At 39.5% G+C, this 72,089-nt stretch overlaps 2 protein-coding genes across 4 annotated transcripts in view; both read right to left on the bottom strand.

Annotated features, from left to right (window-relative positions):
* Window positions 1-8,713, bottom strand: part of LOC110140197 (golgin subfamily A member 6-like protein 22) — a 19,296-nt gene extending 10,583 nt beyond the window's left edge. Inside the window, exons 1-3 of one of the 2 annotated variants that reach the window (XM_070467798.1) lie at window positions 8,542-8,713; window positions 1,814-1,898; window positions 1,266-1,453 (exon numbers count right to left, since the gene is read on the bottom strand). In XM_070467798.1, coding sequence (XP_070323899.1) covers window positions 1,266-1,453; window positions 1,814-1,859 — 234 coding nt within the window. In that variant the 5' untranslated portion in view covers window positions 1,860-1,898; window positions 8,542-8,713. The remainder of the gene's footprint in view (window positions 1-1,265; window positions 1,454-1,813; window positions 1,899-8,541) is intronic. The other variant, XM_070467799.1, reaches the window with a different exon arrangement.
* A 19,542-nt stretch (window positions 8,714-28,255) lies between these two features.
* GBP6 (guanylate binding protein family member 6) lies at window positions 28,256-55,692 on the bottom strand. 2 transcript variants are annotated; one of them, XM_070467797.1, is made up of 11 exons: window positions 55,548-55,692; window positions 50,840-51,063; window positions 49,913-50,040; window positions 47,068-47,177; window positions 46,673-46,869; window positions 36,666-36,911; window positions 35,068-35,348; window positions 34,167-34,379; window positions 33,150-33,252; window positions 32,635-32,828; window positions 28,256-31,730 (listed from the first exon to the last, which is right to left on the bottom strand). In XM_070467797.1, exons 2-11 carry the CDS (start codon window positions 51,009-51,011, stop codon window positions 31,506-31,508), a joined length of 1,869 nt encoding a protein of 622 aa, XP_070323898.1. In that variant the 5' UTR covers window positions 51,012-51,063; window positions 55,548-55,692; the 3' UTR covers window positions 28,256-31,505. The 2 variants fall into 2 exon arrangements, with proteins under 2 accessions (XP_070323898.1, XP_070323897.1); XM_070467796.1 differs by having other exon boundaries at window positions 50,840-51,048.
* Between the last annotated feature and the right edge of the window lie 16,397 nt (window positions 55,693-72,089).

Below are 72,089 nucleotides of genomic sequence, written 5' to 3'. Positions count from 1 at the left end.
TGCTCTACTTCAGAGATCAGACAGTTTTCCAGAAAAAGTACCTGAGTTTGGAACAGGAGGAGATCACTTGGAGTAATATAGTGATTTAGACTCTCTTAAAGGAATCAAGATCCTGCTACTATGATGGTGGTTTAGCCACTAAGTTGTGTCCAACTCTTGCGAACCCATGAAGTGTATAGCCCGCCAGGCTCCCCTGTCCATGGGATTTCTCAGGCAAGAACACTGGACCAGGTTGATCTTCCCAACCCAGGGAGTGAATCCAAGTCTCCGCATTGCAAGCAGATTCTTTACCACTGAGCCATCAGGGTTTGAATAGTAGTAAATCTGTAGCCAATAAGATGGCATTGAGGTAGAGTGGGTGACATGAAGAATCAACTATTAAGACGAATTACATGTACTGCTCCAGTAACATCTCCTGCATCTAGTAGATACACTCAGAATAACCACCTGATAACCCTGGGAATCCTAGTTAATACTGACTCCATGAGATCATCCAGGAATCCCTCAAAACAGCAACACAAGCTCTGGGAAAGTTTTTATTTTAAAATTAATTTATTTATTTTAATTGGAGGCTAATTACTTTACAGTATGTGGTGGTTTTTGCCATACACTGACATGAATCAGCCATGGGCGTACATGTATCCCCCATCCTGAACTCTCCTCGCATCTCCCTCCCCATCCCATCCCTCAGGGTTGTGCACTGGCTTTGAGCGTCCCGTTTCATGCATCGAACTTGGACTGGTGATCTGTTTCCCATATGGTAATATACATGTCTCAATGCTATTCTCTCAAATCATGGGAAAGTTATTTATAAATGCATGGAGGTTCCAAGGTCCTCCTGGAATCTTCAGAAGCTCACTGTGATAAGAACCCAAATGCTTGGATTTAAGCCATTAAAAGGCCTTCCCTGGTGGCTCAATGGTAAAGAATCCACCTGCCAATGCAGGAGACACAAGTTTGACCCATGGGTTGGGAAGATCCCCTGGAGAAGGAAATGGCAACCCACTCCAGTATTCTATCCTGGAGAATTCCATGCACAGAGGAGCCTGGCAGGGTACTGTAGCCACAGTCCAGGGGATTGCAAGGAGTCAGACACAATTTAGCAACTAAATAAATAACCATTAATAACTCAGAGCTTCTAATGAGTCAAAAGCAGTCAAGGACCATGGTGCTTCTCTCTATGACTTTGCTTTAATTTCCACCCATCCCTTCCTGGGGTTTGAGGACTTTTTCTACCATCACAGCCCAGACCCACACCAAGTTACCTCCAGCATCTCAATCCTCTTGTTCATCCTTCTCAGAAGGTTGTCTCTTTCTCTCATCTCGCCTGTGATTTTGATTCTAAATATCTCGAAGGCTCTTCCTTGGCTCTCTAACATTTGTAGCAGCTCTTTAACCTTTTGCTCAAGAGAATCCTTTTCCCTCTTAGCTGCTTCTCTTTTGTACTGCTCTGCTGCTCCAGGAAGATGTTAAAGAAGGGAGAAAACAAAAGTTAGTCCTAAGAGCTACAACCTCTCATCCCTCAAACCTCCACCTTCTCAGTGACCAAGTTGTCTTGAAAAAGCAAATGGACATATCTGACTTCACCTGTGACTGTACATCAAGGGCAGGTTTGGAAATGTGCTAGGAAAGATTCTGACTGGCTACCTGGACCTACAACCACAACTCTCTTTGTTATTGTGAGATGAAACAGAGTGTGTTTATAGGAAGAGAAGGTCCCTGCTTCTGGAAGTTCCTCCTGTCAGGGTCTCAGGGGCCACTACAGCAGAACTGTGAGCAGAACCCCACCCCACTGCAGAACCCTCCCCTGTACCTGCTGAGGTCTTTTCTGTATCATGAAGGATCCCATCTTTATTCATTCAGCTTTCTTCTTATTCTTCTTTTATCTTCTTTTAGCCCTGGAGACAGAAAGGGGCAAAGACATGTCAAGCAGGTCATATCTAGAATTCCATTAAAGTATTCTGGCAAGTGAACTGTTCTGAATAACACTCGCTTGTTGCTTCTAACTGCCTACAAATGCAATTTCCAAGATTCTGCCTACCTTGCTACCCTGCACCTCCTTGCCAGTGTTGCCTCCCCTCAACTCCACCAAACCACATGCTAGCTTCCACTAGTCAGAAGAATGTGCAGGTTTACAAATAGGTAACTATAAGCGCTTTAATATTTTTCACAATCTTTTTTCTGTTTGTGGTTCTTCTGGAGACATCCACCCTGGATAGTATGTAAAAATATTTCACAATTTACACCCCACACATCTTTCAGGAAGCTTTCTGAAAACACCTTCTCCATGTGAAATCACTGTACACTTACCCTGGTACATATGTTCAGTTCAGTTCGGTCACCCAGTCATGTCTGACTCTTTGTGAACCCATGGACAACACTATGCCAGACTTCCCTGTCAGTCACCAACTCCCAGAGTTTACTCAAACTCATGTCCTATCAAGTCAGTGATGCTACCCAACCAACTCATCCTCTGTCATCCCCTTCTCCTCCCGCCTTCAATCTTTCCCAACATCAGGGTCTTTTCCAATGAGTCAGTTCTTCGTATCAGGTGACCAAAGTATTGGAGTTTCAGCTTCAGCATCAGTCCTTCCAATGAATATTCAGGGCTGATTTCCTTTAGGATGGACTGGTTTGATCTCCTTGCAGTCCAAGGGACTCTCAAGAGTCTTCTCCAACACCACAGTTCAAAAGCATCAATTCTTCAGCGCTCGCTTTCCTTATGGTCCAAACTCACATCTATATGTGACTACTGGAAAAACCATAGCTTCGACTAGATGACCTTTGTTGGCAAAGTAATGTCTCTGCTTTTTAATACGCTGTCTAGGTTGGTCATAGCTTTTCTTCCAAGGAGCAAGCACCTTTTAATTTCATGGCTGCAGTCACCATCTGCAGTGATTTTCGAGCCCAAGAAAATAAAGTCTCACTGTTTCCATTGTTTCCCCATCCCATCTATTTGCCATGAAGTAATGGGACCGGATGCCATGATCTTAGTTTTCTGAATGCTGAACTTTAAGCCAACATTTTTACTCTCTTCTTTCACTTTCATCAAGAGGCTTTTTAGTTTTTCTTTGCTTTCTGCCATAAGGATGGTGTCATCTACATATCTGAGGTTATTCATATTTCTCCCAGCAATCTTGATTCCAGCTTGGACTTCATCCAGCCCAGCATTTCGCATGATGTACTCTACATATAAGTTAAATAAGCAGGGTGACAATACGCAGCCTTGATGTACTCCTTTCCCAATTTGGTACATATGTATCAACTGTAAATTTTAAATGCATTAAATTTATGGTGTTTGTTTTATATCTCAATAAAACTGTTTAAGGGAACTTGAATTACTCCCACCTCAGAAAAAGAAACTGAAATACTCTAAGACTACTAGTAAGTTTCTAAGTCCCCTGGGCCTTCTGTGTGAAATGTTGGTTTGTATTTCAGTTGCTCACAGTTGTAGCATCCTGAGATTTTTCGTATGTTGGTTCATCACAGTTGCAGCATCCTGAGATTCAATATATAGGACATGCTTTATAGTATTACCATTAAAAGCAAAGTAAAGAAGTATCTGGTAAGGGAATCTTTCCACAGAAACTTGGGTTACAATGAATGGGAGAGAGTACACAGCAAAAGCAACAAGCTCAAAATAACTTCAGTGTGTTTATAATTTTCAGTCAAGGAGGACATCTGAGTTCTGTACTGACTTTGCTTCAGTGGTCAGACGGATTTCCAGAAAAATTGCCTGACTTTGGGAAAGTGTGAGTGTTAGTTGCTCAGTTGTTTCCAACTCTTTGCGATCCCAGGGACTGTACACCTCCAGGCTCCTCTGTCCATGTCTTGTCAGTATTCCAGGCAAGAATACTGGAGTGGGTTGCCATTCCCTTCTCCAGGAGATCTTCCCAACCCAGGGATCGAACCCAGTTCTCCTGCATTGCAGGTGGATTCTTTACCATCTGAGCCACCAAGGAAGCCCTGAGCTTGGGAGAGGAAGACATAAATTGGAGTAATATAATCTATTAGAACACTCTTGCTCAAAAGAATCAGAATCTTTCTACTATGAATAGTAGTAAACCTGTGGACAAAAATGTGGCTTCAAGGTATCAGAGGTAACATGAAGAATCAACCATTAAGACAAATTATCATGTACTGCTTCAATGACTCTGGTTTGTCATATTTGATGGAGTAGTCCATTGTTGTTGTTTAGTCACTAAGTCATGTCCAACTCTCTTGTGACCACCTGGACTGTAGCCTACCAGGCTCCTCTGTCCATGGGATTTTCCAGTCAAGAATACTGGAGTGGCGAATAGCCAAAGTAACCTTGAGAAAGAAGAATGGAACTGGAGGAATCAACCTGCCTGACTTCAGACTATACTACAAAGCCACAGTCATCAAGACAGTATGGTACTGGCACAAAGACAGAAATATAGATCAATGGAACAAAATAGAAAGCCCAGAGATAAATCCACGAACCTATGGTCACCTTATCTTCGACAAAGTAGGCAAGGATATACAATGGAAAAAAGACAACCTCTTTAACAAGTGGTGCTGGGAAAACTGGTCAACCACCTGTAAAAGAATGAAACTAGAACACTTTCTAACACCATACACAAAAATAAACTCAAAATGGATTAAAGATCTAAATGTAAGACCAGAAACTATAAAACTCCTAGAGGAGAACATAGGCAAAACACTCTCTGACATAAATCACAGCAGGATCCTCTATGACCCACATCCCAGAATTTTAGAAATAAAAGCAAAAATAAACAAATGGGACCTAATGAAACTTAAAAGCTTTTGCACAACAAAGGAAACTATAAGCAAGGTGAAAAGACAGCTCTCAGATTGGGAGAAAATAATAGCAAACGAAGCAACAGACAAAGGATTAATCTCAAAAATATACAAGCAACTCCTGCAGCTCAACTCCAGAAAAATAAACGACCCAATCAAAAAATGGGCCAAAGAACTAAACAGACATTTCTCCAAGGAAGACATACAGATGGCTAACAGACACATGAAAAGATGCTCAACATCACTCATTATCAGAGAAATGCAAATCAAAACCACAATGAGGTACCATTTCACACCAGTCAGGATGACTGCTATCCAAAAGTCTACAAGCAACAAATGCTGGAGAGGGTGTGGAGAAAAGGGAACCCTCTTACACTGTTGGTGGGAATGCAAATTAGTACAGCCACTATGGAAAACAGTGTGGAGATTTCTTAAAAAGCTGGAAATAGAACTGCCTTATGACCCAGCAATCCCACTTCTGGGCATACACACCAAGGAAACCAGATCTGAAAGAGACACGTGCACCCCAATGTTCATTGCAGCACTGTTTTTAATAGCCAGGACATGGAAGCAACCCAGATGCCCATCAGCAGACGAATGGATGAGGAAGCTGTGGTACATATACACCATGGAATATTACTCAGCCATTAAAAAGAATTCATTTGAATCAGTTCTAATGAGATGGATGAAACTGGCAGACAGGTTCTTTACCACTAAACAATCAGGGAAGCCTGGAGCACTCCATTACATCTTATCTGTAGGCCATCTTTGACAGTGCCAGGACCATTTTTGTGGAAACCTCCCTCTGCATAGCTGCTCAGTTTCCACACTAGGTCAAAGGTTCTCCAAATAAGGAACTGCCCATTGTTGAAGGCATCCTGGAAGGTCACCACAAGCATTCACAGTACTGGATAAGTCAGGAAATTTAGGGGAGCTATGATAAATTGATCAATAACTCTGAAACTACAAATCTACAAATTTGTAGATTTGTACAAAACTACAAATCTAAATGATTTTTTTTATCACTTATCATTTCCATGTAGTATCAACATGAATGTGAGCTAACTCCAGGAGATAGGAGAGGACAGAGGAGCCTGGTGTGCTGCAGTCCATGGGGTCACAATGAGTCAGACATTACTTAGCGACCAAATAACAAGTAGGAAAATCTTCATAAGCCACATCTCCTGCTACTAAATTAGTTATTTCCTTTCTATTAATCTTTATGGATCTCCAAGTCACGGCATTTTAAAAATGAAAGTATCTTTTCTCAGGTAACATACTTTGGTGTATTCTAGAAGAAGAATTTCCCAGGAAAACATATTAAAAATAAAACAGATCAGTGAAGCCAATGCTGAGGGAGGACCTGGGACTAGGGTGACCTTGGGAAAACAATCCATGAAATGTTAAGACACAGATTTCATCCATCTCTTTTGTTTCCTGGTCTTAGTTGTTGAGAATAGCTATAGAATTAGTGATAGGGATAGCAAGTATTCATCAAAATCTGAGATGATTGACAATTCCAGTTTGACATATGACAAATCAATGAAATACAATATCTTTAGAACCATTTATACTATCTAAGAGATTGAAGGAGTTTAGGTTCCAAAAGGGAAACAGTTTTTGTTTCTTTTCTTTTTTAGAAGTCATCAAAATCCTTTTGGCCACACAGTTTAACAATCACCCTCTGCGTAGGTAAATTGAGTCATTGGAAAATTGGCTTTGTTTTTCCAAATAGAAATGTGTGTCAACATCAAGAAAAAGATGTGTATTAAAAAAAAGAAAAGAAAAAGATGTGTTTAATAAACCAATAAAAAGTATATCTTAATTAAAAAGTCAGTGAAGAATATCTGATCTTCAGTAAAGTATAACTGTTCAAAAATATCCATGTAAAAAAACTCAGAACTGAACTCTTCCCTCAGGAGGGTCTGTACAACCCTTGGACATGTCTACCACAGGACTACATTAAGGAAGAAGAAAGCACTGCTTATTTCCCAGAAGTGCTGAGTTGGTCCTTCCCAATTTTCAGAAAATATCCAGAAATAAGCAGCCCCCTGGGGTGTCAGAGGCCGCTTGGGCCGCAGCAATGGCTTACAACCAAGGCCAGGAGGCAACATGCTTGTTTCCCAACTTTTAAGGGTGTGACTGAGGGTAAAATGAGGCTGCCATGTTTAGGCTGCCTATTTGCTTTGGGGGTATCATTTTTTTCCTTATTCAATAAATAAAACCAGCCAGAACTGTCTGACTCAAGTATGGCCTCGGTCTTCCCTCAAAAAAAAAAAAAAGTGTAGGCGGTAAATCTAATGTGGAACCCTGTTGAGAACCAGTGATGACTCTCTCAATGCATATGCAAGTGAGGAAACTTGAGGTTATGGGTGGAGAAAATGTGTCCTTCCCCTAACCCCTCTCCAAAGAACCAGGAGAAGATCCTAATCTCTCATCTCTCCAGGCAGGGTTCTTTCCACACCATGGGCTGGTGTCCTGGCTATGTGACAGGATATGAGGCTGTCAGCTCCCAGCTACCACTGGTGCAAATGGAAAAGCTGAGTTTTCCCAGAACTAAAGCTAGCATCTGAATTCTACAGTCAAGACCATCAGGCTATATTCTCCCCCAAGTCTCCATTCCTCACATATCGTTTTGAATCAGAAATTAAGAGTTCTGATCTCAAGACTAATTTATATGCAAAAGAAACTCGACGGATTAACATTTCTTCTTCACAGCTCTTCAGATCAGTGAGTTCCAGAAAAAGCTCCCAGTTGTTTACCAGTCATCCTTGCTCTCTTTTTTCCTCCCACCTTTCTGCGGCTATTTTATGAAAGTGTTAGTTGCTCAGTCTTGCCTGACCTGCAGCCCCATGGACTGTAGCCTACCAGGCTCCTCTGTCCCTGGAATTCTCCAAGCAAGAATACTGGAGAGGGTAGCCATTCTTTTCTGCATGGGGATCTTCCCGACTCAGGGAACAAACTCAGGTCTCCTGCATTGCAGGCAGATTCTTTACGTTCTGAGCCATTTTACAGAAGTTGAAAAGAAACTGAGACATGCTTTTCATTCTCACAAAGGGAATAGAACAAGAAACTGAAAATAACGTTTGTGTTTTTGTCTTGCTTTGTTTTTGGTAAGGAAGACACATTTGGAAAAATAGGCTTAGACCTTATGGTTTATTTTAAGGGAAAGTGTGAGAATGAATTATTTCACATAAATGCAACTCTGCAGAATTTTTAGAATATTACACATGGTTAATATGTAATAAGAATTTTTAAAAATAAACTTGTATGTTGCTGCTGCTGCTAAGTCGCTTCAGTCGTGTCCGACTCTTAGTGACCCCATGGACTGCAGCCCACCAGGCTCCTCCGTATGTTGAGGACCTTCTTCTCTGTTTTTCCACTACCTGCAGGGTAGTCAGGAGGTGTGTGATGGGGAGGAGGAGGGGGGAGGGAGCAACCCCACTCAGCTCCGCTTTTAGGAGGAGGGATTTAGTCCCTCAGTCCTATAAAGGACCTCAGCCCCCTTTTCCGAAGGTGAGACGGGGAGGATTCCTCCTCCCAAGCGACGCTCTTTGCCCCAGCCCGGGACTGAGTCCCCGGCAGGAGCAGCGCATCCAGGGACATCATTCGCGGCCGCCCCAGATCCAAAGGCAGACACAAGGCGGCCCTCACACCCTCTCGCCCAGGCAGCTGGCAGCCTCCCCTCCCGCAGTGTGCGGTCTACGCTAGGGGATCCACTGTTGTTAGCTAACAAAAATGTGCTAGGGAGAAACTTACTTGGCGCACCGGGGGTCAAATTCCCAGCTGCCTTGGTTCTTCCCTGGGGCTCCCCTTGAGTCTGGTTCCTCCGGAAACCTGCTCTGCTCTTTAAAAGTTGAAAGGCGAGCAGGATTTTACAGCCATCTGTTATGGGTGAGGCTTATGAGTAATGAAACCGAAAGGACACATGCAGTATCCTAAGGATAATTGCTACAGGTTTTTTTCTTTCTTAACCGAGGCTAGAGGCTCAGAATGTGGCCAAAATCCAGGCAGCTCCCTCCTCCACAGTTGTCTTCGGTGTCCTTACCCCACAGTGGGAACAGAGCAGCTGCCAATGTGATTGTTTCTCAGGGGTAATTTGGGGAAGGCAATAGAGGGGTTTTTGGGTTTTAATTTTTTGCTTTGAATCTTTTTTTGTTCCCCCTCTCTCTCTCTTTTAAAAGTACCCTTGTTATTAATTGGGCTTCCCTGGTGACTCAGCTGGTAAAGAATCCGCCTGCAATGCAGGAGACCTGGGTAGGATCCCTGGGTGGGGAAGATCCCCTGGATAAGGGAAAGGCTACCCATTCCAGTATTCTTGCCTGGAGAATTCCATGGACAGAGGAGCCTGGTGGGGTACGGTCCATGGGGTCACAGAATTAAACCCAACTGAGTGACTAGCACTTTCACTTTTCATACATAGCTTCACTGAGAAGGTATCATTTCTGTTGGATCTTAAAAAGTGATTCAGTCTTTTTAAAAAGGTAACTGGAGGAAATAGATTTTAAAGCAAATGAAGGCAGTGAGCAGATGTACAAAAGTAGGGGCTGATTAGCCCCTATGTAATCAGGTCCATGTAACCAGTGTAACAGACTCACTGAGAATAAAGTTGAAAGACTTGGTTCATAGACTGTATTCCGCAGACAGATAGAGATTTTGAAGGTTACTAGTCATGCTGAGTCATGTTTGAGCTCCCTCTCTCTGATGGCAGAAAGAGAGAATAAAGGGAGGACACTGGAGATGGAGATGGTTTGGGAAGGTGGTTCTATAACTTAGAAGATATATTACAGTCCCACCACTCTAGGTTCCAGAGATGCATTCAGAATTTCGGGTTCCTTTCATTCTGCTGTTTGGTACCCACTAAGACATCACAAACATGTGGAAATTCAAAGGTTGACAGCTGCCACATCAGCTGATATCCAGATCAGTTCAGTTCAGTCTCTGTTGTGTCCAATTCTTTGCGACCCCATGGACTGCAGCACATCAGGCTTCCCTGTCCATCACCAACTACCGGAGCTTGCTCAAACATGTCCATCGAGTTGGTGATGCCATCCAACCATCTCATCCTCTGTCATCCCCTTCTCCTGCCTTCAATTTTCCCAGATAGTAAGATGGATAAGAGTGACTGGTGGAGAACAGGCTCAAAGTTCTCTGGCATAGACCCACGAGTAAGGTACATATACTTCTAATCATCCTTCTTGTGCACATGGCCTCACCTGGGTGCAAGAGCAGCTAGAAAAGTAGAATCTGTACTTGGATTGCCATGAGTTCATCTCATAAAATAGAATAAATCATAGTGTTTACAGCTGAAAATTCTGTCAAATCACTAAAAGTATACCCAACAATATCAGAGATAGATTTTTTAAGTGCCTTAAACTTGTAACTTCTAGAGTTGAAACTTAGCTGGGTTAAAGATAGTGACCCTGAACTTACTGAGACACAGATACTGACAATGAGGGTTGGACACTGGCCCAAGTTCAGAGAAAAAGTTCTTTTTTCCTCATCAACTGGATCATAGCATCCTGCCTGCCCTCTCTTTCTGCCTCACTCTTTTGTTTTGGTTTTTATTTTGTTCCATGAGGCTATAAAATAAAAATATGATTTTAGAGGTGTAGAATATAAGACTAGCTGAATCTTTTAGTCTTTAAATCAATATTTTTATTGTTATTTTATTACTATTTATCATATTTTAATGTTTATAATATTTTAATATAATTTGATTATGCTAATTTATTATTATCATTATTATTACTGAAGAAAAATATCCTTGGAGTCATCTCCCAGCTTCCATGGGAGAACTCCAGAAAGAGTTCCATGGGAAATTATTGCAAGATAAAATATCTTTAAGATATGTATTCTATAAATCTTGTTCACAAAATATAGTATTGGTTAAGGAAGAATTATTAAAATAATTTCCTAAACTGATGGAAAATAAAGAGATGTTATTTAACTGAAATGAAATTTTACTCACTTTCTATTTAACTGCAGAAAAGATGACCAACCCAGCATCTTGTTTTAGAAATAATATGTTAATTTGACACCAGCTGTATCCAGTGGACTTTCCAGGTGGCACAGTGGTAAAGAACCTGCCTGCCAATGCAGGAGACGCAAAAGACATGGGTTTAATCTCTAGGTCGGGAAGATTTCCTGGAGTAGAAAATAGGAACCCACTCCAGTATTTTTGCCTGGAGAATTCCATGGACAGAGAAGCCTGGAGGGCTACAGTCCATAGTGTCACAAAGAGTCTGACACAACTGAGCAACTGAGCGCTCACATCCCTTAAGATGTAACCAGTTCCCTGCCCCAAGGCTGCGCTATTACTTCTTGAATTCTCCTTCTTTGTCTCTGCATCCCCTCCAGGAAGGGATGAGTGGCATCAGCGAAAAGAAATGCACGGACTCTGGTTGCAATGCAAGAACTCGTCTCCTTTATTTTTTTAACAGCTCGGGTTATATAGAATCGTTTTTCTTGCCTCGCCCTTACCATCACCCCATGTTACATCAGATGTTGGTTTCATGCGTGCCTCAATGGCCTAACATTTTCACTCTGACAAAAACAATGTTCCATAGATTCCAGATATAGTATGAATTCTTTGGACAATAAAACAATACATGGGAAGGGTTACAAAAACATGTTTGACATTTCTGAGAATAGTACCATATGAAAACCCTGATATTTTTCTTTACCTGAAACCACAAAACCTCAGTCTACAATGATTAACTATGAAGCAGCAAAACACCTCTATTAATAGTGAGGTAATGGCAGCGAGGCAGGTTAATATAAATCTTCTATTGAAATCCTATGTAACACATTTCCTAACTCTACAAAAATACCCGTAATATTCCATGTTGTTTAAAGGAAGGGAAACAATGGACAAATAGCAGAATAGAAATAGCAATAATGAAAGCCCTCTCAAGCAAGGAGCAAGTAAACTGAAGCAGTACATCTACTTCTGAATCTAAATGTCTCTACTCTTTTTTAATCTAGAACATTATAATCTTCTAAGCAAGCAGCCAAACTATGCCTGTGTCCTTTTCCTTATTTCTGCCCATAGCCATACCCTCAGCTTGGGCTATTCCGGGGAGGCCTGATTACTACATATTACATTTCCAAGATTTAGTAGAAAGCACAATAACAGTAAGACAGAAAGAGAAAGGGGACAAACTGGGTCCCCGGGGCGACCCCGAGGGGAAGAGCTGCCTTGCAGGTTCCTCTCTTGTCTTGTGACCTTGTCACGGCCTGGGCACGTCCCGGAGGCTCCCGACACCTCCCTTCACTGGTGAGCAAATGTTTGAAAGGCTTCCACGCCCAGTAGCCCCACAGAGCCCTGCTTCGTTTCTTTCCCAGCTAAGCAGAATTTGCACAACCCGTGGGATTTTTCTGGCCAGTGAAATACACTGTACCCTAGAGGAAGAGTGTGGCCTCTAAGGAGAATCTGCAGAAGCACTTTGGGAACACAGATTTAATTGTCTGACCAGTTTTCACATTCTGCTACAGAATTAATTTTCAAAATCAGGCTCCTCTTTTCCTCTTACAGAAGAGCTGATGATTTCCTAGAAATGAGTCTGTTATAAAAGGAGCTCTTCATTGTTTTCAGTTTCAGTCTGGATCCTGTTTAAAAGAAATGCCATTTCAAGTGGCCTCAAGTGATGTAAGACACTGGCTGGCTGGAAAAGCATTATGTTAGATCATTTTAAAACCTGATTACTGTTCACCTTAAACTATGTGTGTGTGTGTGCTGTCACTTAAGTCATGTCCAAGTCTTTGCGACACCATGGACTGTAGCCCACCAGGCTCCTCTGTCCATGGGATTCTCCAGGCAAGAATACTGGAGTGGGTTGCCATGCCCTCCTCCAGGGGATGCAAAAATTGAACCCACATCTCTTACGTCTCCTGCATTGGCAGGCGGGTTCTTTACCACAAGCACTGCCTGGGGAGACCTCACCTTAGACTATGTTATATGTCAATTCTCTCTCATTAAAGCTAGAAGAAGAAGAAAGTCATGACTGCAAGCATGTGCCATTTGGTGGGAGCAAGGGGAGAAACATCATGTGAAGTAAAATTCATATTTTATGGCAAGAGAAGAAAAATTTAATCATACAAATTTTCTATGCCCTTTGCCCTCCTCTCTCCCTCCTACGGTGCACTGTGTATCTGCATTATGTATCAACAAAATATCAAAAACAAAAAATAAACATCTTCCACCATGGGCAGAAATAACTGCTCAGCCATAAACAGCAACATTCCCCTGGCACAAGACAGCTCCTTCAAAGATAACATTCCTTCCTGATCTCATAAAGGGCCATGATGATGCTTCATTCTAGGTTATGTGAACAACCAGTAATATGCCATTTAATGTACAGCATCTGTCTCCAAAATCTTTTATCACTGACTTGACTTCTAACAGGTGGAACAGTTCTTAGAGCTTTCTGAGATGCTCTTCTCAAGTTATAATCCTCAAATCTGACTCAAATAAAATTTCTGATTTCTTTCATAGATCAACAGATTAATTTTTCATCAGCAACTGCATCAAGGGGCTACAGTGCCTTTCATTATTATTTTTTCAAAAATAAGTATATGGCACTTAGCATTTTAAGTCTTTTGTGAACAGGCTTTTAATTTTAGAAAGTCCCAGACTGGCCTATTTGTAAGATTGGTGCCATGACCTGGTATCAGTTTTACCTATGTGTGTGCTCAGTCACTTCAGTTGTGTCTGACTCTTTGTGATCCCACAAACTGTAACCTGTCAGGCTCCTCTGTCCACAGGATTCTCCAGGCAAGAATACTGAAGTGGGTTGCCATGCCCTCCTCCAGGGGATCTTCCAGACCCAGAGATCAAATCCTGGTCTCCCGCGTCTCCTGCATTGCAGGCAGAATCTTTACTGTTGAGCCGCAAAGGAAGCCCCAGTTTCGTTTTTAGCAATCATCAATTCATTTTCACCCAGGAGTTGCAATGAGTTTTTAAATTACAAAGTAAGTCATGTCACTTTCATGCACAGTCTTAGAAGCATACATTCTCCATATGGAGAATACGAGATCTTACATCATCCGGCTCCTGTCTTCCTGTCTCCTTGTCCCTGGTTATCTCAGCTTCAGCATGTGGAGCTTCCTTCACGTACCAAATACACCCAACTCTATTTCAATCAGGAATTTTTTACACAAACTCTCCTTCTGTCTGCACTTCACTTCTCTCATTTCTTTCCTAATTGTGCTCTTACTAAAAATTCATCTGAACTCTTCTTCTGTCAGGGAAGGATTACTGATTGACTAACTTAAACTAGGTCTCCTTTCTATACTTATTAATATTAATAAGGAATGCAAACATTCCTTTGTATTGCTTGTCAGAAATTCAAATATATTTGTGTAACTTTTTTGAGGAATAAATAATATTTTTTAATTGCTAAGGAAAAGACAATCCCAAAGAAAAATAGCATAGTTATGAACAGATAATTCACAGAGGTACAGATCTTAATTCCTAGAATAAAACTTGAAAAATGCACAGTCTCATTTTTAGTCAAGGAAGTATCAATAAGGTAACAATTAGCTTTTTAATGTCTTATTTATGAACTAAAAAATGTATGAGCAGAGACCATGGTTGTTTTACTAATCACAGAATCCCCAATGCCTTCCCAGTGCCTCCCATTGTACCCAGCACATGGTCAGTGATCAATATGTATTTTTTAAGTGACTAAATGCAGTTACATTTAAAAGTAGCCACTTTGATGTCAGTCAGAATTGTATATGACTTTTGCTGTCTGTGGTGTAACTTTGTTTACACACTAACGCGTATATATGGAATTTAAAAAGATGATAATGATAACCCAATATGCAAAACAGAAAAAGAGACACAGATGTACAGAACAGACTTTAGGACTCTGTGGGAGAAGGCGAGGGTGGGGTGTTCAGAGAGAAGAGCTTTGAAACAAGTATACTATCAAGGGGGAAACAGATCACCAGCCCAGGTTGGATGCATGAGACAAGTGCTCAGGGCTGGTGCACTGGGAAGACCCAGAGGGATAGGATGGGGAGGGGGGTGGGAGCACACATAAATCCATGGCTGATTTATGTCAATGTATGGCAAAAACCACTACAGTATTGTAAAGTAATTAGCCTCCAAAAAAAAAAAATCAGCCAAAATAAATAAATTTATAAACAAATTTAAAATTACAAATAAATAAATTAAATTAAATTTAAAATATGGAAAATCCATCAATAATATGCAAAACATAAATTGATGAAGGTAATCTTGCTCTTGTTGAGAAGGGCATGGCAACCCACTCCAGTACTCTTGCCTAAAGAATCCCATGGACAGAGGAGCCTGGTGGGCTACAGTCCTAAGGGTCGCAAAGAGTTTGATATGACTGAAATGACTTAGTACGCACCCATATCGTCATCATCATTACCATCATTACCATCATCATCTACATAATGTTTGCTTCTGTGAATCAAAAAGAAACCAGTCTCTCTAAAAGATAAATGTATTATATTTAGGGATTTTACTTAGGCTTATTTTTATTTGACACTGAGAGTTTCAGATTTTATTCTGAGTTCATTTACATAATATTCTGAGTAAAAAAATAAAAGGAAAATAAATTGAGTAAAGTTAGTAAAATAAGGCACACTTCCTTACCCATTAATAAAGCAACAAAAAGCAGAAATCTGAGGAAGTACAGCCTGAATTTGTGAACTGAATTCTATTGCTTTTATTTTCTACACCAAATCAGGCAATTTAAACTTCTTAAGGCAAAGAAGACATCGTCTGTAGGCATTGTTAAGTGGCTCCTTCCTCCATACTTTTCTTCAACCCTGAAGATCGGTCAAGCCCAGGAGCACCAGTTAGGAGACTGGGATGTGTTTGCATAGAGGTGGTTTTGATTATTCCAGCTTGGTAGCTCCTGATGGTGCTGATTTGGCCCCCAGGTGACATTTGACAATGTCTAAGGACATGTTTGCTTGTCGTAACTGGCTAGGTTAGTCGTCTACTTTGGAGAGTTTCCCTGGAATAACTGGGAGCTTCTCTGCCCAAAATGGGTGGCCCACAGCCAATGCCTGCTGTGGGGTATTGGTATCCAACCCTTTGCTGCAAGGAGGAACCAACTGGTGCTGGTTGTGCTACAGCGGTCACACGGAACCAGCTTGAAGCCAGTTTCCACCTGAGACTGTAACCTTTTTATTTTTATATTCTTTTCCTCTCCTGCTTCTCTCAGTCCCCTTCTGCTGAAAGCACTCACTTAGTGAGTCATTTGTACAAAACTACAGCTCTCAGTCTCTGCTTCTGCGGAAACTGACCTAAGACGTTACAGATCCTGCTTTGTGGTTTAGTATATGTAAACTTCATGTGAAGGCTCCAAATCTGTTTTTAAAAAATGAGTATTATGTTTCAGGGTGAAGGTTCTACAATTAAACATTAAGCCAAGTTTGTTCATCAAGTTTTTTTTTTTTTTTTCCCGCCTGTGTGGCTTCAAAACCTCTTTTTTCTAAATTTTTTATTTTTTTAATATAAATTTATCTATTTACTTGGAGGCTAATTACTTTACAATATTGTAGTGGTTTTGCCATACATTGACATGACTCCACCACGGGTGTACATGTGTTCCCCATCCTGAGCACACCCCCGCCCCCACCTCCTTCCCCATCCCATCCCTCAAGATCATCCCAGTGCACCAGCCCCGAGGACCCTGTCTCATGCATCAAACCTGAACTGGCGATCCATTTCACATATGGTAATATACATGTTTCAATGCCATTCTCCCAAATCATCCCACCCTCACCCTCTCCCACAGAGTCCAAAAGACTGTTCTATACGTCTATGTCTCTTTTGCTGTCTCGCATACAGGGTTATCGTTACCATCTTTCTAAATTCCATATATATGCATCAGTGTACTGTATTGGCAGTCCATCCTAAAGGAGATCAGTCCTGGGTGTTCATTGGAAGGACTGATGCTGAAGCTGAAACTCCCATACTTTGGCCACCTCATGCAAAGAGTTGACTCATTGGAAAAGACCCTGATGCTGGGAGGGATTGGGGGCAGGAGGAGAAGGGGACAATAGAGGATGAGATGGCTGGATGGCATCACTGACTCGATGGACAGGAGTTTGGGTAAACTCTAGGAGTTGGCAATGGACAGGGAGGCCTGGCATGCTGGGATTCATGGGGTCGCAAAGAGTTGGACACGGCTGAGCGACTGAACTGAACTAAACTGATACTTTATTGGTGTTTTTCTTTCTGACTTATTTCACTCTGTATAATAGGCTCCAGTTTCATCCACCTCATTAGAACTGATTCAGATGTATTCTTTTTAATGGCTGAGTAATATTCCATTGTGCAAGCTATGTACCATAGCTTTCTTATCCATTCATCTGCTGATGGACATCTAGTTGCTTCCATGTCCTGGCTATTATAAACAGAGTTGCATGTTGATCAAGTTTTTAAGATATTTTCTAACTTCTCCGATATTTCTGTCTTTTATTTTCTGAATTACTGAGATGTATAAAAGTCACTTTTATATTTCACAGTACAGAAATTAAAAGCCTTCTCTGTTCTTTATCTGATTATGAGATAAGTGAAAAAAATTCATGCTTAAATCATCAAACTTAAAATTATTCACCTTCACTCTCTTCCAGAATAATTCAAAGACTTTAGAACACCTGATCTGTAGCCCCAATCTTCCTATTTTATGTTAATTCTATCCTCTCATTTTTTAGTTAATTCTATCCTCTCATTTTTTAGTCCTAGCATATATTATTATGATTGTTTCATTCAGTCATCCATTTATTGATTGTTTCACATTCTACTGCTGTCTTAGATTTTTATTTGCTTTTGCATTTCAGACTTCCTGCCTCTTGGATCTTTTTACTTCTGCTTAAAGTGAAATATTTAGAATTTCAATTAGAGTTGATGTTCTCATAGTAAACTCTCCACCAGATATTGCCGGGGTCCAGCCCCGGCGGAGTCCAGGGGTTCCCTTCAGATGAGCGGCGTCAGGGAAGAAGAGAAAGTCGAGTTCTGGTTGAGTGCAGGATCAAGACTACTTTATTCTTTTACATTATTGCTTATATACCCTAAAACCAATAGTCCTTTCAAGAGGTTTAAGGAGGGGGGAATGATAAGATTGTACCAGGTGCACAATCATGGGTTACATCATAAATAACTTTCCAGAACAGTCAATACCTACACATAACTTTTAAACAATTCAATGGCAGCAGCTAGTCAACTGTGAAAAGCCATCTACAAACCTTATCTTGGGAAGCTCAGCCCCGGGCAGATTTAGCTCTGGTATGTAATCCTAAGGGTCGGGGGTCTCCTGAATTCCTTCCTGATCACACCCTAAGGAATCTTCTCAATCTCGTAATGGACTCTATCTACTTTTGCTTATGGGATAGATAGGCCTGTTTATTGGGACCCATGTGCCCCCAGGGACTGTTGCTACCATGCAAATGTTTCAAGGAGGGATTTTAGGTAACAGTCAGACTAGTTTTTAGGAAACATAGAAGAACACCAAGCATCAGAAGATGAAAGGACGAAGGCCTGGGAGTGGATGGTGGGGCAGTCAAGAGAAACCCCCGGAGGTCCGGACGCCTTTGCGTGTGGGGCGGTCCTGGAGGTCTGGACGCCCTTGCGTGCCAGCTACTTGAACCCAGACCTGGTCACGGGCGGGGTTTCTCTTGCCGGCTCCCGACAAGATATGAATTTTGTACCCATTTTTGAATGTTTTTTTCCTGCATATATCTAGGTTAACAACTATCTTTTTCTTTACCTTGCACTTTCTTTCTTGCACTATCATTTCGCTTCCACTGATGGTGCTGAGAAGTCAGCTTTCACTCTGTCTTGCTGTGAACTAAATATGTTCTTCTTCTGTAAATATTCTTCAGACAGTCTCATTTGCATGCCATAATTTCACTCTGATTTCCCAGGTGTAGATTTACCATTTTTTCCACTTGGTTTAATCTTGCATTTACATATGGATGATTTTTAAAGTTCTGGAAAATTCTCTGACATTGTATCTTCAAATATGGCCACTGTCTCATTTCTCTTTCCCTAGCTACTACGTTTGATTCCATATCAGTAAGACATCTTGTTCCATTCGTTCCATTACCAACCTATTCTTCACCCTGAATTACTTTTTATGATGTTTCACTACCTCAATCAATTTCTCTTCCTTTGCACCTGATCTGCTTCTTAGCCACATAGCTCCTCCTCCAGAGACAAAGATGCCCTCTTGAGGCTTCCTCCGAGTTCAGTTTCCCCTCAAGTAGAACTTGACCTTAATCCTTGTCCTTTCCTAGCCCAACTTTAGTAAGAATCCTGCTGAGTTAATTTATTGAGATTCCCCCACCCTTGATTTATGATTAAATTCCTCATCACCCACTCTTGATGTTATGGACTAAATGTTTGTATCCTTCCAAGACAGAATTTGGTATCAACAACTGAGGTGCTAAAGTTTAACAAACACCTTAAAATGTGGAAGCAGCTTTGGAACTAGGTAATGGCTAGAGGCTGAAAGAGTTTTGCAGAAGATGCAAGAAAAAGCCTATACTGCCATGAAGAGAACTAGAAGGGTGATTCTGGTGAGAACTCAGATGGAACTGAGGAATGTGTTTTTTTAAGCTGAAGGAAAGATAATTCTTTTTATAAAGTGACAAAGAACCTGCCCCAATTTCTTCATATTCTAATATTTGGTAGAAAATAGTTGAAACTAGAAATTTAGTTGAGGAGATTTCTAAGAAAAGTGTTGAGAGAGAGAGAAAATTTCTAAGAAAAGTGTTCCTCCTAACTGCTTATACTGAAATGTGAGAAGACAGAAAATAATGAAGTTGTAGTATATGTGCTGCCAAAGCGAGCACAATAATGAAGTTGTAAATGTTAAGGAAAGAGGAACCAGAATGTAAAGATTTTGAAAACTCTCACTCAGGCTGACCACATTATAACAAATAAGGAAGTATAGTCAGAAGAGCGCAGTAAAGTTGTGGTGGCAGGACCATTTGATAAGGAAATCAGTATGGTGTGAAGCATGAATTTAATCAGCCATCTCAACACAAGGCAAGAACAGAGATGGGACTATACCCACAGAAACACTGCCAGCTGGAACTACAGGAAACAGACAAAGTGGGATAAAATGAAGAAAGACTGTTGGACTTCTTAGATTCAAGAGAACTGGACCATAGAGCTCTTTGTCAGCTAATAAGCACTCTTCTTCAAGACAACGGAAGAAGAACCCGAAATACAATTCAGAGATCATCAGGGCTGCCACTCCCACCATAGGCACAGAGCTCATGGACATGTGGTTTAGGAGTATGGGAATGCCTTTATTTTTATTTCAAGGGGAAAGGAAAATGCCCAGCAGAGAATCTGTGGCATATGACCTCCACCCCACAGAGCCACAGGCACATGACCCCTGCCAGGGAGAGCCTCACCCACACAACCCCCACCAGGCAAAACTGTGGAGGCAGGGCCAATGACTCAGTGAGTCCTGGGGCAGAATTCTGCCCCAATAAATATAGAAGGCAGTGCATTGAAAAAAAAAGAGGATTATTGTCCTGCCTTAAGATCTAATAGAGCTTGCCTTGCTAAGAATTTAGACTTGCTTAGGACCCTCACACCTTCCTCCTTTCTCTCCTAATTTTCCCTGTGGGGATGGATTGTATATCGTTATACTATTTTTCTGTGCCCCACCATTGTATCTTGGAAGCATGCAACTTGTCTGGGTTCACGGGTTCACAGCTAGAGAATTTTGCCCCAGGATGATTCCTACTGCTAGCCTCATCCATATCTGATATAGAAAATACTTATGTGAGACTTTGGACATTATGTTTTAGAGCTGGTGCTGGAATGTACTAAGAATTTTAATTTTGTGCCTATCAGGATAAAGTGAATGTATTTTGCATATGTAAAGGACATGCATTTGGTGGGGCCAGTGATAGAATGCTATGGACATCATGTTTGTGTTCCCCCAAAATTCATATGTTAAAGCCAAAATTCCTAATGTGATAGTATTTGGAAATGGGGATTTTTGAAAATAATTAGATCATAAAGTAGAACCTTCATGAACGGACTTCAGTCCTAATAAAAAGATAGTGAAACATAGGATCTCTCTGTGCTCTCTGCCACATGAAGATACAATAAGAAAACAGTTATCTACAAACCACCAGAGACAAGATCCACTAGCACATTGATCCTGTACTTCCCAGTCTATAGAACTACTTAAAAGTAATTTCTGTTGTTTAAACCACCTGGTCTATAGTATTTTTATTATAGCACCTGAACTTACTAAGACTCAGTATCTAAGCCGTTGGTCTGTCTTTAGCAGGAGTCCTATTAAGCCAGTTTAGCAAGAATTTCCTTATCCTTATCTGCCTGTCTTCATGCTGCTGCTGCTGCTAAGTCGCTTCAGTCGTGTCCAACTCTGTGCGACAGCAGCCCACCAAGGCTCCCCCGTCCCTGGGATTCTCCAGGCAAGAATGCTGGAGTGGGTTGTCATTTCCTTCTCCAATCTTCGTGCTGAGTCGTGTCTAACTCTTTGCGACCCCATGGACTGTAGCCCACCAGGCTCCTCTGTTCACGGAATTTCCCAGGCAAGAACACTGAAGTGAATTTGCCATTTCCTACTCCAGGGGATGTTTCCAACCCAGGGATCAAACCCACATCCCCTTCGTCTCCTGTGTTGGCAGGCAGAGTCTTTACCACTGTGCCACCTTCAGTAATTTCTCATCCACTGACCCTCTAACTCTGCTTGTCAGCTATATATTCCCAACTGACTTTACTATATTTGTATCAGAGCTCAATATTTCTTCTTTATTGCAACAGCTTTGACCCCTTTTGCAAAAATCTGGAGGGAAGACTTCCTTGCCATTTTAAGAAGTGTTAGTACACTGTTTCTATTACAGTCTGTTGCTGCATCAGATTCACCATTGTACTCTGCAGGACTTTCACCTAGGACTTCAGTTGTATACCCATTAATAAAATTTTTTCTTCATTCCTGACTGATTGATTACAGATCAGTTACTGAGCTCAACTCCTATCTCAGTGCTTCAGATGATAGCACAGTAAGGATAGATTTTTTATTCTTAACAGTCTGTGTATAATCTTGAAACTGCATTAGAAATTCAGACATCAATGATCTAAAGCGTGAGAGCTTCTCATTTCACACCCCCATCTTGAATCCCTGCTGACTACTTTTAACTTAGAGAATCCCAGTAATAAAAAGATTCCAAGATCTTTCATTCAGACCTGAGACCCTTCTTGGCCTTCCCAAAACACTGTCGTCTACACTCCATCCTCCAGTGTCTCCATATTCCCCTCTCCACTGTTCCTTTACCTTCTGCTCTTAAAATGCTCTTCTGCCTTTCAGTTAACCTCTGAGATAAAAGTATTGAATCTCCACTTTCTGTGGATGATGCTCAAGACACTCCCACCACTTACTCACAATCAAAACCGAACATAGAAAGTAACATTTAAACCTTGGTCTTCGATTGAATTTCACAACTAAAATCCACCAAGTCCCCAAAGTAAAGGGAGAAATTTATTTAACAATTCAGGAGTTGTTGGGTGCTTACTCTCTGAGATCCTCAAACTTATATCAACTTATCCACTTATTTGTGGAGATGTCTTTCTTTAGTTTTGGAAAGCTAAAGGAACTACTATCTTGGAAAACCTTAAGAGATCTCAAACCACTACAGAGTCCAGTCAGGGGGTAAAAAAGCCAAAGAAAAATCATTAGTAGACAATGTGAGTTTTATCCTGTTAAAATTGATTGGTCATGTATTCAACTTGAAAACAACTAAAGGAGAAACTGACAAATTATAATCATCAATTAGACATTACTTAGAAAGAGCATTCAGGACTTGAACTCAGTTACCAAGCAGCCTTGGCTCTACTCACAGCTTTCTGAATGAACTAAGACTCACGCTTCATGACATTACCCCCTCAAAAAATGGCTATTGTTAAAATACTAAGATGTCTGAACTTCAGATATTAGCCTAGCACTATGAGGGCAACAATTCTTAAAAAGCAGAAAATGCATAATCAAATCATATGACTTTATTTATTGAAGCAATTAGAAAAAGTTAAATGAAGACAAAACCCCACAATAGGAGCCTCCACTGACCAGGGTGCTTGCTGGTATTGCAAAGAAAAACTCTATTGAGTTTGGGAATGTCCAGTCTTCAGATGGAAAGAAAAGAACTCAAAACCCTCTTCACAGGAGAAATACTAACTCAGCTCTGAGAAAGCAGACATTCCATGCCCTTAATTCCCGCTAAATTCACAAGATGATGTTACCCTTATGAGTTGAATGGCACCCAATCATGTGATTATTTCACAATCACATTTCACAATCATGTGATTGGCGCCCAATCACAATATCATAGATATTGGAGTGACACATTTCACTCTTAACACTTTCTTTTTCTGGCCCCTTCAAAATTAACAAACTGCCAGTAGTGGGCTTTGACAATTTGCTTCATAATTGTCAGACCCTCAATATCTTTATAAGACCCCTCCAGTTTCCATACAATTTTCTTTTAGATCAACTACCCCAATAACTTTGTGAATTTGGATGTTAAACCTCACTGAGACTCCGAAGGACTTATTTCACGAGTCTCCCATTCACTTCCTTCACACCTCCTTCCCCAACGGCTTTGCCCAACTTCCCTAATCTTCTCTGTCCTCTTCAACTGCATACCTATTTTGCAGAGGACTAAAGCCAATTAGTGGACAGAGTTTCACCTCATTGTAGACAAGAAACTCTGCTGATATTGGCATCTATGTGGTGTAGAACCCCATCATAGAATGCTAGGATAAGCAGAGGTAGATCTCTTCATGCTCCTCCTCAAGAGTCCCCAATGTAATTTAGCGTTAGATGGATCTGAGGGACTCTCCCCAATAATTCAAAGATTATTAGATAAGGGACTTCTGGTTCCTATTTCTATCCCATGCAACACTTTCATTCTGGCTGTTAAAAAGCCAAATGGAAAGGGTACTGACTTTTCCAAGACCTAATGTACTAATATGTTCCCTTTCATCTAGGAGACTTCTATCCTGAGCTCTATCAGTGTTCCCTTTCCTGCGTTCAACCCCCAATCCACCCATGTCAGACATCCCCCTTCCCATTCTAGCCCTTAAATGCTATACAGCCACTCAAGGTTTAGGCTTCTTTCCTCTCTGGGACTTTTGGGAAATGTAGAAACCTCAAATGCAACTACCAGAGTCTGATAAGACTAATTGCAACAAAGTGGATAATTTATCCACTCAGATGAATTTTTAAAACACCCAGACAGCTGTTAGTCTATAGTCTTCATAAGATTACATATGGCAAAAGAAAAAACTTACAAGTCTCTTTCAACTTTCACTACATTTTGCCAATTTTGATAAGTTGTATTTTCATTTCAATTCATACATTTTAAAATTTCCATTGAGACTTGTTCGACTCATATATAATGTAGATGTCCCTTGTTTAGTATCCAGATATTTTAGGACTTTCCAGATATCATTCTGTTATTAGTTTCTAGTTTAATTCCACCATGATCTGAGACACGCGTTGTAACATTTCTATTCTTTTCAACTGTTAAGCTGTGTTTTACCATCCATAATGTGGTCTTGTTGTTGTCGTTCAGTCACTCAGTCATGTCCAACTCTTTGTGAACGATGGACTGCAGCATGCCAGGCTTCCCTGTCCTTTACCATCTCCCAGAGTTTGCTCAAACTCATGTCCATCAAGTCAGTGATGCCATCCAACCATCTCATCCTCTGTTGTCCCCTTCTCCTCCTGCCTTTTGCAGCATCGGGGTCTTTTCCAATGAGTCTGCTCTTCCCATCAGGTGGTCAAAGTATTGGAGCTTCAGCATCATTTCTTCCAATGAATATTCAGGACTGATTTCATTTAGGATTAACTGGTTGGATCTCCTTGCCATCCAAGGGACTCTCAAGAGTCTTCTCCAACACCACTGTTCAAAAGCATCAACTCTTTGGCACTCAGCTTTCTTTATGATCCAACTCTCACATCCATACACGACTACTGGAAAGACCATAGCTTTGACAATATGAACCTTTGTTGGAAAAGTAACATCTCTGCTTTTTAATATTCTGTCTAGATTGGTCATAGGTTTTCTTTCCAGGAGAAGTGTCTTTTAATTTCGTGGCTGCAGTCACCAGCTGCAGTGATTTTGGAACCCAAGAAAATATAGTCTGCCACTGTTTCCATCTATCTTGGTAAATGCTATGTGTGAACGGGAGAAGATGGTGTAACCAAAAAGTAGAAACAACCCAATTATCCATCAACTTTATTAATGGGTAAATAAAATGGGTTACCTATCACCCCACACCGGTCAGAATGGTTATCATCAAAAAGAACACAAGTAACCTAATGCTGTAGACAATGTGAAGAAAAGGGGAATCCTGGGTACACTCTTGGTGGAAATATAAATCTGTGCAGCCATAGTGAAAGAGTATGGAGGTGACTCAAAGATCTGAAAGTAGAACTATCATATGACTCAGCAATTCCACTCCCAGGAATATATTCAAAAAAAAAAGAGCAAGAGAAGAAACACTAAGTTGAAAAGATACATGCATCCCAATATTCATAGGAACATTATTTGCAATCACCAAAGTATGGAAGCAACCTGCGTATCCATTAACAGATGAATGGATAAGGAAGATATGGCATATATGCACCATGGACTACTACTCAGTTATAAAAAGGAATGAAAATTTTCTATTTACAGCAATATGGATGGAACTGGATGGCATTATGCTAAATAAAATAAGCCAGAGAAATATACTACATGATATCAGTGACATGTGAAATCTAAAAAATACAACAAGCTAGTGAATATAACAAGAGAGAAGCAGACACAGATATAGAGAACAAACTAGTGGTTACTGCAGGAGGGGGAGGGACAATAGAAGGGTGGGAGCAGGGAAGGTACAAAATATTGGATGTAAAATAAGCTACAACCCAGAGAATATAGCCATTAATTTGTAATAACTGTAAATGAATTGTAACCATAAAAGTTGTATAAATTTTTTTAATTTTTAAATAAAAATAAAATGCAGAATATTTTTGCCATGAAATAATATTTAACCTTAAAAAGGAAGGAAATTCTAACACATTACAACATACATTAACCTGAAAACATGCTAAGTGAAATAAACCTATCACATAAAGTACTGTATAACACCATTTATATGAGGTATTCAGAGTAAAGTTCATAGAAACAGAAAAGTTACTAGTGATTACCAGGAAATTGATGAGAAGGAAATGGAGACTTGTTTATTAGATACACAGTTTCAGTTTAAAAAAATGAAAAAGGCTGAGAGACAGACGGCAGTGATGCTTGCAACAACTATGTGCATATACTTAATTCCACTGAATTGTACTCTATAAGTAGATAAAACGTAAACATTATGTTGTATATATTTCACCACAATGAAAAAAATTAAATATTTTAAGTGGAAGAAAATAGAACTTGATATATTCTGCATTTTATGTATTAGTGGAGACATTGGGGCCTCTCCTAGTGCAAATATATCAGAGAGGAATTCATAATTTGCATTTGATCAGGGACTGGAATCAGTCCCTGCATCAGTCAAATGGGCCAAGAGTGAGCACCATATTCAGTGCAACATGAGACTATTGGGCATAAAAACAGTGGTCAGGGAATAGGATCATATTGATGAAGTAAAAGAATTCCATTCAAATAACAATGCTGAGTAGGGAAAGCACCTTTCCAAGGAAAGAGATACTAGGAAAAACATTCTAGAGTTGATATCCCATTGCCATCAGTAATAGAAACAGAAACCACCAGTTTGTTTAAACATAATAAATTTGTACAAGTGATACAAGGAGAGATCAAAGACAGGGGCTCATGCATTAACCCTGGGGGCTAAGTAATTGCAGTAAGAAACAACATCCTAGGCTACACAGAAACAAGAGACTGATACTAATGCTGAAACTGATAAAGATGCTGGTACTGACGTCCAGAGGCCTGGGCCTCAAGCAGAAAGTGATGCCTCACAGGCCTCTGTTGAGGGAGTTGGAGCGACAGAGATGCACCTCCTCCCAGACCCTACGTGAGGAGCACAGGATGCAGAGACCTCAAATTGTCCCTTCCTCCTCACTCACAGTTTTCATCCAGTGCCTCGTATCTTGGCTGCACCTAGTAGGCAGGCAGGGGGAAGGAGGAATGTGTGTAGTGCTGAGCTGAAATTTCCACAGCGGTGGAGAGCAGCAGGAGGAACAGAACAGACCTTAGAGCAAACAGTCCAAGACCAGCAACGATAATTTCTCCAGACACTGGTGTTAAAGAGATAAAGGGATCATATTAATTTAAAAATGACTGGAAAAGACTCATGAGCTCATTTTAGCTATGTTAAATGTTTCATCACTCATACCTGAGATGGAAAATCACTTTGAATATCTACCTAAGATGAGAAACCTTTGTCCTAACCTCACTCTGGGACTCCAGAGTTACGGTTCAGAGCTATACCGCTCAAACCTTGCTCTGTGAGAAAGCTTGCACATTTTTCCTATCAGGACTTTTGCATCAATCCATTAACATAATCTGCTCTGTGAGAAAGCTTGCACATTTTTCCTATCAAGACCTTTGCATCAATCCATTAACATAATCCTTTTATTGAGATCTTGTCTGTATGTTCTTTCCATCAGGTGGAAAAACACAACATTCTCTGCAAACACCTTTACTATTTTGACTGTACATAATGGTCAATAATGGATATTGATTATCCTATGAAATGATAAAGAAATGTTACACTTATGTATTCAGCCAATCATTCATCTATTTACTCATTCTTTCAATCATCATATATCCTGGGTTTTATTATGCTTTAACGCGGGGAGGAGCTAAGATGGTGGAGGAATAGGACGGGGAGACCCCTCTCTCCCCTACAAATTCATCGAAAGAACATTTGAACACTGAGCAAACTCCACAAAACAACTTCTGATCGCTAGCAGAGGACATCAGGCGCCCAGAAAAGCAGCCTATTACTCTTTAACGTTATCTTATTTGCTGCTTAGGATTGAGTAATGCACAATCATATTCCCAGACAAGAAAGACTAGATTGAAATCACACTTAAAGGACTATTTGGTTTCTACTCTGAGTCTTCATCACTATCCAGATATAGATATGTGTGTGTGTGTGTGTGTGTGTGTGTGTATACATATATATGTACACACATACACAACATTTATTACTACCTAGCAACTTAGCAGCAGCAACTACCTAAACATTGCCATAATATTATGTAAGGTCCATACAGGGTGTAATCTGCATGAAAACAATATCTTTGCCTTTCTCTCTTCAGATAATCCAGAACAATGGCAGGTTGGGCATAAGAATTTAGCAAAAAGTGTAAATAATTAGAACTAAATATTCCTTAATAAGTATTAGAACAAATGTATGAATAAATTGTTAACTACTTTGAAAGTTTTTTTCTTTTTTTTAAATGATCAATACGAGTTGGTTTTGTTATTTTTTATTGAAAGGAAATGAGAACGGTATTTCACAGAGATATCTGTACTCTCATGTTTATTGCACTATTAATCACAACAGCCAAGATATAAAAAGAACCTAAACACCAATCAATAGATGAATGAACAAAAAAGAAGTAATGCATGTACACAACAGAATGTTATTCAGTCATGAGGAAAGGGGATATTCTGCCATTTGCAACAATACAAATGAGCACATTATACTAAGTGAGATGTCAGACTAAGAAAGACAAGTACTGTATGATGTCACTTATATGACTTGATTAAAAATGTCGAGACTTCTTTTTGTTCTTCAATTTGGGATGTCTCTGGCCTAAGGGAATAGAACATTTTGCTTAATTCAAGTTCTCAATGGGAAAAGATATACAGGTATTTCAATAGAATAATTTGCTTTTCCACTAAACCCTACCATTTATTGGCCACATACTCTTTACTAAATGGTTTCTTCCTTAAAAGGTAAAGTCAGTTCTTTCTTCTGAACACTTGAAGACACAGTTATAGTAGATAAAGTCATTTAAAATCTCCAGTGGAGATGTGTTAACATCCTTGCAGAGGCACAGAGATTGTGATACACAGAGGAGGTCGCAGAGGAGGAGACTGTGCCAGAAAAGTTTCTTTTATTCTGCTAGCCTTTAAATCAACTTAGAGCTCTTAATCTAGTGTGTGAAATCCAAATTATCTATTCCTTCAGGCCTTTGGAGTGTTCATGGAATTCTGGCAATTGATAACCATCATGCATGTGTCAGCATTTTGTGTTTCCAGCAGATTCTTATGCAGTATACTCTGTGCCTAGACATACTCCATGAAGATGTGCAGAAAAGCAGGTAATGGCTTCTGTCCTCAGATGAACTTTACTTTCATTTGAAAACAACCACTAGACAAAATTTGCTGCATTGCACCTGGGCCAGGACTGCATTTGTTACCAGATCCCACGTGCCTCTACTTTAACAGGGACACTGCGAAGTCTTTTCAGGATCTGGTATCACTGCAAATTTGGATTCTAATTCCAAGAGTCCTCAGAACATTCAGGCATTCCCATTCCCTAGCACACAGGTACCAAGTAAATTTCCAGAGGTCCCCTAGAAGGGGAATGGGAAAATCATTATCATATAACCTTGTTCTAGAGTTGCAGGATCATTTCTCTTGAGATCCTGCTCTCCTCTCCAGGTGATAAGTTCATTATCTGAAATTGGTTTAGATAAAGGCTGCAGACTTTCTTTTCATCGAGGCTACTCTCAGCCTCCTGATAAACATCCTTGATTCCATTTGATTGCTTCTTCCACATCCATTTTGACTCTAGTCATCCTGTTCTATTTGCCGTATTCAGAATTTTCTCTGGTCAGGTCCTGCTGGCTTCCACTCCAGCCATGCTGTGGACTGAACGCTAGTGTTCTCCAAAATTCATTTGCAGAAACCCCACCTCCCAATGTCCCAATGTGCTTGGAAGTAGGGCTTTGGGGAGGAAATTAGGTAATGAGTGTGGGGCCTTTATGAGTCTGATTAATGCCCTTGTAACAAAGAAACATGAGGCATTCTTTCTCTCACTCTTCCAAAACTGAGGACACTATAGGCAAGTTGCCATCTGTGAAGCTGCGAGAAGACACTTAAAAACAGCCCAGCAGCTGACACACGCTTTTGGACTTACAGCCTCCAGAACTGGGAGAAATAAACATTTGTAGTCTAAGCCATCCAGTCTGTGTTAATTTGTTATAGAGCCTGAGCTAAGACAAACCATGATTCTCATCACTATCATTGTGGGTACTTGACTTCTGATGTTTAAATGCCAACACCTGGCTTCCATGTATCAGCATCTAACAGCCCCAGTACTGTCAGGGCATCCAGTTCTTCATGGAACATCCCTCCTTCTACTCTTGCCTGCAGCAGAGAGCCACCAGTGAACTTTCAAGCATGATGGGATTCCTCTCACCAGGGCATATTCTTAATGTTTAGTAATTTTCCTCCAACATCTTACAAGTGTACTTCATAGGAAGTAAAGGCAAAGAGTCAGACACAACTTGGTGTGTCCGACTACCACTAAAGTTTCCTCTAGCTGAGATATCAAGGGGTAACAGGAAAGTTTATACCTTATATTTGCTTTATACCTTATATAAGTTTATCCCTTATATTGTAAGGGATTAAAAACCAAACCAAGATGAAAACAAAACTAGGATGCAAATTCTATGCCTTCTAGTGTTTTGCTCCAACTCATTGAACAGGCTAATATTTCTAGAAACCATGAACAATTTTATCATCTAACAGTCAATTTCAAATTCCATTTATTATCATTTTTAGTATTATACTTTATGCTTTCTTTGTTATTTGAGAAATGACAATAAAGCTTTATAGAAATGAAAAGATAGACGACATAATGAAAAACACATGTTTTTACTCTTAACGCCAAGCTGTCCCTCCCCAGAAGAAATCAATGATATCAGTTCTTCAAGAGACGTTCCACGTGGCCATATAAATGAGTGCACATAATAACTGCAGTTTTATGGTGAGCAGATAATGCAAACTGTTTTCTATCTCAGTTTTTTTTGTTCTACAATATATCTTCAAGCTTTTTCTTTATTTATGCAGATAGACTTTCACTGTCAATTTTTTACTGACTACATAGTATTCCAGTATATATACACACAAAATATATATTATTAATACCAACTATATAGATAGACACTTAAGTAGTTTTCAGTCTTTTGCCATTAAAAGAGATGCCTCAATGGACCTCTTGTATGTTTATGTGTGTAAAGCAGTAGTAGTATTAGTTGCTCGATCATTTCCAGCTCTTTGAGACCCCATGGACTATAGGCTGCCAGGCACCTTTGTTCATGGAATTTTCCAGGCAAGAATACTGGAGTGGGTTGCCATTCCCTTCTCCAGAGAATCTTCCTGACCCAGGGATTGAACCTGGGTTTCCTGCATTGAAGGCAAATTCTTTACTGTCTGAGCTAGAGGGAAGCAATATATGTGTATATGTGTGTATGTCTGTTGTGTGTGTGTGTGTGTGTGATTTTGCACACATATATTTCTTAGAAGTGGAGATGCTGTATCAAACTGTCTATGCATTTATACTGTTTAATATGGGCCAGACATTGACACTTTTAGTAACCACTTTTTATATTTAAAGCCTTGCTAAATGAAAGTGAAAAGCATTCACACCAAACATAGGGCAGAGCATATACATATATTCCATATCTCTAATTTCTTTAAAAGAAGACCTACTTTTTAAATAGGGAGCTCACGCCACTCACAATCTGACCGAGAAGTTTGCCTGGAGCACACAATACGGAAGCAATCTCTTTGCCAAATTTGTCCAAGACTAGTGCAACCCAGGAAGTATTACCATCATTAGTATTATGAATCATATTTCTCAAATGATTTATCTCTGCACTCATACTCTCAGATTTCTGTCTAAATCCTTCTTTAAGTAGAGCTTCCTGGGCCTAAAAAAAAAAAAAGAGGAGAGGAATAAAAAGTTTTAAATTCCCTTTTTTCTCAAGGATTACATTCTCAAACTTTAAAACTTCATCAAACCTCCTGTTTTATTCCTAAAATTGTTCTCTTTTATTCCATCATGGAAGGAGAATTTTGTAAACAGAATATCTACCAGTTTTGACCTGAACATTAAGAGAAACTGTAGTTTACAGTCTTACTACTACTCATACACCATTGGATTTAGCCCGTGAAGCTAAGCCTGACGTGAGGACAAATACATGTTCTAGGCAAAAGATGCCAGGTGTGATTGCACTAAGTCTCAGCCCCACTCAGGATGGTACAGTCACCCAAATCATGGACATCTGTTCTAAACACACCCAGATGGACAGTGAGAGAATTTCCCTTTTGCCACACAACAGCTTGGGTATCCACACCTGGAGACAATGCAGCAAGTTTAGAAGCTGTCCCTGCCCTGTGTTTTTTAAGTCTGGGCATTGCTGAGAGTTCTATGTCAGCATAGATAGGGCCTTTGGGTGGTAGCAGGGTAACTGGCAGTGACTCTCATAAAGCAAACCAGTTAAATACATGTGGTTGAAATATCCATTTAACCAAGCCTCATGAGATCATTTTAAAACTCCCCAAATTTTATAATAGGGTTTATAAATACAAACCCTATTTATATTCTCTGATGGCTTGCAGAGGCCCTACGCGTCTTGAAGTCTCCAGAGTCTACTTACAGAATAGCACTCAAAGGCTTTGGAAGGATTCAAAGACTTTGGGGTTTTAATGAATCACAAGCAGTAAACGGCAATGATGCTTCCCTCCATGGTCTCACTGCAACCTTCGCCCATCCCTTCCTGCGGTCCCAGGGTAACGACCATCGAGCACGACTAAGGTCACAGCCTGACTTACCTTCAGCTTATGCTCCAACATCATAGTCTGCTCTCGCAGTATGTCTTCTCTTTCCCTCGCCAGCTTCTCTGTCAGCTGGGCTATGTTTTCCTGGAGGCTCCTCTGTTGCGCCGCCATCTCCTGCTGCTGCTCTTGCAGTTTCTGTCTTAGCAGCTCCCGTTCCTTCTCAGCTGTCTCATTCCTGGCCCGCTCCTCTGCCCCCGGAAGAAAATAAGGTAAGGATTGATCTCTACCTTCCTGACCTCAGGGATAAAATACAGTTGGAAAGGGAGGTGGGAAATCTCTGAATTCCTTGCCTTGTCCATATCACCAAGAGCACATTTCAGAATGTGATGGGAGTCTGGCTGATGTCTAACCCCATTGTGATTGCACAATTCCTTTTACTGTTTTCGGATGTAGCAGAGTTGTTCCACAGACAGAGAGGAAGCTCCTTGTACCAGGTTTTAGTCCCACACCTGTCAGAGGGCACTGCCCAAGTCTACCCATTCCCCTGTGAGTCAAGCCCTACCCCGTACCTGCTACAGCCTTCTCCCCATCAGTGAGGGCTTTATCTGCCTGCAGGATGGATTTCTCAACTGCCACCTGTGACTGCAGAAAGCTCTGGAAGACCTCATTTTCCTGAGGAACCAAGAAGGAACACAGAACTTAGATTTCCACTGGGGAGATTAGTGCAAAAACAATCACATCCACATAATTTTTCTTCATGTTTAAAACTCCACAGTAGTTCCCTACAAGTCTAAGCTCCTTAGAGTGACCTGTCTTCCTCCCATCTCCCTCCCAGTGCTACTTCCTTCTAGCCATTCCAGACTCCAGCCAGTCAGAACTATCTTCAGTTCTACAAACCTAAGATCTCTGGAACTTTTATATATTTGTCTTTCCAGTGTGAAATATTGCCTGTAAACTGTGCTGCTGTTTTCCTCTGCTACTTGCGGGCTAAAACTTAAGGCAACTTTGTTTAACCTGCTAAGCCTCTCAGGTCAGATCTTTAAGATGATGACAAAAAGCATAGATGCATCTTAATGTCATTTGAAGGATTAAAGAGTCTACGGAAAGATCCAGGAATCCTATTCCTGGGCATATACTCCAGGAAAACCAAAATTTGGAAAGACACATGTACCCCAATGTTCGTTACAGCATTATTTACAATAACCAGGCATGGAGGCAACCTAAATGTCCATCAACAGAGGAATAGATAAAAAAGATGTGGTATATACATAAATGGAATATCATTCAGCCATAAAAAAGAACAAATTAATGTCATTTGCAGCAATATGGATGAACCTAGAGACTATCAAACTGTGTGAAGTAAGTTAGACACAGAAAGCATTATATGATATCGCTTACATGTGGAGCCTAACAAAAAGGTACAAATGTAGTTATTAATAAATTTTATATAGTGAATCTTAAGACCTAAAACTTTCATGATATTCCCATGCTCTCTCATTACCCACACTTGGTGTTTTGCTCTCAGATTTTCAAGAGACCCCCTGCACTCTATTCTGTAGGCTCCCCATGCCCCCCTTGCTCCTCACCTTCACTCCTTTCCTGGGCACTTGGCGATAGTCCTGTTGTAATCTTTCCATTGCTTTCCTGTAGAGTTTGTGCCCTCCAGGAACAGAGAAAGCACCTGCTGATATACTTTCCATTAGGGCCTTGGAAAGCTTATCAAGTTTAGCCTGGCAGTATTTGATAGATGCCTCTTCATTCTGCAGCACGAAACCCTCCTTCTTACTCTTTATGGCTTCCTGCAAGGGAAATATAGAGAGATGTCACCAGAAAAATGAAAAAGAGGAGATAAAATTTCAAAGAATCCAGTAGAAGGATTGGTCTAACTGCTGTCCTTATGAGAAAAGCATTTTTTTTAATCAAATAAAAAAAGCAATCACAAGACCTGATCTATCACAACCCTGAAAACTCTCTGATAGAGCACAGGAAATTTTCTCAGCCTCCCTTCAGGTTCTTCATCTGAAATGTTGGAGCTGCATTATCTCTTCTCTGTGGTTCTTTGCGGTTGCAACATTCAGTGATTCTATTTTCCATGATACAGCAAGGCGCAACCTAAGTTGAAAATGGCTTGGAATAAGAGTCTGATTAGAAAAATTTTAGTTCCTGATCATAAGAGTGTGTTCAAAGAAAAATCAACTTAAGAATGACTTGAGTGTGTGCTCTGGACAGCACTGGAATCTGCAGAAGTATTTACTTCAAAAGGACATCTATACTGGTTTTACAGCAGAGATGAAAGCCTTTTCCAGATAAACTTCCCAAGATTTGGTAGAAAAAAGAAGAAAATGCAGTCCTTTGAAACTCTACCCCTCGTGTGAACACAGACTACTTCATCCTTGAGTTAGGGCTGAGCCATGGGGACCTTAAGGGCACCGCTAGGCTTCATTATTCAAGGGGGTGGGGGAAATGGTAAATACAAAGACAAATTACCACGAGACTCCTCTGGAATTCCTGGTCTTTGTCCTTGAAGGAGCTCTCCAGGAAGATGGCAATGGCTTCCTTCTCACAGGCTGCGTGCACCTCCAGCAGCTCCTGGAGCGTCTCTGTGGGGAGACTCAGTCGCTGGGCCATCTGCTCACTGTAGTGGTCACCTGCCTTCTGCACAGCTGCTGAGTTCTCCAGCTGGGCCAAAGTTGTCACTGCGTTCTCCAAACAGGGTACAGCTCCGGTATTGATGGTATCCACATAGGTCACAACCAGAGTCCTCAGTCCTGAATAAGTCAGGACATTTAAGGGATAAATATTAAGTTATCAATAAATAGGCACCAAGATTCTGAGACTTCATTTTTAAAGACACACATGCTCACACACACACACACACACACACACACACACACACACACACACTGTACCCCCTTCTACTATCACTACCTTCATTTTCTTACTATTTTTATGGTTTTCAAGCCCCCAGGGCAGAAAAAACTGAAAAATCTACCTCTATGTAACAAACTAGGAGGCATCTGAAATATTAAAAGCAAAATGGATTGCATAGGTATTAAGATGAGACAGGGTATATCAGATTATATTTACTCACAATTCTGAGGCTTTGAATGGATTTTTCAGTGATTTATGGACTAGTATTTATTTTTGGTCCTCTCTAATCTTCCGAAAAATTAAAAGACACTTGAAATTAAAAGATGCTTGCTCCTTGGAAGATAAGCTATGACCAACATAGACAGCATATTAAAAAGCAGAGACATTACTTTGCCAACAAAGATCTGTCTAGTCAAAGCTATGGTTTTTCCAGTAGTCATATATGAATGTGAGAGTTGGACCATAAAGAAAACCGAGTGCCAAAGAACTGATGCTTTTGAACTGTGGTGTTGGAGAAGACTCTTGAGAGTCCCTTGGACCTCAAGGAGATCAAACTAATCAATCCTAAAGGAAATTAGTCCTGAATATTCACTGGAAGGACTGATACTGAAGCTGAAGCTCCAATACTTTGGCCACCTGATGGAAAGAACTGACTCATTTGAAAAGACCCTGATGCTGGGAAAGATAGAAGGCAGGAAGAGAAGGGAATGACAGAGGATGAGATGGTTGGATGGCATTACCGACTCAATGGACATAGTTTGAGCAAACTCCAGGAGTTGGTGATAGACAGGGAAGCCTGGTATGCTGCAGTCCATGGGGTAGCAAAGAGTCAGACATGACTGAGCGATTGAGCTGAACCGAACTGAATCTTCCAAAATATCTTTTGTATTCTACTTGCAAAGAACACTTTCTATATAGGACTTCAGAAAATGGAAGATTCCGTTTTTATACCCTGATAGTGAGTTTTTTCTCAGTAGAGGAATTTTTCAGATAAGTGGAAGCCACAGATTCCAGTGACAGAACTTGCCATTTAAGGAAGGGATTTGTAAATTCCCCAAAGTAAGATAATTATGAAGAATACACATTTCTTCATGGAATATGAGTGTCTGTAAAACCCAAATTCCATATAGAATCAAACAAAAATACTGGAAAACACATTATATAAAATATTCAGCACACATCAACCCCCATGGAATCAGGAAAAAGAGACTCACGATTCCCAGTGACTGTGATCCCCTCTTTGAGGGTCTTGACTTTTGCATTGGTGAAGATGTAAGAACAGAAATTCTTTGTTTGTCTCAGGAATTTAGGATCCAGTTGGTCTTCAGACACATTCTCAATATTGTATAGGAGCTCTTTGTTATTTGTTGGCCAGTCAAACACAAAACACTTCCGTGTTGGAAAGAAATGCCTTATACACTCTCTGGGTAGATTGGATGTTCTGGCTTTGGGATTCCTGCCTGAAGGACAGAAAAACAGATTAGAGTGGGAAGACTTTTGAAACAAGGGAGCTCATGGTGTTCAGGACAGGGATTTGAGTTTCTTTGCTGTCTTCTATGCTAATAACTTATTTAACATAAATACTCAGCGCTTCCTTGCACATAAAACTTACACCATTGATATAACTCTGGAGAAAAATTTAGGGAGACATCTGATTCAGTAAAAGAAGCCTAAAACTGATGTCTGCAGACCTGCATGCTATAGAGCCTTTGTCTCTTAGATTTTTATTGAACTAACGGGTAAAAGGATGAAAGTTTAAATGTAAATTTTAGCTCTACTTAGTATCATGTAGGAATTGAGCTGTGAGACCAAGAAGAAGAGCCATAAACAAGGATTAAGGGACAATATTTGAAATATTGGGAATGACACTGATTATTTCAGGGAAACGATTTTGATGCTAAAAAATAGTTGGTACAGAGTTAGCTAATTTTTAGAAAAAAATCTCTGAAGGGTAAATGTAACTAAAATGCAATTTTAAGATATCACCACTAATCAATCAACTTTGACAAAAGCTATTATATTTGATCTGATAGTTGGCCTCTTCTGACTAGACAATTTCTCAATAGATAATTTGAGAAAGCATAAATAGAAAAATTAAAGCAAGAATGAGTAAATGAGAATTGATATCTCTCTCAAGGTTTCATCAGATATATCCACTGTAAATGTAGCCCATTAAAATAAGTCATTAATTTGTAATTAAAGCACGGGTAAGTATATGAAAATTAGGAGAAAGCTGGGATGAAGAAGGTAAAATGAATGTTCTAAAAATTATCAAAAATATTGAAAAGGCATAAATTGAAAAGACACATACTTCATCAGGTTTACTTAGAACATTGAGTCATTTTTTACATGATATTCCCAGGTGGTACTAGTGGTAAAGAACATGCCTGCCAATGCAGGACACATAAGAGATGTGGGTTTGATCCCTGGGTGAGGAAGATCCCCTGGAGGAGGACATGGTAACCCACTCCAGAATTCTTCCCTGGACAATCCCATGGGCAGAGGAGCCTGGAGGGCTACAGTTCATAGAGTCACAGAGTCAGACACTACTGAAACAACTTAGCCGAGCACATAACTATACAGGATTAGAAAGATCCCTCTTTGAGAATAAAATCTACCTATGTGAAATGCACTTTTTTTTAAATTAGATAGATGTTTCATTATAATTTCATGCCTAACAAGTATCTGGTCAGTTGTTTTCCTCAACAAAGAAAAGCAGAAGCCAAAATAGGGAACACAAGCATCCAGTCTTTAGAAAGCTTTAGCACCCATTGTAATCTGGATGCTAATTTACAAATGGTATAAAAAACAAACTGGTTTTGAATAATTCCACTTTACCTTACACTTTACTTTTCTTAAGTGAACTTCAATTCCAATGGCTACAGCTTTGCAACCCACTTTCCAGATTCCTACAAACTTTAATCTAGTCTCAAGTACAAATGCAACCCTGTAGTGGGAATTCCTAATAATGTATTTTCACAGCCTTGAAAAAATCGGCAGAAATAGCACCTGGAAAAACAGTATATATTAAGACACTGTGTTAATGATTATCTTTCATGTTTTTCTTAAGAGTAATCTCCTTGTTACAAACCCCAAGGCCAGACCCAGAAGGGAATATGACTGGCATCATGAAAGCATAGACCTTAGAAACACTGGGAAGGTGTCAGGCATGAACACTGCCTACGCACTTGCTGATTGTTCCCAAGACTAGTCCAAAAGGAAACTGCCTGGGGTAAAAACAAGGAGATCTGGACTATGTCAGTGTAGTGTCTTGGGAAAGATAAGATCAAAAATAGTCTTGTAGTCTGCAATTAGGAATAAAAGCTGGACTCAGAGTGGACTCTGCACCTCAGTCCAATAGAGGTTGCATGTCCCCTGATTCATTGCACTAGATTTCGTGTTCTGTTTTCATTCTTGTTGCTCACTCCCAGACCATTAGGACAACAATTGGCGTCTAATGTGGGACTGGAGTGAAAGACTTCTAGGAGCGAAAGTGAAATTACAGTGACACAGAACCTGGGAGAGTTGAGAGGCCTCTGAAAATTACTGCTGGTAAATCTTCAAGCATTTAATCAGGGTTAAAATGGTAAAACTCAGCAGTGGCCACAGGACTGGAAAAGGTCAGTTTTCATTCCAATCCCAAAGAAAGGCAATGCCAAAGAATGCTCAAACTACCACACAATTGCACTCATCTCACATACTAGTAAAGTAATGCCCAAAATTCTCCAAGCCAGGCTTCAACAATACATGAACCGTGAACTTCCAGATGTTCAAGCTGGTTTTAGAAAAGGCAGAGGAACCAGAGATCAAATTGCCAACATCCGCTGGATCATCGAAAAAGCAAGGAAGTTCCAAAAAAACATCTACTTCTGCTTCTTTGACTATGCTAAAGCCTTAGACTGTGTGGATCACAACAAACTGTGGAAAAATCTGAAAGAGATGGGAATACCAGACCACCTGACCTGCCTCTTGAGAAGTCTGTATGCAGGTCAGAAAGCAACAGTTAGAACTGGACATAGAACAACAGACAGGTTCCAAATAGGGAAATGAGTATGTCAAGGCTGTATATTGTCACCCTGCTTATTTAACTTATATGCAGAGTACATCATGAGAAATGCTGGGCTGGATGAAGCACAAGCTAGAATCAAGATTGCCAGAAGAAATATCAATAACCTCAGATATGCAGATGACACCACCCTTATGGCAGAAAGTGAAGAAGAACTAAAGAGGCTCTTGATGAAAGTGAAAGAGGAGAGTGAAAAAGTTGGCTTAAAGCTCAACATTTAGAAAACTAAGATCATGGCATCTGGTCCCATCACTTCATGGCAAGTAGATGGGGAAATGGTGGAAACAGTGGCTGACTTTATTTTGGGGGGCTCCAAAATCACTGCAGATGGTGACTGCAGCTACAAAATAAAAAGACACTTGCTCCTTGGAAGGAAAGTTATGACCAACCTAGATAGCATATTAAAAAGCTGAGACTTTACTTTGCCAACAATGGTCTGTCTAGCCAAGGCTATGGTTTTTCCAGTAGTCATTTATGGGTGTGAGAAGTGGACTCTAAAGAAAGCTGAGCACTGAAGAATTGATGCTTTTGAACTATGGTGTTAGAGAAGACTCTTGAGAGTCCCTTGGACTGCAAGGAGATCCAACCTGTCAATCCTAAAGGAAATCAGTCCTGAATATTCATTGGAAGGACTGATCCTGAAGCTGAAACTCCAATACTTTGGCCACCTGATGGGAGGAGCTGACTCATTTGAAAAGACCGTGATTCTAGGAAAGATGGAGGGCAGGAGGAGAAGGGGATGACAGTGGATGAGATGGTTGGATGGCATCACCAACTCAATGGACATGAGTTTGAGTAAACTGTGGGAGTTGGTGATGGACAGGGAGGCCTGGTGTGCTGCAGTCCATGGGGTCTCAAAGAGTCAGACAAGACTGAGCAACTGAACTAACTGAAAATGGGAAATGTTGAGAGTGTAGAACACTATCATCCATATATTTGTTTATTAAGACAGCTCTTGAAAGTGGGACGAGCTTCTATTAGTGAAGGGGGATTATTAGAATTGTTGCTAGCAGTGGATAAATATTGCTGCTGGTTCCCATCAATAGGGACCTTGGATTTAAAAGTCTGGGAAAATGTTGGAGCTAAGTTTAAAAAAGAACATGCAAAAGGAACTCCTCTCCCTATTTCTATTTGGAGTATGTGGGCATTAAGTCAGTACTGGAACCTTTGCAGACTTCTGATTCTTTTGATGAAAATGATGATAATTCTCTTGAAAAACCTCAAAGTTCAGAGTATGTGGAGTCTGAGGGAAAGGGCAAGCCATCTGCAAAACCTGCTCCTTCGGCTCCCAAGGAAGATGATGAGGGATTTTTTTCCTGTCTCTTCCCCCTTGTCCTCCAAATCAATATAGTGAGGACAGTCACCAAATTTTGTTCAATCAGTGTTATATACCAGGATTTGGACTGGGCAAAAATCAACAAGGAAGAATTTATCCTTTGACTACTCAAGGTTTCAAACCGTCCTCTTTTCACTAGTGGCTACTGCTCCTATTAATCTTCCTCCACCCACATCTCTTAATTGGAAAACAGATCAACCTATGTGGATAGAGCAGTGGCCCCTAAAACAAACAAACAAACAAAAAATGGAGGCTTTACATGAATTAGTTAATGAACAACTTAACAAGAGACATATTGTTGAGTCCTTTAGCCCTTGGAATTCTCCAGTGTTCATTACACAAAAGAAGTCTGGTAAATGGAGAATGCTTACTGATCTGAGAGCTGTTAATGCTGTTATTGTTCCAATGGGTGCTTTGCAGCCTGGTCTACCTAATCCTAGTAGAATTCTAAGAAATTTGCATTTGTTTGCTATTGATCTCAGAGATTGTTTTTTCACTATTCTTTTACATCCTGATGGTAAACCTGGATTTGCCTTTTCAGCTCCTTCCATTAATTTAAAGAAGCCACATAAAAGATTCCAATGGACTATGTTACCTCAAGATATGCTTAACAGTCCCACTATTTGTCAAAATTTTGTAGCCAAGGCTTTACATCCAGTGTGACAGCAATTCCCTCATGTATATATTATTCATTATATGGATGATATACTATGTGCCTTACCTGAAATTTATAGCCTACAGGAATGTTTTTAAAGCTAAAGGAATGCTTGGAATGTGCTGGCTTCTATATAGTTCCTGATGAATTACAATACACTGAACCTTTTCAGTATTCAGGAAATAAAGTCACCCATACTGCAATCACACCAAAAAATGCAGATACGCAGAGACTCAATTAAAATTTTAAATGACTTACAAAAATTACTAAGAGATGTTAACTGGATTCAGCCTAAGTTAGGGATCCAACTTATTCTTTATTCCATTTATTCTATTAAGAGAAAATCCAGAGCTTAATAGCTCCCAAAAACAAATTCCTGAGGCTGAGAAAAAACTAGCAATTATAGAATAAGCTGTACAAAACTGCCAAATAGACAGAATAGACCCTTTAGAGCCTCTTCAGTTGTTTGTCTTCCCTACCCCTCATTCCCCTACTGGGTTGACTATGCAAACTCCTTTAATAGTTGAATGGATAGTCTTAGCTAATTCACAAACAAAATCTACTATCCTTCACTTAGATATGGTAGCAAATATCAGTCTAAAAGGAAGAGAGTGTTCAACAGCTTCCTGGACATGATCCCTGCCTTATTTGCACTACACCAACCTCCAAGGAATTAAAACATTCTCTTCAAAATTCATTATCCATTATCTTGGCAACAAGCTTTAGCTGTCCAATATGTTGGACATATTGGCAACCACTATACTTATTTGCCTATCATGCAGTTTTTAAAACAAACAAGGTGGATTTTGCCTAGAATTACTAATGTCAAGCCCATTCCCTCTGCTCCTCTCAATTTTACAGATGGCACTAACTGAGGGAAAGCAGGATATACAGGCACGTTTATGCTAGTAATTGAAACACCTGGATATCCTGCACAACAAGCAAAAATTCTAGCTATTATGCACATATCACAAAATATTCCCCAAGCAATTAATATCTTACCTGATTCTCAATATTCTGTACATGTCACTAAACATATAGAAACAGCTAGTATTAAGGATACTATCCCATCCACATGGTATACACTTTTTACAAATTTACAACAGGTGATTAGACACTGACAGTTTCCATTCTACGTTACTCATATTTGGGCTCATGCTATTTTAACAGAAGGAAATACTCAAGCCTATGCCCTTTATTTCCAGCCTTTACAGAAGCATCAACCTTTCATGACCTGACATATTGTAATTCAAAATATTTAAAAACTGAGTTCCACATCACTTGGGCTCAAGCTAAACAGATTGTGAGGACTTGTCCTACATGTCAGACTGTTGCGATAACCATGTCTCCAACAGAAACTGGGGGAATTAATCCCCATGGCCTGAGGTCAAATCAGATCTGGCAGATGGACGTAACTCATGTTCCATCCTCTGTAAAGCTTGCTTATGTACATGTCACAGTTGATATTAACTCTAAATTTATCTGGGCAACTGCTTGTGCTGGAGAATCTACAAGACATGTTATTTCACATTTGCGTAGCTGCTTTGCTACTATGGGCCTCCCACAAAATATAAAAACAGACAATGGCCCAGCTTATACTAGTGCTGCTTTTAGGGATTTTTTAAAGCCTTGGTCTATAAAACATCATACAGGAATTCCCTATAATCCCCAAGGACAAGCTATTGTAGAGCAAGTCAACAGATCTTGTAAAGAAATGTTACAAAAATAAAAAGGGGGAGATGGAATGTCACTTCCACCATAGCAAAAATTATATAAGCATTATTTACTTAAAATTTTTTGCATCAAGATAAAGATTTCATTGCATCAGAACAACATTTTATAAAGGAACAAAAAGAAATTCACCCCATACACCTGTTTGGTGGCATGATCCAGTAACATACTCATGGCATAGGGGAATCTGATAACTGGGGAAGGGGTTTCTCTTGTGTTTCACCAGGTGATTCAGAAACACCCATTTGGATTCCCTCATGTCATCTGAAACCGTATCATGAGGGAACTCCCACGGAAGAGACACTTCACATGAGACGGAGAGCCCTCAGTCACGAGTTTCAAAAGCCTGAGTCTGAAACAAATAAAGATAACGATTCCCCTCCCATCAACACATCAGAACAAGATCCCCACTTGGGGACAAATTAGAAGGTTAACATTGAAATCAGAGGAGATCTTAGAAAATGAAGGGATAGCCAGGACATGGAAGCAACCTAGATGCCCACCAGCAGACGAATGGATAAGGAAGCTGTGGTACATATACACCATGGAATATTACTCAGCCATTAAAAAGAATTCATTTGAATCAGTTCTAATGAGATGGATGAAACTGGAGCCCATTTTACAGAGTGAAGTAAGCCAGAAAGATAAAGAACATTACAGCATACTAACACATATATACGGAATTTAGAAAGATGGTAATGATAACCCTATATGCAAAACAGAAAAAGAGACACAGATGTACAGACCAGACTTTTGGACTCTGTGGGAGAAGGCGAGGGTGCGATGTTTCGAGAGAACAGCATCTATATTATCTAGGGTGAAACAGATCACCAGCCCAGGTTGGATGCATGAGACAAGTGCTCGGGCCTGGTGCACTGGGAAGACCCAGAGGGATCAGGTGGAGAGGGAGGTGGGAGGGGGGATCGGGATGGGGAATACATGTAACTCCATGGCTGATTCATGTCAATGTATGACAAAACCCACTGAAATGTTGTGAAGTAATTAGCCTCCAACTAATACAAATAAATGAAAAAAAAAAAAAAAAAGAAAATGAAGGAAAAGCTGTCACTCCTAACAATCTGGGTGTTGCCACTTTTGCTCTTATTACCACCGCAGTGAGTATACCCCTACCAACAGCTGAATCTAAAAGTTATACTTATTGGGCATGTATACCTAACCCCCCATTACAAAAATCTGTTGAATGGGGGGATTCTATGATCCCCGTTTATGTTAATGATTCTTCCTGAATACCAGGACCTGAAGATACATGCCTTCCTCTTTTTAAACAAGAGGAAGGGACTCCCTTCAGTGTTGCTTATGGGTATGAATCCTGGTCAATTTGTGTAGGACCAGCTACAGGATGTCTTAAATTATCTGTGCAAGCCTGGCTGTCCACTAATTCTTTAAATAGCAACTATACTAAGATTTAGCTACATCTTCTCTCTGGTCTGAGTTTTGCTTATAACAACTCAGAACCCGACAATGACAGCAAATCAGACAGACCTTTATGCAAGCATCTCAAGCTACGGACTGGAAAACAAGATCTTATTCAGTGGAATAATTGTCGTGGAACTGAGGGAGTAATTTTGATTAATGGTTCCTATGGAATTGTATGGAACTGGCCCCCTAAGGGGTAAGCAGTCTCTAATTGCTCTCATCAAAATCAGTCCTGCAATCCTCACAAAAGGCTGTGTTGGAAGCTGCATAAAGTCTTTCACCATACTAATATTACCACTCATTTAGATCATCCAATTATATGGCATGGTAGTGGCATGTCTCCCCCCTTCCCACAATTGCATCAGGAATAGGGCAAGGAGAGATTTGGAAACTAGCTTTAAGTCTTAAAAAATTCCAAATTTGGGATGGATGTTATTCTGATAAATCTAATTATTCCTTGACATTTAATACCAGTGCAAACTGGACATTTTATATTCAGGCTTGTGTGAGAGATCCTTATGTGCTCTTGAAACGAACAATTTCTATCAGTGAAAATGTACAAGAACTTTCTTGCCAGGATTGCAAATTATATACTTGCTTAAATTCTTCACTTTATAATTCTAATCACTCATTTGTTATATGAAGAAGGAGATGGGGAATATGGCTTCCAATAAATCACACCAGACCTTGGGAAGGCTCTTCTGAAACACATCCTCTTTTAAAAGTTATAAAGAAAGTACTACAATATTCCAAAATGTTTACTGGACTCCTTATGGCAGCTATTATGGGACTTATTGCCATAGCCACGACAGCAGTAATGGCCGGGGTGGCACTGCATCAAACTATATAAACGACTACATTTGTACAGCAGTGGCACCAAAATGCAAGTTCTGCCTGGGGAAGTCAAACCCACATAGACCAAGAAATTAATGAATGATTGATTGATTTAGAAAATGCAGTTCTCCAACTAGGGGACTAAGTACAAAATTTTAAATTACAAACTCATCTTAAGTGTGATTGGAATATCTCTTCATTTTGTGTCATACCTCATAAGTATAATCAAAGTGCATATACTTGGGATCGATTATCTAAACATTTGAGAGGACACATTCATAATAATCTGTCCTTAGACATTTCCCAGTTACAGGCTACTATTTCTAATATGCAGAATGCTCACTTACAATTACTCCCAGAAACTGATTTATTTGAAGAAATTGAGGAAAGCTTACATAAACTTAACCCCATAATGTGGATTAAAACTTTAGGAGGAGGATTGCTTGGTACTATAATATCAGGATATAAATTTTTAACTCTTTTGTGTCTAGTCCTCAGATGCATGAGAAAAACCATCCGAGAACTGATGGAAAAGGAAGTTGCTCGGACGGCATATCTACTCCTGCAAAAACAAAAAGCGGGAGATGTAGTGGGAATTCCTAATAATGTACTTTCACAGCCTTGAGAAATTCCACAGAAATAGCACCTGGAAAAATAGCATATAATAAGACACTGTGTTAATGATTATCTTTCATGTTTTTCTTAAGAATAATCTCCTGTTACAAACCCCAAGGCCAGACCCAGAAGGGAATATGACTGGCATCATGAAAGCATAGACCTTAGAAACACTGGGTAGGTGTCAGGCATGAACACTGCCTATGCACTTGCTGATTGTTCCCAAGACAAGCCCAAAAGGGAACGGCCTGGGATAAAAACAAGGAGATCTGGACTATGTCAGTGTAGTCTTGGAAAGATAAGATCAAAAACAGTCTTGTAGTCTGCAATTAGGAATAAAAGCTGGACTCAGAGTGGACTCTGCACCTCAGTCCCATAGAGGCTGCTTGTCCCCTGACCCATTGCACCAGATTTCATGTTCTGTCTTCATTCTTGTCGCTCGCTCCCGGACCATTAGAGATGGTCCACAGCCCCAGAGATGATAGACAGTGTTTAGTAAATTCCACCCTCCATGGGACCCTCCACTGCCCGAGTCATGCTCTAATACCTGGAATCAGCTTCAAGGCATTCTCCAGGTACTGATCTTCTGTGATAGGGTGACTGTTTAACTTCAGCTCCAGGGTGAAATCCCGAACAGCCCAGATAAAGTCTGGAAAGAAACTCACAAACTCTGTGGAATCTTCTACTCCATCAGGTCTTGGAGAGGACTTGGCCTGGATAAGTTCTGTGAGCTCGGTCACATAGCTAGGATTTGGTTAAAGAAAAGCAACTGCCTCCGCACAATTCCTACATTTCCCTAATTAAAAAGTATTATCATCACTCTCTTAGGCCCTGGGTCCCCTCTGCTCCACCAAAGGCAACTAAATGACAGGGAAGGAGAAATGACTCTATCATTTTCATCAAACTTGGTGAAACCTGGAGGTTCAGTTTCTGGAAGGATACTGCAGCTGTTCCAGGGCCTGGTGGTTGATGGTGCTCGTGCTATTGTAGACAAAGGTGCTACATAGAAGCACAGCCAGGGCAAAGATCCACGAGTCATTCTTAGGGTCACCCTAGAAATCACATTTCAACAAGAGGTTTAGGAGTTTACTCCTAAATTAAAAATTCAATCATCCATTGATTCTATCATGCTTTCATGTATTATTTCAGTTAACATACTCACCATGCATAGACACTATTTGAAGACAGACGTAAATACAGATATCAGCTTTGACAATTACAAAGACTTTTTTGTGTTTTTGATTTTTTCATATATAAAGTGATTCTAATCTTCATAAGACTTTCGTTTCCCTCAATGGATTAAGGAAATAACATATACATAAAAACTAGTACAGTACTTGGTATGTAACTATGTATTCAATGATGAGTGTTAGTACTTCTTCGTTCTACACATATTTATTAATCATAGCTCATATAAAATCGACCAGAGTTGGCATAACTGGGTTTTTTAATTATATTCAATCAGTAAATATCTTCAAAAGTTACTCAATACTCTCCCACTGTTCTTAGATTTCAAAAAGCAATGTTAAAAATGACAATTATTCCTTTCAGGATGCCTATTTCAAATAAGTGACAAACATCCATAACAATAAAAGCTGCAAAGATGACAGTACCTATAGAAAGCTGACATCTTAGTAATGTATATAAGCAGTGAAACTTATAGCTATAACATTAAATTAAAATTTATGTCTGTAAAGGAAGAACTGAGCTATGAAAGTTGGAGAAAGAATGTGACATGAAAGCTTCCTTGCAGTCTTGAACTGAGTATTAAAGAACTGATAAAATGTGGACTTCAAGAAATGAAGGTGACCCCATAGACAGAAGCACTCACAGAGGCAAAATTAGAGATGGGAGAATACTGGGGTCTTATAATTAAAATAGAGTTATTTCATTTGACTGGAGCAGAGGGTGAGTGGAGAAGTGAATATGAAGCTCTAGTGCAACCTGATGAAGGGCCTTAAAGGCCAGGCTAATTTGTTTGTATAAGTCATAGCATTGTCTAAATAGTAGCATAAATCTATATATTATTTCTACTGTAAAGAGTGTGTAAAGCTGCTGCCTAGAGCAAATGGAAAAACTGATTTATGTCAAGACAATTCTATATGAGAATTTGGGAGAAATAGTCTACTCATTTGGAGAAGGCAATGGCAACCCACTCCAGTACTCTTGCCTGGAAAATCCCATGGACGGAGGAGCCTGGTAGGCTGCAGTCCATAGGGTCTCGAAGAGCTGGACATGACTGAGCAACTTCATTTCACTTTTCACTTTCATGCATTGGAGAAGGAAATGGCAACCCACTCCAGTGTTCTTGCCTGGAGAATCCCAGGGATGGCAGAGCCTGGTGGGCTGCCGTCTATGGGGTTGCACGACTGAAGCGACTTAGCAGCAACAGCAGTCTATTCATTACTTTATTTCCCCAAAATTCAGGCTTAGAAAATAATCAATTAGAAGAAGTGGCATTTATGGCAAACAATCAATTATTTCAACAACAAGACTATATCATGGTTTGATACATGACTTTCAAGATAAAAACAGAATTTCTAATTCTCCTTTGGGAAGAAATATAAAAAGCTACAGAAATTTGGGTACTATTTCCAAAAAAGTCTAAAGTTAATGAAAAAAAGAAAAATAACTTCTTTCATCCTTTAGTAGAAAGCTAAAATACCAAAAAATCCATCTTAAAATGTTTCTTGTAGGACAAACATATGTTTTATAGAACCACCACATCTAGGGGTATCTCACAACTTTCTAAAATACTCTGTGAGCAGTTGATGAATTTCATCATAGAAAATGTAAACCCATCTCTTAACTCTAACCTTTAAATACACTCTTCGTCTGATAGCTAAGAAGATGAATCAAAAATCCTTCCTCTCTCCCAGGTTGATGCTTCTCCTCTTTTTTACCAACGCACTTTTATAACTCAACTGTAAGTGATGGAAACTGTCAAGTCCTGCCTGGATCACCTTTCAAGACTGAAGGACTTATTCCCCTAGCTGTTGGGAGTGCCATTGAAAGAGTCTTCAGGTATCAGCCCTATTAATTAGAAAGGCTCCCAAAGTAACTTTTCAATAATTTACTAGCACCATTGTCCCAAGTCAGAGCAACTCAAAAGGAGCATTCTTGCCCAGAGCTCCCAGGGAACAGACAGGAGTTGGTGATTGCAGTGTAGTTCAACTCCCTCCTCTCTCCACCTGCTTCTTTACCAATCACCCTTTATTAAATCTGACTGCACATGTGTGGTCTTTGAGAGCTAGACCTTTACTTTGGTCACTGATATCTACCTTACTTGGGCTTCCCTGGTGGCTCAGTTGGTAAAGAATCCACCTGTAATGCAGGAGACTCGAATTTGATCCCTGGGTCAGGGAAGATCCCCTGGAGAAGGAAATGGGAATGCAGTCCAGTATTCTTGCCTGAGAAATCCCAGGGACAGAGGAGCCTGGTGGGCTACAGGCTGTTGGGGTCATAAGAGTCAGACACAACTTAGCAACTAAACCACCAACACAATCTACCTTATTAAGTCCAAAGGCCTAGAATTCAGCTGTTCAATAATTATTTATTAAAAGAAAGCAAGTCGTCCATGCAGTGCCAAGAAATAAAATATTTTATTTAATATAGATCTAATAACTTTTCCTAGAAGTGGGATTTAAACAAACCATAGTTTGCCTCATTTACTATAGTTGACTTCCGGATTTTACAAATAGACTACAGCAGCTAAAGTTCTATGATCATCAAGCAATAAGGAGAAAACCCAGAATAGAAAGGATTTATCTGTGACCTTCCACCTCACCTTTTCCACATCCCCCAAGCCCTCAGTGTCCAGAAGGACCAGGGTGTGGTTTGGCTTGGAGGGGTGGGGCACACACCACATCCAGATGCCCTTGGTTTCAGACTGCACTGTGGAGCCCAGAGGGAAACCTGCAAAGGGAGGGGAGAAAGCAATATTCAATCACAGCAGATAATCTAAGCCGCCAAGGGATTACAAAGTCAGACTTACTAGAATGCGAGTACCTTAGTACATATGATGGTGTTGTCTCTATCTCACCAAGAATGCCCTACTTTGTGTGTTCTCTGTTTCAAGGAGAAGGGGATATTAATTGCAATAATGATATCAAGCAAGGGTTCAGCATGGAGACAAAGAGGTATCCATGAATCACATAAAACAGAGGTTATGGCTAACTGTAACAAGAGCATTTTGAAAGAATGGTGAGTTTCAAAAGTGGAGAAGTGGATCACAGTGAGATATGGGCACGGGGAAAAAGCAGAAAAAAGAAATTGAGATTGTATTTTTTCAAGAAAAACTTATTTTTTAAAAAGTGGGAGAGTTTGAGAGGTTTTAACCACAGTAGGATATGAAATCCAGGAAGAATTTTTAAGATGATAGATAATGAAACATCTGTACATGTTGTTGAGAATATTCAATAAAAAACAAAATGTTTTGAAAGTGAGAAGACAACTGCAAGAGCACTGTATTTAATCAGGTAGGATAAAGTAGGATTTTTGCATATGTTGAAGAAATTTCACTTTACAGGAATAAAACAAAGAACATGATAATAGATCACAATAAGGTAGTGATTTAGTGGTGAGAATTAGAAGTGGAAGATTGGCTTATTCAGAGGAATATGTTTCTCCCTTCACATGACCAGGGAAGAAAACTAAGAATCTAAGATGTCAGCTAGAATCAAACAATTGGACTCTAACCAAGTACAACACTCACCACGGTTCTGTCCTGCAAGACGGTTCATCAAGTAGGATTTGCCTGTACGATACAGTCCTACAATGGCCACCACCACCACTGGCTGAGAAATCTTCTCAAGAATATGTAGAGCTTTCTGGTTCACTGACAGAATCTCATTGTCATTTTCCACCAGACAAATGGGGTCCATCATGTTGGGTCCAGATGCCGTGGCAAACTAGAAGAGCTTTCTAGTAGAAATAAGACTACAGGCAGAGTTATACAAGGCATCTGTCAACTTCAACTTCTGTAAGACTTCTGTACTTTCCATGAGACAAAAGGTAACCTAGAATTAGCATACTACAGAGGTTTTCCTCCATCATTCCCTCAAATCTCTGATGATATTTTTAACAAAAGACAAACTATTATCACTATGTATAATTTTACTTCAATAATAATAAAAATAAAATTCAAGTTATTGTTACCATGCGTGGTAGGCCTACCACATACCAAGCCCCAATCCTAATGGAAATCAATCCTGAATATACACGGGAAGGGCCAATGCTGAAGCTGATGCAAAGAGCTGACTCACTGCAAAAGACCCTGATCCTGGGAAAGGCTGAAGGCAGGAGGAGAAGGGGATGACAGAGGATGAGATGGTTGGATGGCATCACCAATTCAATGGATATGAGTTTGAGCAAACTCCAGGAGATGGTGAAGGACAGGGAAGCCTGGCATGCTGCAGTCCATGGGGTTCCAAAGAGTCAGACATGACCTAGCGACTGAAAAATGAACAATGAACAATGATACATAAAATACATGCGTGATGCTGTTTAGTCGCTCAGTTGTGTCCGACTCTTTGTGACCCCATGAACTGTAGCCCACTAAGCTCCTCTGTCCGTGGAATTTTCCAGGCAAGAATACTGGAACACGTTGCCGTTTCCTACCCCAGGGGATCTTCCCAATTCAGAGATTGAACCCCCTGTCTCCTGCATCTCCTGCATTGGTAGGCCAATTCTGTACCACTAAGCCACCTGGGAAGCCCACATAAAGCACAAACCCAGCTAAGTTCATATTTCAAAGAACCGACCATGCTATTTGAGACTTGGAACATTCAGCCTCATTCCCCAACCTCTGGGGATCAGAGAAGAGCTGAAAGTTGAGTAATCATCAATGACCATTGATTTAATCAACCATAGCTATTTAATGAGGCTTCTATTTAAAAAACTGAAAAAACAAAGCTACCTAAAAGGGTTCAGAGAGCTTCTGGCTTGATGAACATGGAGATGACCAAAGACAGCATGTCCAGAGGGAACATGGAAACTCCATACACCTTTCTTGCTGCTGCTGCTGCTAAGTCGCTTCAGTTGTGTCCGACTCTGTGTGACCCCACAGACGGCAGCCCACCAGCCTCCTCTGTCCCTGGGACTCTCCAGGCAAGAATACTGGAGTGGGCTGCCATTTCCTTCTCCTACCCCTTTCTTACCTTTACGCATTTCTTCTCTCTTGCTCTTCCTGGGTTGTATCCCTTTTTTTTTTTTTTAAATAAATCAGTAACCTAGCAAGTAAACTATTTTTCCTGATTTCTGTAAACCATCCTAGCAAATTATTGAACCTGAGGAGGAGATTGTGGGACCCTCCACTGTATAGCCAGTTAGAAGCCCAAGTGACAACCTAGACTTGCAATTTGTGTCTGAATTGGGGGACAGGAAGATCCCCTGGAGAAGGAAACAGCAACCCACTCCAGTATTCTTGCCTGGAGAATCCCATGGACGGAGGAGCCTGGTGGGCTACAGTCCACAGGGTAGCAAAGAGTCGGACACGACTGAGCGACTTCACTCTCACTTTCTTTCACTTTCACTTGAGGACTCAGCCCTTAGCCTGGGGACTGTGGAATACAGACTAACTCTTCAAAATAAGTGTGTGAAAATTGCTTGGTATGATAATACGCCCACATAAGTGATGCCCAGAAGTGAAATATGGAGAATAGAAATTTGAGGGGAGAAGCTGAATTTTTCCTTTTCAGGGTAAAGGCAAATAATAGATGATCAGAAGCCCTAAGGAGAGACTCTCTGGAAAATTAAGATATTTTAAAGCAGCACATATATGGGAAAATTGAAAAGGCACACACAGGCCCAGAGAAGATGCATAAAAGAAAAGCCTAAAAAGACTTTATTGTTTCTCTTTAGCTTAATCCCAAACCTCAAAACCAAGGACAAGTTTAGAGAAAGACTTCCTTAGAACAAAACTAGTATACAAAGAATTCGAAATGTGACTGCTTTTATAAATGCCCAACATCACTAATTACTAGAGGTCTGCAAATCTCCAATATATTTGTGTTTGGAGTTCCCCCCCCCCCTTTTAATTATAGCCATTCTTATTGGCCATTTATTTTTTTTAGAATCTTATAGAAAAACCTGAACAAACTTTTTAGCCAACCCAATACATTTAGAGAGATAAAGTAAATGTAGCAAAAGATCACCACTAGGTAAATCTAGATGAAAAGGAAATGGGATTTCCTTGTATCTGTTTTCCAAGGCAAAGTTTGATTTGAAAAATTAAATATTAAAAGCACTATTATACCGTGGATCTCTTGGCATATTTTCAGTTGCTATTATGCTAAAAGTTCCCTACAATATCTATGCATGTTTCATTATCAAAATGTATAAGCATGATATTATATTCAAATATCTAAAATAGTTTTATATTTATAGGTCAAATATTCTAGATACATTTAATACTATCAAAAGATACTTCAAAAACCAAACGAACAAAAAAAGTCTCTCTATCAGTTACTATTCGTGTAGTCTTAAACAAAGAGCCCCACCTAGCTAAACTTAAGTTTTTAAAGATAATTATAGGGGTAATGTGAGAAAAATTATAGATCCAGTACAGTGGATGTTTTGATAATAAAATTAAGTACTATATGCATTTGCTATGCTTATATCTAAGCATAGCACACAACACAAAATAGAATTTCAGAACGTGTTTGAATTAGATGAAGATTTATCCACAAAACTGTACTGAACAGATTGATCCATTGGGTTGTGCCTTTGAACAGAGTCTGTGAACTCTAGGTTACTAAGAAACAAGGTCTACAAATAAAAATTTTTATCAGAGAAAAGCAGCAAGCAATTTCATACGTTGCTCCTGCACCATTTGCTTTTGTCTAGTTCTTCAGTGTGGCAGTCAAGAACACAAATGAAAACAGGAGCCTCTAACAGCTATTTTACAATTTCTAGAATTGTCCAGTTCCCTCCTTAAAGGGAAGACTACAGGAAGCTGTAGGAACCACATGTGAGATGAACCACTGCAAACAACATTATAAAAACCAGTTCTGTCTTCCCCTCCATAAATCATTCATGCATGCATTGTCTATTGTGTTTCTTTTGCGACTCCACAGACTGTAGACCGCCAGACTCTTCTGTCCATGGGATTTCCCAGGCAAGTATACTGGAGTGTGTTGCCATTTCCTCCTCCAGGGGATCTTCCCAACCCAGTGATTAAACCCACATCTCCGGCATCTCTTGCTTAAAAGGCAGATTCTTTACCACTGAGCCACTTAGGAAGCAGCCCCATCCCAACCTCCCTCAATGAATATTCCACCTCTAATCAAAAATACCCCATCCATTCAATGATAAAAATAAGAAAAAAGACGAAATAAAAAACCCTACAGGGATGCCCCAACACTCTCCTCTGAGTGTGTCCTTTTGCTTTTGCCTCAGTAAACTGCTTCTTTGTTCTCTTTGCCCATAAAACAGAAAAGCAAACAAACAGAAAACAAAGAGATTTGAACACAATCTGTGAACTCTAGGTTACTAAGAAACAAGGTCAACAAATAAAAAATTTTTATCAGAGAAAAACAGCAAGCAATTTCATACATTGCTCCTGTACCATTTGCTTTTGTCTAGCTCTTCAGTGTGGGAGTCAAGAATACAAAGGGAAACAGGAGCCTCTAACAGCTACTTTATAATTTCTAGAATTGTCCAGTTCCCTCCCTAGAGGGAAGACAAACAAACAAAACACCCCACAGATCTGTAGATTTCTGATTTCTTACTGTGAATGGGCTACAAAATTCTGAACTTCAAATTAACAAAGGCCAGCTGTACAGTCCTACTCAGGATTGGTCTTCGAAATTTGATCTACAGAAGAATTATCCAAAGGGATTGTTAAACCCAGATGGTATAGATTTTTTAAATGCTACAAATGGCTCCAACTTCATACCCATGAAAACCAAACCAACAAACACAACAGGTGGGAAAGAGAGAGAGAGAGAGAAGGAGAAGAGAATGGAAGAGTTTTGATGAGATTTAAAATCTTTAATTATTAAACATCAGCTATGTGGGTACTAAATTAATCTGTACATAGATAAATTTTCAGAGCTCTCTCTGTGAAGCTTTCTTAAGTATGACTGATATAAAGATGAAAAGAAATTATCTCTTTAAATGATAGTTGCCTATAACCTCCTTAGCAGGAAATATTTTGTTCTCTGAATTCGAATGCCAGCCACAGAGCTTGACAAAGCAAGAGAGGCAACTCATAAGGGCTCTTTCTAGAAGCAGCACATCCAGGAAGACACGGTGTGCCTGTCACTTTGCAGCCCTACTGATCCAAACAGAGAAGCTGTAGCCCCCCCAAAATAAAGCCAGGTGTAGACCTCTGCCCTCCAGACAATAAACAATCTTCCCTTCTTCAATTGTCACATTGAATCAGAAATCAATCTTAGATAGCACATAAAAGATGGACATACCTGCTCCACACACCAGGAATCCAAGAATGGTTCCAGTTGCCTCTCACCCGTTGCTCACTTGCTCCTTCCACCCCTCTGTCTCTCCTTTATCAAAGCTAAAGCAGACTGAGCAAGCCAGTCTTCTCTTCCAGTATACTGATGTGTTTAAACTGAAAATGAAAGTAATTCATGCTCTTTTTAAGGTAGCAGAGTCATGCCAGATCCTATGACTACAGCACAAACATGGGTACATGGAGCAGAGCGAGAGGAAATTAGAAAAAGACAGCCCAGAGCAACTGAATTAGGATTGCAGAATGTGAATCCTAACATTCTGCACTTTTCTATGGTGGAATTTCAGCCACGTTAGAGGCTTCCATGGCCTCTCTTCTTGATACCTCTCCTGGGCATAAGATTGCTTGAAGTGAGTGAAATTGAGCTGTGTAAACCAAGTATATTTCAAACATTTTTTTTCTTAGCAAGGATTCCTGAGTACTGTGTTAGTGAAGAGCTCTTAAACATTTTAAATCTGTTCCTTAAAACATATATTTAATGAAACAAATATCTTTTAAAATAAAAAGAAAAGTAAAGGTGAAAATGAATAACCCTTCATGGTATTATCCAAGGTGCTCACTCCTGGCTGGACATTTTCATACCTCCCCAAAACATGGACCCTCTACTAACATAGGTACCACCCCCTTTCTACAGAAATTAAGCCAACTGGACCAGTTTCAAAGGGATTTATTTGATCAGGTAAGAAAGTGATTGGGTGTACATGTTTGTTAGTGACGAAGGCAATGGAGCCATGTAAAGAGAAAAACAGATTTGGTAGGAAGATGTCCAAGGAAGTCAGGCCGTGAGGCTCCTTCCGCCAGGTCTCCATTGTCCTCACCATTCTCCTTGTCTGTGGGAACTTTTCCAGAAAAGGCCACATAGTAAACACTTTAGAATTTGCAGGCCATAGGTCTCTGTCACAACTATTCAGAAGAAGCATACATAGACAAAGATAAACAAATGGGTGTGGCTATGTCCCAATAAGACTTTATTTACTAAAGTAGGCAATGGGACAGATTTGGCCAATGCCATAGTTTGTCCACCCCTGGTTTAGGTAAGTGTCTGCTGCTGCTACATGCTAGGGGTTGTCAGCTTCTCATGCATGGTTGTCTTACAGGATGAACGGAATGGCCCAAGTCCAAGGTCTCAGGCTGAGTGTCTACTTCTATGGCAATTGGGGTCTAAGTATCCTTATCATTTTGGAGCAGAGAGACAGAAAAGGAATATGCTTTCTGTCTACCTGTCTGAGCATTATCCAAGTGAGTTCCTGCCTGGGTCCTTCGGCCATACATCCACATATCTGCACAACTAACTGTCCAACTCCCAGCAATATAGCACTGCCAGTAGCTCCTAAACAGGCCTAAGAGAAAAAAGGGCGATGTCAGATAGTCAGTGGTAATGGGGAAGAGGCTGGTTTGGCCGTGGGACAACTGTGGTGAGTCTACCAGCCTCTATGATTGAGTGAGGAAGCCTAACATCCGGGTACATGTTCAGCTTGAGTAAACTTGCTTTGCTGAAATATATACAGACTTTCCTGCCTGCATTTACTAGACTATTCATTCTAAGCACAGATTAAAGAACACAGTTCCCATGGAAGCCGCACAAGGACAAATCTAAGATATAAAGACTTGCAGACACTGCCACCATGTGGCAACTCAAAATCATGATCTATCCAGTAATATATGAATGTTCCTGTGACAAGATCTTTGTTGAATTCAATATAAATTCAATGTAGAATCTATAGAAATTCAGCTATAAAAAGTGTGAATCCACATATACAAATATATCACATGCATGCAATGATAATTTTGATTCCATAAGTTTCTTAACATAAGCACTGGCTATAATGTAAGTTCTCTTGCTGTTTAATTGCTAAATCATGTCTGACTCTTTTGTGACCCCGTGAACTGCAACCTGCCAGGCTCCTCTGTCTATGGGATTTCCCAGGCAAGAATACTGGAGTGGGTTTTCCGCTTCCTTCTCCAGGGGATCTTCCCAACCCAAGGATCGAACCCACGTCTCCTGCATTGGCAGGCAGATTCTTTACCCCTGAGCCACCTGGGAAGCCCCAGTAAGTTCTCTCAAGGTTAATTGAAATGAGGAGAGAAGTAGTAAGGTCTTAAGCTCCTTTGGAAAGAATGTTTATTCTTGGGTTCTCCCTCCCAGTAAAGAGACATGGATGCACACAGTTTATTTGAGAAGCAGTGACAAACCAGAAGAAGAGTGAAGGGGGATAGAGAGAGTAAGAAAGGGAAAATGGAAAAAGTCAAAAAGGTGAATTATTGAGCTTGTTACCCTTGTGGGAAACTGCAGATCAATCTCAAGATGGATATTCTGAAGAACTACACTGAATGCGATTCTGAAGAACTACACTGAATGTGTTTCTGAAGTGTTCCTTTGAAGGACGTGAAGATTTTTCCAACAACTTATGTTTCCCTTCAATTGAGAGTTACCTTAGAGGTCTTTAACCCCTCTAAACTTCTAGGCTGTGCTTGTGCAAAATGAGCTGCCTTTCATAGCTTGAAAAAAGCCTGAGAGAGGATGGATAAGACACTCAAGTAGGACATAGAAGTATGCTAACTGGTACCATAAGTGCAGTGGGCTTGAGAACGGAGGCAAGAGGCAGAAGGAACAGATAGTAAGTACTGGAAATTACTGAAGCCTAGGAATTGCAAAATACAGTGACCTAATCTGAATAATCTCTTTAGACAAAGCCTTGTACTGAAAAGAAGTTAAAATTCTGCATTTAAAAATGTATCTTTTTAAAAGCAATAAAAATTTTTGCAAATGACATCATTAGGTCAAATTTCACAGGAAAGTGGGAACTCAAAGAGTTGGGTAGAGCATTGAAACTGCTTTTTCCCAATAGCATTTGCCAAACAAGAGAATGTACCACCAGTTGTGAAGGCATTATGAGATAAGGGGCCAGGGTTCAAAAGCCAGAACTTGTCCAAAGAGTCTATGGGCATGTAATATACTACAGTTGCCATGGTGACCATAGTTAACAGCACTGTATTGTATGTTTGAAAGCTGCTAAGAGAGTAGATGTTAAAAGTTCTCATTAACTGAATATAATCTATATTAAAAAAAAAAACTCCCAGCAAACAAAAGGCCAGAACCAAATGGCATCACTGGGAAATTATACCAAACGTACAAAGAACAACTGATAGCAGTCCTTCTTAAACTCTTCCAAAGGATTGAAGAGAAGGAAACACATCCAAAGTCATCCTATGAGATCACCATCACCTTGATCCAAAGATACTACATTTTAAAAAAAAAAGAAAGAAAGAAAAGTTTAGGCTTAAATTCCCACAGGCACTTTAAAACGGCCAATGTGTATGTAGTTGTAACTGTAAAAATAAAGCCAATACTATTAGGGTGGGCATATATTGATACATGGGTTTGAAGCTTACTTCTTTTATTTATATATTGGGAGTTAACGATTCAATACTTCTATAATGTTATAACATTTTCTATCTCTTTCTAGCCTAGACTATTTCCTCAAAGTCTGATATCACTGTTGTTTATCATGATACACAGAATCAGTTCAGTTCAGTCACTCAGTTTTGTCTGACTCTTTGCGACCCCATGGACTGTAGCACACCAGGCTTCCCTATCCATCACCAACTCCCAGAGTTTACTTAAATTCATTCCATCAAGTCAGTGATGCCATCCAAACATTTCATCTTCTGTCATCCCTTTCTCCTGCCTTCAATTTTCCCAGCATCAGGGTCTTTTCCAATGAATCAGTTCTTTGCATCAGGTGGCCAAAGTTTTGGAGTTTCAGCTTCAACATCAGTCCTTCCAATGAATATTCAGGATGATTTTCTCGTTTGATCTCCTTGCAGTCCAAGGGACTAGCAAGAGTCTTCTCCAACACCTCAGTTCAAAAGCATCAATTCTTCAGTGCTCGGTTTTCTTTATAGTCCAATTTTCACATCCATATGTGACTACTGAAAAACCATAGCTTTGACTAGATGGACCTTTGTTGGCAAAGTGGTGTCTCTGTGTTTTAATTGCTGTCTAGGTTTGTCATAGCTTTTCTTCCAAGGAGCAAGCATCTTTTTTTTTAATTAATTAATTAATTAATTTTAATTGGAGGCCAACTACTTTACAATATTGTAGTGGTTTTTGCCATACATTGACATAAATCAGCCATGGGTGTCATGTGTTCCCCATCCTGAACCCCCCACCCACTTCCCTCCCCATCCCAACCCTCAGGGTCATCCCAGTGCACTGGCCCTGAACACCCCATGAAATGCATCAAACCTGGACTGGCGATCCATTTCACGTATGGTAATATACATGTTTCAGTGTTATTGTCTCAAATCATCCCACCCTCGCCTTCTCCCACAGAATCCAAAAGTCTGTTCTTTACACCTGTGTCTCTTTTGCTGTATCACATATAGGGTCATCGTTACCATCTTTCTAAATTCCATATATGTGCATTAATATACCATATTAGGATTTTTCTTTCTGACTTACTTCACTCTGTATAATAGGCTCCAGTTTCCTCCAGTTCCATTCTTCTTTCTCAAGATTGTTTTGGCTATTCAAGGTTTTTTGTATTTCCACATAAGCTGTGAAATTATTTGCTCTAGTTCTCTGAAAAATATCATTGGTAGCTTGATAGGGATTGCATTGAATCTATAGATTGCTTTGGATAGTATAATCATTTTCACTTTATCGATTCTTCCGACCCATGAACATGGAATATTTCTCCATCTATCTGTGTCATCTTTGATTTCTTTCATCAGTGTTTTATAGTTTTCTATATATAGGTCTTCTGTTTCTTTAGGTAGATTTATTCTTAAGTATTTTATTCTTTTTGTTGCATTGGAAATGAAATTGTTTCCTTAATTTCTCTTTCTGTTTTCTCATTGTTAGCATATAGGAATGCGAGGGATTTCTGTGTGTTAATTTTTATCCTGCAACTTTACTATATTCACTGATTAGCTCTAGCAATTTTCTGGTGGAGTCTTTAGGATTTTCTATATAGAGGATCATGTCATCTGCAAACAGTGGGAGTTTTACTTCTTCTTTTCCCATCTGGATTCCTTTTATTTCTTTTTCTTCTCTGGTTGCTGTGGCTTAAACTTCCAAAACTATGTTGAATAGTAGTGGTGAGAATGGGTGCCCTTGCCTTGTTCCTGACTTTAGGGGAAATGCTTTCAATTTTTAACCATTGAGGATAATGTTTGCCGTGGGTTTATCATTTATGGCTTTTACTATGTTGTGGTATGTTCCTTCTATACCTTGTTTCTGGAGGGTTTTTATCATAAATGAATGTTGAATTTTGTCAAACACTTTCTCTGCATCTATTGAGATAGCTGTATGGTTTTTATCTTTCAATTTGTTAATGGGGTGTATCACATTGATTGATTTGTGAATATTGAAGAATCCTTGCATCCCTGGGATAAAGCGCACTTGGTAATGGTGTATGATCTTTTTAATATGTTGTTGGATTCTGTTTGCTAGAATTTTATTAAGGATTTTTGCATCTATGTTCATCAGTGATATTGACCTGTAGTTTTCTTTTTTGTGTGACCTCTTTGTCTGGTTTTGGTATTAGGGTGATGGTGGCCTCGTAGAATGAATTTGGAAGTTTACCTTCCTCTGCAATTTTCTGGAAGAGTTTGAGTAGGATAGGTGTTAGCTCTTCTCTAAATTTTTGGTAGAATTTGAAGCCATCTGGTCCTGGGCTTTTGTTTTTTGGAAGATTTTTTTATTACAGTTTTGATTTTTGTGCTTCTGATGGGTCTGTTAAGATTTTATATTTCTTCCTGGTTCAGTTTTGGAAGGTTATACTTTTCTAAGAATTTGTTCATTTCTTCCAAGTTGTCCATTTTATTGCCATATAGCTGCTGATAGTAGTCTCTTGTGATCCTTTGCATTTCTGTGTTGTCTGTGTGATTTCTCCATTTTCATTTCTAATTTTGGTGATTTGATTCTTCTCCCTTTTTTCTTGATGAGTCTGGCTAGTGGTTTGTCTATTTTATTTATCTTCTCAAAAAAAAAAAAAAAAAAAACCCAGCTTTTAGTTTTGTTTTGGTTTTGCTATGGTCTCCTTTGTTTATTTTTCATTTATTTCTGCCCTAATTTTTATGATTTCTTTCCTTCTACTAACCCTAGGGTTCTTCACTTCTTCTTTTTCTAGCTGCTTTAGGTGTAAAGTTAGGTTATTTATTTGATTTTTCTCTTGTTTCTTGAGGTAAACTTGTATTGCTATGAACCCTCTCCTTAGCACTGCTTTTACTGAATCTCATAGGTTTTGGGTTGTTGTGTTTTCATTTTCATTCATTTCTATGCATAATTTGATTTCTTTTTATGTCTTCTGTGATTTGTTAGTTATTCAGAAGCATGTTGTTTAGCCTCCATATGTTTGTATTACCACATTGTGATCAGAAAAGATGCTTGAAATGATTGCAATTTTTTTTTATTTACCAAGTCTAGATTTATGGCCCAGGATGTAATCTATTCTGGAGAAGGTTCCATGTGCACTTGAGAAAAAGGTGAAATTCATTGTATTGGGATGAAATGTCCTATAGATATCAATTAGGTCTAGCTGGCCCATTGCATCATTTAAAGTTTGTGTTTCCTTGCTAATTCTCTGTCTAGTTGATCTATCCGTAGGTGTGAGTGGGTATCAAAGTCTCCCACTATTATTATGTTATTGTTAATTTCCCCTTTCATACTTGTTAGTATTTGTCTTACATATTGTGGTGCTCCTGTGTTGGATGCATATATATTTATAATTGTTATCTCTTCTTCTTTGATTGATCCTTTGATCATTATGTAGTGTCTTTCTTTGTCTCTTTTCACGGCCTTTATTTCAAAGTCTATTTTATCTAATATGAGTATTGCTACTCCTACTTTCTTTTGGTTTCCATTTGTGTGAAATATCTTTTTCCAGCCCTTCACTTTCGGTCTGCATGTGTCCCTTGTTTTGAAGTGGGTCTCTTGTAGACAGCATATATAGGGGTCTTGTTTTTGTATCCATTCAGCCAGCCTTTGTCTTTTGGTTGGGGCATTCAACCCATTTACATTTAAGGTAATTATTGATAAGTATGATCCCGTTGCCATTTACTTTGTTGTTTTGGGCTCGAGTTTATACATCTTCTCTGTGTTTCCTGTCTAGAGAAGGTCCTTTAGCATTTGTTGAAGAGCTGGTTTGGTGGTGTTGAATTCTCTAAGCTTTTGCTTGTCTGTAAAGGTTTTGATTTCTCCTTTATATTTGAATGAGATCCTTGCTGGGTACAGTAATCTGGGTTGTAGGTTTTTCTCTTTCATCACTTTAAGTGTGCCCTGCCATTCCCTTCTGGTCTGAAGAGTTTCTATTAAAAGATCAACTGTTATCCTTATGGAAATCCCCTTATGTGTTATTTGTTCTCTCTTTCTGCTTTTAATACTTGCTCTTTGTGTTTGATCTTTGTTACTTTGATTAATATGTGTCTTGGGGTGTTTCACCTTGGGTTTATCCTGTTTGGGACTATCTGGGTTTCTGGGACTTGGGTGATTATTTCCTTCCCCATTTTAGGGAAGTTTTCAACTATTATCTCCCCAAGTATTTTCTCATGGCCTTTCTTTTTGTCTTCTTCTTCTGGGACTCCTATGATTTGAATGTTGGGGCATTTGACATTGTCCCAGAGGTCTCTGAGGTTGTCCTCATTTCTTTTAATTCTTTTTTTCTTTTTTCCCTCTTTACTTCATTTATTTCCACCATTCTATCTTCCACCTCACTTATCCTATCTTCTGCCTCAGTTATTCTACTGTTGGTTCCCTTCAGAGTGTTTTTGATCTCAGTTATTGCATTATTCATTATTGATTAACTCTTTTTTTATTTCCTCTAGGTCCTTGTTAAACATTTCTTGTATTTTCTCAATTCTTGTCTCCAGTATATTCTTCTGTAACTCCATTTTGTTTTCAAGATTTTGGATCATCTTTACTATCATCATTCTGAATTCTTTTTCAGGTAGACTCTCTATCTCCTCCTCTTTTGTTTGATTTGGTGGGCATTTATCATGTTCCTTTGCCTGCTGAATATTTCTCTGCCTTTTCATTTTGTTGAGATTGCTGTGTTTGGGGTGGCCTTTCTGTATGCTGGAAGTGGTTCCTCTTTATTGTGGAGGTTCCTCCCTGAGGGTGGGGTTGGATGAGTTTCCTGGCTAAGGAAGTTTGAGCAAGCATCTGTTAATCTCAAGGCTGCAGTCACCATCTGCAGTGATTTTGGAACCCAAGAAAATAAAGTCTGTCACTGTTTCCATTGTTTCTCCATCTATTTTTTGAATATTGAGTTTTAAGCCAACTTTTTCACTCTCCTCTTTCACTTTCATCAAGAGGCTCTTTAGTTCTTCTTCACATTGTGCCATAAGGGTAGTGTCATATGTGTAACTGAGATTATTGTTATCTCTCCCAGCAATCTTGATTCTAGTGTGTGCTTCTTCCAGCCCAGCATTTCACATGATGTACTCTGCATAGAAGTTAAATAAGCAGGGTGACAATATACAGCCTTGATGTACTCCTTTCCCTATTTGGAACCAGTCCATTGTTCCATGTCCAGCTCTAACTGTTGCTTCTTGACCTACACACAAATTTCTCAGGAGGTAGGTCAGGTGGTCTAGTATTCCCATCTCTGTAAATATTTTCCACAGTTTGTTGTGATCCACAGAGTCAAAGACTTTAAAATAGTCAATAAAACAGAAGTAGATGTTTTTCTGGAACTCTCTTGCTTTTTTGATGATGGCAGTTTGATCTCTGGCTCTTTTCCCTTTTCTAAATCCCACTTGAAAATCTGGAAATTCTTGGTCCATGTACTGCTGAAGCTTGGCTTGGAGAATTTTGAGCATTACTTTGCTAGCATGTGAAATGAAGTGAAAGTCACTCAGTCATGTCTGACTCTTTGAGACCCCAAGGACTATACAGTCCATGGTATTCTCCAGGCCAGAATACTGGAGTGGGTAGCCTTTCCCTTCTCCAAGGGATCTTCACAACCCAGGGATTGAACCCAGGTCTCCTGCATTGCAGATGGATTCTTTACCAGCTGAGCCACAAGCTGAGCCACAAAGGAAGCCCAAGAGTACTGGAGTGGGTAGCCTATCTCTTCTCCAGTGGATCTTCCCAACCCAGGAATCAAACCAGGGGTCTCCTGCATTGCAGTCAAATTCTTTACCAACTGAGCTATCAGGGAAGCCCTTGCTAGCATGTGAGATGAGTGCATTTGTGCGGTACTTTGAACATTTTTTGGCATTGCCTTTCTTTGGGACTGGAATAAAAACTGATCTTTTCTAGTCCAGTGGCCACTGCTGAGTTTTCCAAATTTTCTGGCATATTGAGTGCAACACTTTAACAGCATCATCTTTTAGGATTTTAAATAGCTCAGCTGGAATTCCAACACCTCCACTAGCTTTGTTTGTAATGATGCTTCCTAAGGTCCACTTATCCTCACACTCCAGGATGTCTGGCTCTAGGTGAGTGATCATACCATTGTGGTTATCTGGGTCTTGAAGATCTTCTTTGTACAGTTCTTCTGTATATTCTTGACACCTCTTCTTAATATATTCTGCTTCTGTTAGGTCCATACCATTTCTGTCCTTTATTGTGCCCAGCTTTGCGTGAAATGTTCCCTTTATATCTCTAATTTTCTTGAGTTCTCTAGTCTTTCCCATTCTATTGTTTTCCTCTATTTAACAAATATTCTGCTTCTGTTAGGTCCATACCATTTCTGTCCTTTATTGTGCCCAGCTTTGCATGAAATGTTCCCTTTATATCTCTAATTTTCTTGAGTTCTCTAGTCTTTCCCATTCTATTGTTTTCCTCTATTTAACAAATATTGAATTCTTCATCATCCAAAATAAAAAAATTCTCATCATTAGAAAAAAATATTATAGCTATTTGTGACAATAGATGTTGGCTAGACTTACTGTGATGATAATTCCACAAATATAAGAACCCACCTGCCAATGCAGGAGATGTAAGAGATGCGGGTTTGATCCCTGAGTGGAGAAGATCCCCTGGAGGGGCTATGGCAACCCACTCCAGTATTTTTTCCTGGAGAATCCCATGGACAAAGGAGCCTGGCAGGCTACAGTCCATAGGGTCACAATGAGTCAAACACAACTGGAGCAACTTAGCATGCACGCCTACATGCACCAAACATCAGAGCACATATATACATAAATATTACCAGCTATTAAAGGAGATATTGACAATAATATAAGAAACAGTGAGGTACTTTAACACCTCACTTACATCAATGGATAGATCATCCAAACAGAAAATCAATAAGGAAACACTGGCCTTAAACAACACTTTAGACCAGATGTACAGAGAACATTCTACCCCAAAACAGCAGAATACATATTCTTTTCAAGTGTGCATGGAGCATTCAGGATATATCACAAGTTTAGGCCATGAAACAAATATCAATAAATTTAAGAAGGTTGAAATTGTATCAGGCATCTTTTACAACCACAATGGTATGAGACTAGAAATCAATTACAAAAAGAGAACTGGATAAAAACACAAACACATGGAGACTAAACAGCATTCTTGTGAAAACTCAATGGTTCAACAACAACAAAAAATCAAAGAGGAAATTTAAAAAATACCTTGAGACAAACGAAAATGAAAGCACAACATTCCAAAATCTATGGGTTTTGGCAAAAGCAGTTCTAAGAGAAAAGTTTATAGTGATACAAGTCTACCTCAGGAAACAAAGAAAATATCAAATAAGTGATCTAACTTTACACCTAAAGGAACTAAGAAAGTAGATAACAACAAATCCCAAAGTTAGTAGAAGGAAGGAAATAATATTATATGATACTATGTATGGAAAAATTCAGACTCCACAAAAAATTATTCGAATTGATAAATGAACTCAGTAAAGTTGCAGGATTAAACTTAATATACAGAAACCTCTTGTGTTTCTATACACTAAAAGTAAACTGACAAAAAGAGGAATTAAGAAATACAACCCAGTTTACAATTGCTTTAAAACAAATACACCAAAGAATAAATCTAACTAAGGAGGTAAAAGATCTATACTCTGAAACCCAAAAGATATTGATGAAAGAAGTTGAAGACAATATAAATAAATGGAAAGATATACCAGGGTCATGGATTGGAAGAATTAATATTGTTGAAATATCCAAACTACCCAAAGCAATCTACAAATTGAATGCAATCCTTATCCAAGTGCCTGTAGCATTTTTTATGAATCTGGAACAAATAGTCCTAAAATTTCTATGGAACCACAAAAGACCTCAGATAGCCAAAGCAATCACTTTTTTTCTTAACATATATATATTATTGAAGTATAGTTGACTTACAATGTTTCAGATACACAGTGAGGTTTTTCAGTTATACATATACACATATATTATTTTTCAGATTATTTTCAATTATAGGTTATTACAAGATGTTGACGATAGTCCCCTGTGATATATAGCAAATCTTTTTTGCAAAGCAATCTTGAGAAAGAACAAAACTGAAATATTACATACCCTGTTAATAAACTATGCTACCAAAATATAGCAATCAAAACTGTATAGTACTGGCACAAAAGCAGACATTTAGGTCAACAGAACAGTATAGAGAGCCCAGAAATAAACCCACAGTAATACGGCCAACTGATTTACAACCAGTGAGCGTAGAACTTACAGGGAGGAAAAGACAGTCTCTTCAATAAATGTTGGGAAAATTGAATAGCTGCATGCGAAAGAATCAAACTGGAACACTTACTTTTACAATATATAAAAATAAACTCAAAGTGGATTAGACACTTAAATGTAAACCTGAAAGCATAAAACTCTTAGAAGAAAACATCAGGAGTATGCTCTTTGACACTGGCCTTAGAGATATTTTGGGGGGTCTATCTTCTCAGGTGAGGGAAGCAAAAGCAAAAAAGTAGAACTGCATCAAACTGAAAAGCTTTGTACAGCAAAGGAAACCATCAAGAAAGGAAAAAGCAATCTACTGAATGGGAGAAGGTATTTGCAAACCAGATACTCAATAAGTGGTTAATATAAAAATATATAAAGAATTCATTACAACTCAATAACAAAAAAATAAACAGTCCAATTGAAAACTGGGCAGAAGACTAAATACACTTTCATAGGAAGACACTGAGATGATGTGCAGACACAGGAGAAGATGCTCAACATCACTAATCATCAGGGAAATGCAAATCAAAACACAATGAGATATTATCTCACAACTGTCAGAGTGGCTATTCATGGCCACTGTCAAGAAGACACACAAATAACAAGTGCTGGTGAGGATGTGGAGAAAAGGAAACATTCATGTACTATTGGTGGGAATGTAAATTGGTGCAGCCACTATGGAAAACAAAATGGTGCTTTCTCCAAAAAATTAAAAATAGAACTACCATTCAATCCAGAAAATCCACTTCAGGGTATATAACTAAATAAGACAAAAACACTAATTTGAAGAGATATATGCACCCCTACGTTCATTTCAACATTATTTACAGTGGCCGAGATATGGAAGCAACATAAGTGTCTGCCAATAGATGAATGGACAAAGCAGATGTGGTATACATATACAATGGAATATTTCCCAGCCATTAACAAAGGATAAAAAGTTGCCATTTGAGACAACATGGATGGACCTAGAGGCTATTACGCTCCTGAAACAAAACAGATGGAGAAAGACAAATACCGTGTGATTTCACGTACATGTAGAATTTTAAAAAATTTTTTAAAAGCACACAGAACAAAACTGAAATAACTTCCAGATACAGAGGACAAACTGATGGTCACTAGAGGGAAAGGGAGGATGAGTTGGGCCAAATAGGTGAAGGGAATTAACAGGTACAAACTAACATTTATATAATAAATAAGTCATGGAAATGTAACATACAGCATAGTGAATATAGACAACAATATTGTAATCACTTTATATAGTGATGAGTGATTAACAGACTTAACAAAGTGATTAACCTGTAATATATATAAATGGTGAATCACTATGTTGTACACCTGAAACTAATATAATAGTTTATGTCAACTATGCATCAGTTTTTAAAAATTTAAAGAAGAAATATTGGTGGATAATTATTTTCCAGAAATATTGAAAGGAAACAAAACCACAAATTCAAGACCAATTAATCAAAGAAAATAACTTCCAAAAATATCCATATAGACACAACACGGTAAAACTGCAGAACCACAAAAGCTTTAAATTAGGTGGTAGAAAGCAATAAATGCTGGAGAGTGTGTGGAGAAAAGGGAACCCTCTTACACTGTTGGTGGAAATGCAAATTAGTACAGCCGCTATGGAAAACAGTGTGGAGATTTCTTAAAAAGCTGGAAATAGAACTGCCATATGACCCAGCAATCCCACTTCTGGGCATACACACCGAGGAAACCAGATCTGAAAGAGACACGTGCACCCCAATGTTCATCGCAGCACTGTTTATAATAGCCAGGACATGGAAGCAACCCAGATGCCCATCAGCAGACGAATGGATGAGGAAGCTGTGGTACATATACACCATAGAATATTACTCAGCCATTAAAAAGAATTCATTTGAATCAGTTCTAATGAGATGGATGAAACTGGAGCCCATTATACAGAGTGAAGTAAGCCAGAAAGATAAAGACCATTACAGTATACTAACACATATATATGGAATTTAGAAAGATGGTAACGATAACCCTATATGCAAAACAGAAAAAGAGACTCAGATGTATAGAACAGACTTGTGGACTCTGGGAGAAGGCGAGGGTGGGATGTTTCAAGAGAACAGCATCGAAACATGTATATTATCTAGGGTGAAACAGATCACCAGCCCAGGTTGGGTGCATGAGACAAGTGCTCGGGCCTGGTGCACTGGGAAGACACAGAGGGATCGGGTGGAGAGGGAGGTGGGAGGGGGGACTGGGATGGGGAATACATGTAAATCCATGGCTAATTCATTTCAATGTATGACAAAAACTACTGTAATGATGTAAAGTAACTAGCCTCCAACTAATAAAAATAAATGGAAAAAAAAAAAAAGAAAACAGAGCAGAAACAAAACTGCTCATGTTGCCAAAAAAAATAAATAAATAAATAAATTAGGTGGTAGAACAACTAAATATAAAATCAACAAGGATATAAAGGACTCAGCATCACTATCAAGCCACTAGACCTACCCGACAACTGTAGAGTAGTTTTCCCAACAGCAACACAGCACATACTCTTCTAAAACACACCTGAAACGCTCTTTAGGACAGACCATACACAAGGCCGCAAAATCTTTTAAAGGATTGAAATCATGTAAATACATTCTCTGAACATAATGGATTTTAAATTAGAAATCAATAACAGAGGGAAATTTGGGGATTTACAAATATGTGGAAATTAAATAACATGTTCCTAAACAATGACTGTGTCAAAGAAAACATCACAAGAGAAATTAGAAATACTTTGAAATAAATAAAAACGTGAATTCAACACAATATATCAGAATGTACAAACGTAGCAAGAACAAAGCTGATAGCTGTAACACCTCTATCAATGAGTAACTAGCATAAAGAAAATTTTAAAGGCTCCCTTATTTCAAATGAGAAATAAACACGAGGGCAGCAAAAAGTGAGTCTCTCTTAGCCTTGGCATAGCTCTGCAAGATTAGGACATGACGCACAATTCTGGGACTTCCTCTTCAGGAGGGAGGGAGAGAAGAGGCGTGCACACTCAATGACCGGGCTTTTCAAAGCACTGCCCTAGGAAAAGGGACAGGTAGTTTATGGAAGTCACACAGCTCTGTGAATTTGAGAGAAGGAGCATAACCTTGAGACTTCTCCCTCAGATGGGAGAGAGAGGAATAGAGCATGAATCCAACATCTGTCCTAGGTAACGGGGTTGTGGGGGGGGAGCAGGGGGGGACAGCAGCTCATGGTGGGTGGTATCACAGCTCTGCAAGTCTGGGGGAAGACACACAGCCCTGAAACTTCTCTCCTAGGAGGAAGATGAGGCATAGAATGTGCACATCCTTAGAAAATGTTTGAGAGCTCCCAGGACTTCTAGCCAGGCCAGTTGCTAAAAGCTTTTCCCTGCCATAGCCAGTTCATTAAAGCTATGAGGGGAGTTACTTTTTCAAATCACAGAAGCTGGTGCAAAGCTGCAGGGAGCAGAAGTATCAGCGAAATATGACACAAAGTAAATCTCCAGTGACTTATCCTAACGAATTTGAGATTTCAAAATAATTATCTTAAAGAAGCTCAATGAGCATCTAGAGAACAACAACAAACTTTTTTAAAGAAGAGAAAGAGCAAACAAAGAATATTGAAACTGTGCAAGATCCTGAGTTTTTGTTTTTTGAAGTAAAATGCTGACTCAAGAGTTTGTGATTGGGGATTGTGAAGCTGTAGAAACAAAGGGTAGTTGTTGGGCTGGGGAGCTGGTGACAATTTACAATATAGTTCTGCCACATAGCAGAATCACCAGATTCCCGGTTCCCTTAAAAATACATATGGAGGCCTGACACACATTTCTAAGTTGTTTCTACAGGAAATATACCAAACCATAACATGCAAGACAAATGATCTAAGCTCAAATGCCAGTTCATTCAGCCCACAGTCCTTTTATAGAAGAGTCCACATTCTTAACAATAACTCATAGGGACATCTGTGTTCTAAAGATAAACTACAAACAATAGCTAAAACTCCCAGACTTCACAAATTCTAAATAATTCCTGCAGAGACTATCTTGTGTTTAACTCCCACCCCCTGCACCCTTCCTAATTTCCCAATTTTGAGATGCCACCTGGTTCCCTATTGTGTACATTTTCCCTGACTATAACCAGCAAAATAAAGCTTTTCCTTGGTGAGTTTTGACCAGTGAGTGTTTAAAATAAAGATATAAAATAAAAGAAGTTAAGAAAAATCTTTATAATATAAATTTGAATTGAAAAAAATTTATGTATGTATATAACAGTTTGGCCCACTAAAAGGTGCTGGAAACAACAGAACTCTAATAATATTGAGTAAATGCAGCACCCAAATTTTTGTTTTTAAACAATTTTTTTTCTTTTTTTAAAAAAGTAACAGCAAATAGCACTCCTTGGAGAAATCAGAGGTTGCAGGAATAGGCAGAAAACATAAGGTGTGGCTGTGATATAGTTCTGTGCCAAAAAGCAGAAGCACACTCAAAGATTAACGAGTTTATATCAAGGACAAGGAGGCTGGCCAAAGGGACATCTCATGGACAAATTTGGGACAATTTTAATATCAAAAATAATCATGACTATGAGTGATTATAATCATATAATCCAAGGCAGTATCCTGATCTAACTTCAGTGATAGGAAACATGGAAGGAAGAAAAACAAAGTAAATGAAACTGCAAGAAAATGGATGGGCAGACTATCTGGAGTATTCTATAAGAAAACTGATCTAGTTCTTTAAAAATTAAATGTCAGAGTTTCCCTGGTGGCTCTCTGGTGAAGAGTCCACTTGCCAAAGCAGGAGACACAGGTTCCATCCCTGGTCCAGGAAGATCCTACATGCCCA

Source organism: Odocoileus virginianus, chromosome 5, assembly GCF_023699985.2.
Source record: "Odocoileus virginianus isolate 20LAN1187 ecotype Illinois chromosome 5, Ovbor_1.2, whole genome shotgun sequence".
Classification (NCBI taxonomy): domain Eukaryota; kingdom Metazoa; phylum Chordata; class Mammalia; order Artiodactyla; family Cervidae; genus Odocoileus; species Odocoileus virginianus.
Note: the sequence above shows the minus strand (reverse complement) of the source record. Positions and strands in the feature narration are given on the sequence as shown.

What these genes read in the sequence shown, in the direction of transcription:
- GBP6 (XM_070467797.1), bottom strand. Translation starts at nt 51,011, where the DNA reads ATGATGGACCCCATTTGTCTGGTGGAAAATGACAATGAGATTCTGTCA. An exon ending in TGCCCAGGAAAGGAGTGAAG is followed by an intron (nt 33,253 to 34,166) that starts GTGAGGAGCAAG and finishes TTGGTTCCTCAG; the next exon opens with GAAAATGAGGTCTTCCAGAG. An exon ending in TGGGGAGAAGGCTGTAGCAG is followed by an intron (nt 32,829 to 33,149) that starts GTACGGGGTAGG and finishes TTCCGGGGGCAG; the next exon opens with AGGAGCGGGCCAGGAATGAG.